Source organism: Salvelinus namaycush, chromosome 19, assembly GCF_016432855.1.
Source record: "Salvelinus namaycush isolate Seneca chromosome 19, SaNama_1.0, whole genome shotgun sequence".
NCBI lineage: Eukaryota > Metazoa > Chordata > Actinopteri > Salmoniformes > Salmonidae > Salvelinus > Salvelinus namaycush.
Window position 1 is genome coordinate 47,680,068 of NC_052325.1, and position 72,089 is coordinate 47,752,156.

At 43.4% G+C, this 72,089-nt stretch overlaps 1 protein-coding gene across 1 annotated transcript; it reads right to left on the reverse strand.

The window, feature by feature from the left end:
* Positions 1 to 1,097: 1,097 nt before the first annotated feature.
* On the reverse strand, positions 1,098 to 37,098 carry tmtc4 (transmembrane O-mannosyltransferase targeting cadherins 4). Its single transcript, XM_039015085.1, has 18 exons — positions 36,632 to 37,098; positions 36,209 to 36,412; positions 34,197 to 34,312; positions 27,323 to 27,539; positions 25,035 to 25,122; positions 24,348 to 24,448; positions 23,935 to 24,027; positions 17,007 to 17,168; positions 16,390 to 16,592; positions 12,449 to 12,623; positions 12,120 to 12,251; positions 11,815 to 11,894; positions 11,457 to 11,564; positions 11,171 to 11,312; positions 10,421 to 10,535; positions 3,526 to 3,638; positions 2,216 to 2,285; positions 1,098 to 1,794 (listed from the first exon to the last, which is right to left on the reverse strand). The coding sequence occupies exons 2-18, from the start codon at positions 36,368 to 36,370 to the stop codon at positions 1,643 to 1,645; spliced, it is 2,229 nt and encodes a 742-aa protein (XP_038871013.1). The 5' UTR covers positions 36,371 to 36,412; positions 36,632 to 37,098; the 3' UTR covers positions 1,098 to 1,642.
* Positions 37,099 to 72,089: the final 34,991 nt, after the last annotated feature.

Sequence of the window (72,089 nt, forward strand, 5' to 3'; positions counted from 1 at the left end):
ACACTTTGCATGTTACGTTTATATTTTTGTTCAGTGTAGTTCATTGCTCCTGAGAAAAGTGTTGTGTTCGAGACCACCTAAAGCGAAACAGATTCAAGGCCAATACCGGAACAAATCGAGTTCGAGTCAAGACTGAGACCAGGATGGGGACAAGGGGTCCGAGACCGAGTCAAGACAGACACCAGAAAAATGCGAGTCCAATTCAAGACCATTTTTGTAATTTTGTCAAATCACCACCATAATAACAGTTCAAAATGTCATGCATTCAACAAGCTTTGGACGAAGGACTTCCACTGGGCCACCATCTCCAAAGTTAGCTCAAAAAGGCAATGGATCTGAACTGGGTTTTATTAAGTATTTTTTTATTTAAATTTTGTTAATGATCTTTTAAGCTTCCACTGGTTGAAAGCTATTGCTCAGTTTTCACTTGGATCATGTAAATTCTGTAGTTTCCCCTTTAAGGTCAAGATCCCCATAGTGTTCACATTTCTCTCATGTAAATGTTGTAGCTATATAAAAAGATTCAATAAACTATTTATTTGGGAAATATCCCATCTTTGCTCTTTTCTTCACTAGCATGCAGATGATTTCAAGTTGTATTGGATTCATTTTAATCTGTTAAGACATGTTTAGTATATTTAGTACATTTATACTGAACAAAAATATAAACACAACATGCGTCAATTTAAATGATTTTACTGAGTTACAGTTCATATAATGAAATCAGTCAATTGAAATAAATTCATTAGGCCCCATCCTATGGATTTCACATGGGTGGGCCTGGAACCACCCAATCAGAATATATTTTTTTCCCCACGAAAGGACTTTATTACATTCAGAAATACTTGTTTCATCATGCTCCCTTAAAACTTGAGATATCTGTGGCATTGTGATGTGACAAAACTACACATTTTAGCATGTCCTTTTATTATCCCCAGCACAATGTGCACCTGTGTAATGATCATGCTGTTTAATCAGTTTCTTGATATGCCACACCCGTCGGGTGGATGGATTATCTTGGCAAAGGTGAAATGCTCACTAAGGACGTTAATAAATTTGTGCACAAAATGAGAGAAATAAGCTTTTTGTGCATATCAAACATTTCTGGGATTCTTTATTTCAGCTCACATGGGACCAACACTTTACATGTTGCATTTATTTTTGTTCAGTATAGTATGTTTAGTTTTCTTTGAGAGAAGCAATTTTATTTAAAATTACGTGATTGGTTTATGTAGATACATTTAAACGTTAACACACAGTAACCAAAAATCTGATCTTATTTGCATATTCATACAGAGTTTGAAACAAATTTGCAAACAGTAGAATGTTTGCCCAGAATTGTTTTCCAGAAGTTCACAATTCGCCACAAAACTTTTTTTCCCGTAAGGGCAGACGCATCATTCACCCTAGTTTATTTAAAATCGGGCCAGTGCTGTCAGACATCGTGTGTGACTAACGTACGAACAGACGGAGACCGATCTAGTCCCCTTCCCAATTTCATAATGGGGGACAAGCAACAGAACTTGTTACACAGAACAGTCTTTATTTCTTAAATAGAATGGAAATGGTACAAATCTGGAATGAATTAACGGTTATTTGCGTATGTGTGTGTGTTGCAGCATGCAGTCAGTGGTCGAGTCCCTCAGGGTGGTGTGGTCCTGTAAAGCTGGTCCAGTTTGCGTCGCAGCATGTTGTAGTTGTCCTTGGTGCCCGGGGCTTCTGGATCCAGCTTCAGAGACAGCTCGTAGTGCTTCTTCGCCAGCTCCAGCTTCCCCCAGCGATGGTACAGCACCGCTGAGATGGAGGGGAGAGAGAGGAGAGACACAGACATATTATTGTGAAGCCAAAGACACGGTGTGGAACACTCAGAATAAACATGCCTCTGATATTGAGAATAAGGAATCACAATTCATGTCAGCAACGCTCCACCTTGTACCTACTGAAGGTGGCCCATGCATTTATTTCATATGATATTTGACCAATACTGTTTCTAAGTGGTACTCTTGCTTGAGACCAAACCCATCACATTATCCCTAAACAATTAATTAAACACACCACATTGATCACATTGAATTTCATTGAGGTATTATGGATTTATTTATGTGGCAAGCGTCTTAACACAAAAGACAAACATAAGGTATATGAAAAACATTTCTGTGGGTCTATAAGAACTATGGTTCGCCATCAAACGTATCTCGGAACCCACTGGTCTTACCCAGATTGCCATGGCAACTGGCAGCATTTGGGTTGATCCTCAGAGCCTGGAGGAAGAAGCCTTCGGACTCCTGATTGGGCACAAAACACAGGACATGTTTCAGTGTGTGTGGCTGCATTAGGAGTGCAGTCACCCACACAGACACACCTGTACCCCTGCACATTGACTTGGTACCAGTACCCCCTGTATATAAGCCTCATTTTAGTTACTTTACTTTAGTTTATTTAGTAAATATTATCTTAACTCTATTTTCTTAAAACGGCATTCTTGGTTAAGGGCATGTGACAAATAACATTTGATTTGAGTCCAAAAAATAGTTTCAATCCCATTGCCTTAAGTGCATGTTTGACATTCAGCATTGATTTGAAGTTCGGATTGAGTTGAGGTGAGGGCTGGTACAATTACCAGCTGAGCGAAGACGGTCGGACATTCATGCGGTTAAGTCTGTTTCTGCGGTAACATGGACTCTTAACGACGTGATGAAAATGTGTGGCTCTTGCAGAAACGAGCAAGGTGTTGTAGCAAATGAGTGTTAGGTTGCCTAGGCAATGCCCCCCTCCCTGCAGGAGCAGCACACACACACAGAAACAGAATGAATAGAACGGGCTTAGAACCTCTAACCGTGGAAATGTGACCGGTAAACTCATGGGTACACTCGCAATGGCTGCCTGGTACTGTGATACAATCATTTCCATGGTAATGTAGAATGTTCATTCAAATGATGTTAACTGATGGGGCTCATGCAATGTAATGTATTTTTTGTAATGTCAGTTGAGTTGAATCAACAAATCACAGCACAAATAGACAGGTACACTTCCTGGTTTCAGTTCCTGCCTTACTCCTAGCTTGAAGATAAAAGTTAGGACTCCATGTGAAAGCTTTAAGAAAATAAACATTCACGTGACCAGCTCCGTTGCTAACTTGCATAGCTGGTCCCATTGCTGCAAAGAGTTATGGGGTATTAGAATCCTCGTTTTAACCTTTGTCATCTTCAACCTAGCTTTTCTCCTTCGCTGCTATACTTGCAGTGGCCACCAGTCCACCCATTATGCCATCATTGACTTGAACGAGGACGTCCATTTAATTCATTCTATTTCTATGGCAGCACATGCAGTCAGGAGCGGAGGAGAGGAGAAAATGTGTCTTAATCACATGATTATCATTTTTTTTTACTAAATTGCTATTCCAACGGTTAAAACGTGACCGCGGTCATTTGGCTGACCAATTACTGTCATCCAAAATATCATGACCGTCACAGCCCTAGTTGAGGTAAATTATTGTAAGTCATTTCTCTCGCTGGGCTTACTGACCTTATACTTCTGTAGTTTGCCCAGGACGTTGGCCAATGAGAACATGATGGTGTGGTCGTTAGGGAGGAGCTTTAGGGCCTCCCGGCCAATTGCCTCCGCCTGGGCTAGGTTGCCTAGACGACAGGAGAGAGAAGGGATAGACATGAGAAGGACAGACGGATAGTCAGACACAGACAGGCGAGATTGAACTTGCTAGTTCAAAGCCTGTGGACATGCAAGGTGGAAATCCAAGTCATGAGGAGAACAACGTTTAAAACCGACAGACTACAAGTCAGCTTTAAAAGTCTTAATTGGAAGTCGATGCATTCACAGAATACAAATGTCAACTGCTTGTACGAATGTACAGAGCTTTAAAGCAAGTGCTTATACCTTTATACTATGGATAAAATGATGAAACCCAATATAAACTGAGCGCCCAGTGTGTGTGTACATGTGTGTGTTGTCTGTGGTGTGTAGAGCAGAGTTTTTCCTCTCCACACATGGAAGAGCGCTTTAGCTTCCTAATTAGGAGCTGAACACAAGGACCACTGGCTTATTGATCTCTGTCAGACCTGTCTGACTAGGGAGGGAAGGTGGGAAGGAGAGCGATAGAGGGAGGGAGGGAAGGTGGGAGGGAGAGAGAGCTAGAGGGAGGGAGTAAGATGGATGGGAGGCCCTGAGTCATGCTCTGCGTGCACATGTGTGTGCTATATGTGTGCACATAAACTCAGCAAAAAAAGAAACGACCCTTTTTCAGGACCCTGTCTTTCAAAGATAATTCGTAAAAATCCAAATAACTTCATTGTAAATGGTTTAAACACTGTTTCCCATGCTTGTTCAAGAACCATAAACAATTAATGAACATCCACCTGTGGAACGGTCATTAACTTCTTAGGGCTAGGCCACTTTTTTTCTCCACTTCCTGCCTGAATGACGTGCCTAAAGTAAACTGCCTGTAACTCTGGCCATGATGCCAGGATATGCATATAATTGGTACCAATGTAGGAGAATATAACACAATAGATATGGTAGGAGAAAATCAAACAGATTTTTTTTGAGAAAGACCATCCTCTTAGAAATGCAAGAGACAGGTCATATCGAAAATTAGCTCCCTGGATGCAATTCCTATGGCCTCCACAGAGTGTCAGCAGTCTACGTTCAAGGTTTCAGGCTTGTAACTTCAAAAATGAATAAGAAATAACAGTTTTAGTAGAGGGACACAGTCTTGGAAATTCGTGTTTGCGTTTCCTACTGAACATAAATAGAAATATTATAGTTTGATTACATTTTAGGGTATCTGAGGAGTTAATAGAAACTTATTTTGACTTGTTGAAACAAAGTTTAGGGGTAGATTTTCGGATTCCTTCTCTGCAAGATGAATGAGTGGATTACTCAAATCGGTGGCACCAACTAAACTGACATTTTGGGATATAAAGAAGGATTTTATCATACAAAACGACACTACATGTTATAGCTGGGACCCTTTGGATGTCAAATCAGAGGAATATGTTAAAAAAGTAAGTGATTTTTAACCGTTAAATGTGAATGTATGAAACCCGTGCCCGTGGAAAAATATGTTCATGTGGGGTGCCGTCCTCAAACAATTGCATGGCATGTTTTCGCTGTAGTAGCTACTGTAAATCAGACAGTGCAGTTAGATTAACAAGAATTTAAGCTTTCAGCAAATATAAGACACAGTTGAAGTCGGAAATTTACATACACATAGGTTGGAATCATTATATCTTGTTTTTCAACCACTCCACAAATATCATATTTTTCAACAACTCCACAAACTGTAGTTTTGGCAAGTCGGTTAGGACATCAACTTTGTGCATGACACAAGTCATTTTTGAATGTTTTAATTTTTCTTTCCAACAATTGTTTACAGACAGATTATTTCACTTATAATTCACTGTATAACAATTCCAGTGGGCCAGAAGTTTACATACACTAAGTTGACTGTGCCTTCAAACATCTTGGAAAATTACAGAGAATTATGTCATGGCTTTAGAAGCTTCTGATAGGCTAATTTACATAATTTGAGTCAATTGGAAGTGTACCTGTGGATGTATTTCAAGGCCTACCTTCAAACTCGGTGCTTCTTTGCTTGACATCATAGGAAAATCAAAAGAAATATCAGCCAAGACCTCAAAAAAAAAACTGTAGACCTCCACAAGTCTGCTTCATCCTCGGGAGCAATTTTTAAATGCCTGAAGGTACCACGTTCATCTGTACAAACAATAGTACGCAAGTATAAACACCATGGGACCACGCAGCCGTCATACCGCTCAGGAAGGAGAAGCGTTCTGTCTCCTAGAGATGAACGTACTTTGGTGCGAAAATTGCAAATCAATCCCAGAACAACAGCAAAGGACCTTGTGAAGATGCTGGAGGAAACAGGTACAAAAGTATCTATATCCACAGTAAAACGAGTGCTATATCAACATTACCTGAAAGGCCGCTCAGCAAGGAAGAAGCCACTGCTCCAAAACTGCCATAAAAAAGCCAGACTACAGTTTACAACTGCACATGGGGACAAAGATCGTACTTTTTGGAGAAATGTCACCAAATACTATTTGAGTGTATGTAAACTTCTAACCCACTGGGAATGTGATGATAGAAATAAAAGTTGAAATAAATCAACTACTATTATTCGGACATTTCACATTCTTAAAATAAAGTGGTCACCCTAAATGCCCTAAGACAGGGGATTTTTAATAGGATTAAATGTCAGGAATTGTGAAAAACTGAGTTTAAATGTATTTCGCTATGTAAACTCCTGACTTCAACTGTATATGTACATAAATGTTTAAAGTCCATAATATTTATGATTATTTATTTGAATTGCGCTCCCTCCAGTTTCACCGGAAGTTGTTCAGCCAGGGGAACACCGACCCTTAAGAAGTTTTAAGACACGAACAGCTTACAGACTGTAGGCAATTAAGATCACAGTTATTAAAACTTAGGACACTAAAGAGGCCTTTCTACTAACTCTGAAAAACAATCAAAAGAAAGATGCCCAAGGTCCCTGCTCATTTGCGTGAACGTGCTTTAGCCATGCTGCAAGGAGGCATAAGGACTGCAGATGTGGCCAGGGCAATAAATGACAATGTCCGTACTGTGAGACGCCTAAGACAGCGCTACAGGGAGACAGGATGGACAGCTGACCATCCTCACAGTGGCAGACCACGTGTAACAACACCAGCACAGGATCGGTACATCCGAACGTCACACTTGCGGGACAGGTACAGTATTGCAACAACAACTGCCCGAGTTACACCAGGAATGCACAATCCCTCCATCAGTGTTCAGACTGTCCGCAATAGGCTGAGAGAGGCTGGACTGAGGGCTTGTAGGCCCGTTGTAAGGCAGGTCCTCACCAGACATCACCAGTAACAACGTCGCCTATGGGCACTAACCCACCGTCGCTGGACCAGACAGGACTGGCACAAAGTGCTCTTCACTGACGAGTCGCAGTTTTGTCTCACCAGTGGTGATGGTCGGATTCACGTTTATCGTCGAAGTAATGAGCGTTACACCGAAGCCTGTACTCTGGAGCGGGATCAATTTGGAGGTGGAGGGTCCGTTATGGTCTGGGGGAGGTGTGTCACAGCATCATCGGACTGAGCTTGTTGATATTGCAGGCAATCTCAACGCTATGCGTTACAGGGAAGACATCCTCCTCCCTCATGTGGTACCCCTTCCTGCAGGCTCATCCTGACATGACCCTCCAGAATGACAATGCCACCAGCCATACTGCTCGTTCTCTGCGTGATTTCCTGCAAGACAGGAATGTCAGTGTTTTGCCATGGCCAGCGAAGAGCCCGGATCTCAATCCGATTGAGCACGTCTGGACCTGTTGGATCAGAGGGTGAGGGCTAGGCCCATTCCCCCCAGAAATGTCCGGGACCTTGCAGGTGCCTTGGGGAAGAGTGGGGTAACATCTCACAGCAAGAACGGGCAAATCTGGTGCAGTCCATGAGGAGGAGATGCACTGCAGTACTTAATGCAGCTGGTGGCCACACCAGATACTGACTGTTACTTTTGATTTTGACCCCCCCCTTTGTTCAGGGACACATTATTCAATTTCTGTTCGTCACATGTCTGTGGAACTTGTTCAGTTTATGTCTGTTGTTGAATCTTATGTTCATACAAATATTTACACATGTTAAGTTTGCTGAAAATAAACACAGTTGACAGTGAGAGGACGTTTCTTTTTTTTCCGCTGAGTTTATGTATGCTAGCTCAGCTTTATCTCTGTGCAATGAAAGAGAATAAAGGAAGCACACCCCGGTTACTTTATGTTTTTTGGTGACATGTAGTCTTGGCAGATTTGGGGAAGAAATGATGTGGAGAGGGGGTGGAGGAGGGGGATTCTGAATTCTGAGGGGGCACTTCTCTGTGTCTGCTTTGCGTTTGATCATGGGAACGCTGGCCGGCGATTGGATGGTTCTAGGGCCCTCCTGGGAGACCCCGCCCCCCTCAGGAGAGGCTTCTGACAAAAGCGGCGCCAACGTCTGGAAATCAGCGCATTCTCCACACGGCAGGGAAGAGTGCCTTTAGAAAACTCCACACACAAAGCTTTAATACATAAATTTCAAGCATTGCCGGTTCCTGCTCTTCCAGTCTAATCACGTTGGGCGCTTAGATCAAATTTCCCCCCAATTTTTTTTATCTTTGTCTCCGTCTTCACTGCTGTTAGCGTACAGAAACAATCTTTGAACAACTGTGCATACGGATGAATGAGTAAAAACATGAGGCATTTGACTAACTCTGCGGCGCATGTAATCAATGGAAATTCATCCATTACTCAACTATTAAAGATTGATTATGAATATCCAAAATAGATTGGGCACAAAACAAAGCAAGTGATGGGTATTGTCACTCATAGTATCTCCCATTAGACAGCAACTGTGGTGTGTGTGTGTGTTAGTGGCGTGTGTGTATGTGGTGCGCACAGGGCTCTAAAGTACGACCATTTTGGTTGCTTTTGCTCCTAGATATATGCTCCCAGATAATAATTGTTGTAATGATAGTCTTCATTGTGCAGTTGTTTCCAAGTGCCCTAGAGAAGAACGTGAACGCAGGTTCGTGCAATCCAAAGCTTACATTTAAAGAACGCATCAGTGACTTGTATTTCTTGCAACTTCCTGAAGACGTAACGGCATGGGAATGCCTGTGTCTACAACTTTGTGTAGCCAGGTAGTGATGCCCGAAATAGTCATTTCTAAAGGCTTTCCCATAAAACTTTCCAAATTAAATGTTAACTGTAAAGTAAACTTACCTGGCACAATAATATGATATTGCGATGATCTGTTTCAATCGAGTGTCTTGTTTTATAAACAGAATTGAAATAAAAAAAAGGGCAAATATAGCCTGCAAAATATGTGTTTTATTTTCTTCCCCAGACCTCAAATGCGGTCTCCTGATGCTGTTTAAGCATTCTTGTGGACTTAAAACATCCAATTTTGTTGTTTCTCTATTAAAAAAAAGGTGTGATTTTGAGAGTGAAAACTTGAAGAAAAGATAACTAGGGAAATCGAAAACATGGAGGGAAAAAAACTAGACCATTTTTTGGGGGTGATTTTTGGTGTTATTATGGCGAATAAATGTATTGACTGGTAAGAATTATGAGTGGATGGTAGATTTTTTTCATCTACCTACAAAAGTGCTTGGTGGACCAAAATGTACGTTTTTAGGCTCTCGTCATAAACAATGTTGTGGGTCGTTCAAAACCCATGCATTTTTTTACACCTTGTTCATTCATGTTACCTCATTAGCTAACAACCTGGTTACTTTACCAGTATATCTAAACATTTGGGGGCACAGAAAGAAAGCTTGGGATGAGAGAGGGTGCTTTAGCAGGTGGAATAGTGGAAGTCAATTGGAGGGTTACTTAGTAGCAATGCAAATAACATGGTACAGCTATATGGACACTCAATCACCATGGTACATTTACAAACATATTATGATAAAAAGATTTGAAACTTGTATCTAATTATGGTAAATGGTGAAATAAGTATAGCCAGTTATAATTGTAATGGTTTAGCAGATAATAAGAAAATAACAATATTTACCTTGCTCAAAGAGAAGGAATATAATATCTACTGTTCACAGGAAACTCATTCAAAAATTTTGTTCAAGTTGTGTGGAAAAATATACACTTCCGTTCAAAAGTTTGGGGTCACTTACAAATGGCCTTGTTTTTGAAAGATAAGCACATTTTTTGTCCATTAAAATAACATCAAATTGTTCAGAATTACAGTGTAGACATTGTTAATGTTGTAAATGACTAGTGTAGCTGGAAACAGCTGATTTTTAATAGAATATCTACATAGGCGTACAGAGGACCATTATCAGCAACCATCACTCAGTTGTTCCAATGGCACGTTGTGTTAGCTAATCCAAGTTTATCATTTTAAAAAGGCTAATTGATCATTAGAAAACCCTTTTGCAATTATGTTAGCACAGCTGAAAAATGTAAAACTGCCCTTCTTCAGACAACATTTGTGGGTTTGATTACAGGCTCAAAATGGCCAGAAACAAAGACCATTCTTCTGAAACTCGTCAGTCTATTCTTGTTCTGAGAATGAAGGCTATTCCAGCGAAAAATTGCCAAGAAACTGAAGATCTCGTACAACGCTGTGTACAACTCCCTTCACAGAACAGCGCAAACTGTCTCTAACCAGAATAGAAAGAGGAGTGGGAGGCCCGGTGCACAACTGAGCAAGAGGACAAGTACATTAGAGTGTCTAGTTTGAGAAACAGATTTTATGTTGTGCTTATGTTGTGTTCACTTTAGGTGAACCAGTGCTACCAATTCAAATGATTTTATTTAGAGCCCTGGGTGCGCATGCATGTGTGTGTGTCTGTGAAAGTGTGTATTAGTAGTGTGTATGTGGCAGTGTGTGGTTACCAGTGTTGTCCAATAGTATGACCATGTTGTTCCATGCCAGGCTGTGGTCAGGCTTCAGCACTGTAGCGTTCCTCCATGCATTCAGAGCATCTAGGTGTCTGTTCAGGTCTGCATACTGGAGAGGAAATTGTCAGAATTTATACATTTCAAATAAAAGGCATGAGCTTGCGCACACCCAGAGAAAACGATTTAGGTGCTGACTAACGGTGAATAAACTGTAAGCTATAAAAACAAAGAGCTGCACACTCCATATGTATAACCTCCCAGTCATTTATTGGGTAAAAAAAAACACCAACGTTTCGGCATCGCTGTGCCTTCTTCAGGGTAATGTCATGAATGCTTGAACCAGGTTATGTAGATTTCATACATTACCATTCTAGCAAACCACATCACATTCATTCATCATCAAAGCCACAATCTGCAGTCTGTGTTTGAGGCTTACAGCAGCCTTGCCACTAGGTTTGGAACAGAACAAGCTACAGTACCTCATCGGGAAAAGTTACCACTCTCAAATCCATTGAATTAACTTTTTCTGCATAGACTGATCAACATGATAGATTTAAACATGTAGCTTATTTAACCTTAGATTTTGGGTTACAACAGTACCAAGCTCATAAGGCATTTAATAACATATTCCTCAAAAATTAATTAGTGTAAATTGTATTGACTGTTTAACAGTACGAAATCTTACAGATGGTGGCTTTAAGTCCAACCTCGGGTGGTGGCTTTAAGTCCAACCTTTGTACTCACCAGGCGTCCCAGGTTGTAGTAACAGTCAGGGTATTTCTTCCGGAATTGGATGGCGTTCCAGTAGCTCTGCTCTGCTTCCTTATACTTCTTCAGACTGTTTTGCACTATTCCCAGATTCATCCACGCTGCTGCAAAGTCCGGCCTTTCTCAGAAGAACACCACAGTTGCATTTAATGTCCAGAAAGTTATGTTTTTTGTGAAGTCACAAAGGCTAATAAAGGTATTTCTGTGCGCATGTACATGCATGCATACGTTCGCGCATGTCAGTGTGTGTGTGTTCACCTACTGTATGAGTACAGCTTTTGCCAGAAGCTCCTCTGCCTCCACCAATTCGTTCCTCTCTTTCAGGATGTTGCCTAGGTTGTTCATAGCGTGGACATACGTAGGGTGCAACCTGACACAAAACACAGCTGAGAGGTTCAATGGTTTCGGCCATAGGTATGACAAAGTATTATCGTGACGTGCTTTCCAATGTGACTCTGTTCCAATATCCACAGTAGCATAACACCTAGTATGAAACAACGTTTTGGGTGTAAGTGATATACAAGTATGGACATTGGAATGTAACCTACATGTACCCAAGAGCCATACTATAGAACTATAGAAAAACTCATATTGAGAGTGTGAAGCTGTAGTATTCGTACCTGACTGCCTCTCTGTAGTACCTGATGGCAGCACTGGTGTTCCCTCTGTCTGCTAGGTTCTTACCCACATTATAATGCACCTGGAGAGGGAAAGAGGCAGCAAAAGTGAAAACGAAAGAAATTAAAAATAAAATAAAAATAAAACTTATTTTGAATAGTTTGGGAATAATTTTCACGACAGCTTGCGGACCCAATATGGTCTGACAAAGAGGCAGACAGACAGACACACCAATCGATGCACCAGTAATCCTGACAGACAGACAAGCCAGCAAGAGAGATAGACACATCAGACAGACAGACACCACCTTGGCATTGAGGGGACAGACTGACAGGGCGCTGGTGAAGAGGCTCTGCTCGGAGCGCCACTGGTGACTGCGCAGGGCACAGCGAGCCACATACACACATAGCAGGGCCAGCAGGGAGGCACGGAGCAGCCCCTACAACACACAAGATTGAGGACCATCCGTTACGACAGGACAATGAAGTGAAGGCAATGAAGTGAACCCTGTTTGATTCAGGAGCTCCATCCTAACAGTCTTAAAATCCTCCATCTCTTTTCAATGTGGGAGAACCTCAAATGTATGTGACGTGTAGCTTTTAGCTGGGCGAGGGTGTGTGTGTGTCTATTCTCTACCTTGTGTCTGCTCCAGCGACCGCAGCAGTGTCCCAGGGCGTAGGCCAGTAGCAGACAGTAGCCAGCGGAGGAGAGGTAGAGGACCCTCTCTGCAATGACGAAGCCAACCCTGAAGAATATGTTGCAGGCGGGCAGGAAGGGGACTACCAGCAGCACCAGACCCAGGGTCAACGTCCTGGCAAGATTCACAGGGTCAAAGTAACACTTTATAATATTTTCCCCAAAGTTCTGCTGCAAGAAAGTCATTGGTTCCCGTTGCTATTCACAATGGTCTGTCTGCAGTTCTTCTCCGTGATCACGTACCAAATCTTTCCGGGCCATTTCTTCCAACTTTTGTATTTGACAAAACAGCTATTGTGGGCTATGCAAAACTCTCTCACTTAGCAATCTGCAATGGAAGGTAAAGTTTGGCTGAGAAGAAAAGTGCTTTCCCCACTTTAATAATGTTTTCTGTTTCCCCGGTATGTCTCTTTCTAATAGTCTCCGACTCCTATTTATAGATTGTACAAATACTTCGAGTGAAACCACAAATCGAAAGTGTACATTTTGAGATTAACCAATATAAGGTCTGTATCGGAGTCAGTGGGTCCTTCTTTTCTCCTATAATAAGTGCACTTTAATTGCTATTTGCTAAACAAAGATATCATTCGGCTTTACAAAACATTTCTTGGTTAAAAAAGGTTTTTAAAAAGTGTCAATCGAAAATTTGACACACCAGTTAGGATCTGGCAAAAAATGCCTGAGGACTACCTGGCCTGATGACATCTCGCTGTCTCCAGTCCACCTGGTCGTGCTGCTGCTCCAGTTTCAACTGTTCTGCCTGCGGCTATGGAACCCTGACCTGTTCACCGGACGTGCTACCTTGCCCCGGACCTGCTGTTTTCGACTCTCTCTCTATCTCACCTGCTGTCTCGAACTCTGAATGCTCGGCTATGAAAAGCCATCTGACATTTACTCCTGAGGTGCTGACCTGTTGCACCCTCTACAACCACTGTGATTATTATTATTTGACCGTTCTGGTCATCTATGAACATTTTAACATCTTGGCCATATACTGTTATAATCGCCACCCAGCACAGCTAGAAGAGGACTGGCCACCCCTCAGAGCCTGGTTCCTCTCTAGGTTTCTTCCTAGGTTCCTGCCTTTCTAGGGAGTTCTTCCTAGCCACCGTGCTTCTACATCTTTATTGCTTGCTGTTTGGGGTTGTAGGCGGCATTTCTGTAATGCACTGTGACATCGGCTGATGTAAAACATACTGTGCCTGTAAAACAGGTGGCGAAGCGGTCTAAGGCACTGCATTTCAGTGCTAGAGTGTCACTACAGACCCTGGTTCGATTCTAGGCTGTATCACAACCGGCCGTCATTGGGAGTCCCATAGGGCGGCGCACAATTGGCCCAGCGTCGTCCTGGTTAGGGTTTGGCCGGAGTAGGCAGTCATTGTAAATATGAATTTGTTCTTAACTGACTTGCCTAGTTAAATAATGGTCAAATACATTTTAAAAATTACTTTTTGGAAAGAGTTTGAAACAGTTTGAAAGATATGGCAAATAGAAAAAAAAACAGATGGACATCACAAATAGATGGGAGAGATGGGATATCTTTTTTTTTTATATATATCTTAATCTATATATACAGATTAAGATATAAAAAAAAAACATTAAAATACAAAATCATTAAAATCCAGACGGAAAATATTTACACAAGAAGCAACCTAATATCACACAGTCAAACTCTTCAGTCATTTAGTAAGTTTCCGATTCTGCAACTCTCACTGTACATGAGTCTGTGTATAAACGTGCATGTTTGGTCAGGGGGCATTTCTCATTAGTTTCTCATTAGCAAACTAGTTTCCTCCTTGCTGACCTGACGATATGATTTGAGAATATAAGAGTGTGTTATATAGTAGCCACCATCCCAAGTTCCTGCGTGCAGACACACTGATGTGCATGCAGACACGCCGATGTGCATGCAGACACGCCGATGTGCATGCACACACGCGGATGTGCATGCAGACACGCCGATGTGCATGCAGACACGCCGATGTGCATGCAGACACGCCGATGTGCATGCAGACACGCCGATGTGCATGCAGACACGCCGATGTGCATGCACACACGCCGATGTGCATGCAGACACGCGGATGTGCATGCAGACACACCAATGTGCATGCAGACACACCAATGTGCATGCAGACACACCAATGTGCATGCAGACACACCGATGTGACCTCACTTACATAGTAAATTATTAGAAAAGCCAAGCACAGTTGTGATAAACTTTTTTCTTCTAATCACAAGCTGTCTTTTCCGATTCACACCTTTATCGAGCACCCCTCCTATCCTTTGTTCGCCGAAGCGCAGAGGCCCAAATCAAATCAACGTTTATTGGTCGAGTGGTGACTGTTCAACAGTCCGATGGCCTGGAGATAAGCAGTTTCTCAGTCCAGATGGTAGCAGGGTGAACAGGCCGTAGTTCGGGTGATTGATGATCTTCTTGGTCTTCCTGTGACACCAGTTGCTGTTGATGTCCTGGAGGGCAGGCAGTGTGCCCCCGATGATGCGTTGGGGCTGACCGCACCACCTACTGGAGAACCTTGCCGTTGCAGACGGTGCAATTGCCATACCAGGCGGTGATAAAGCCCAACAGGATATTTTCAATGCTGCATCTATAGAAGTTCTTTAGGGTCTTAAGGGCCAAGCCGAATTTCTTCAGCCTCCTGAGGTTGAAGAGGTGCTGTTGCGTCTTCTTCATGATGCTGTCTGTGTGAAGGGACCATTTCAGGTTGTCAGTGATGTGGACGCAGAGGAACTTGAATCTTTTGACCCTCTCCACATACAAATCATTAAAATCCAGACGGAAAATATTTACACAAGAAGCCACCTAATATCACACAGTCAAACTCTTCAGTCATTTAGTAAAATCACCATTCTGCGATTTCTCATCGTTTTAAACATCGCACAGTGTTTCAACAAGGGCTCTTTACGTCATCGTTTTTATCTGAGCAAGTCAACGCCAACATTTTTTTCTAAAGTAATCTAGTATCATTTCATTTCAACCCGATAAACAAAAAATAAAACTGTTACCAATCTTCATGTTAAACTACTTTTACAAATAAAAAAAGGCGGGAAGAACAAAACACTATCAATGCCCCGTCAATGTGCTCTCTCGACTGTCCTGTAGTCCACGATCAGCTCCTTCGTCTTGTTAACGTTGAGGGAGAGGTTATTTTCCTGGCACCACTCCGCCAGGGCTCTCACCTCCTCCCTGTAGGCTGTCTCATCGTTGTTGGTAACCTGTACTCCCTGGATGAACAGGGAGTACAAGGGGCCACCATGTTGAGGATCAGAGGGGCGGACGTGTTGTTGCCTACCTTCACCACTTTTGGTCGACCCACCTGAACTCACACGAGAGTCTGCAGTGAACAGGACGTGAGGAGGAAGAGGTGGATGGGTGTTTCACTGCTTTCACCAGTATATAGAAAAGGTCATGGTTTGTGGTCATGGTCATTCCAACATCCTTTAAAAAAAACCTTGGTGGAAGTGGAAACGTAACACTGGGCTAATGAAGTATAGTAGAAAAAAACCAGAAAGGACTGCACACTGTATATGCTTCCAATTACCACCTTTATTGGCAACGTTTCAAAGGATCTTCATCAGAGCATATTCAGTGTGCTGGCCTTTGTTCTTTTCACTGCTTGGACCCCTAAAAAACACTGTTACATAATACTTACAACTGTATATTACACAGTATGTCTATTTGTTTTAAGTCAGCTGAAATTGATGCTTGAGTCACATTCGATCCACTGTTCATAACTGAGTAACCAACATTGTAACCAAACATGTTTTATCTTGACAACAGTGTGTGTGTGTGTGTGTGTGTGTGTGTGTGTGTGTGTGTGTGTGTGTGTGTGTACGTACGTGTCGGCTGAGCTCTCTCCTACCTCCTCCTCTGGCTGTCCTGTGAGCATAAGGCTTGGCTTATCAAGCCTATCAGGAAGCACCAGAGCAGCAGCAGCCAGGCCGTCCTCCAATCAAACGCTGACTTAATGAGGGGCACACAGCCCATGGACCAATCAAAACACAGCCACCAGGGACACAGCAGCACCCAGGCATTCAGTGAGTAGTAGTAATTATAGTTGACTATCTGCCAATCACACAGAACAGGACAGGGGATGACAATGAAAGAGGGGAGGGAGAGAGAGAGAAAGAGAGAGAGTGGGAGGGATAGAGAGGGAGCAGAGTGAGAGAGAGGGAAAAAATAAGAACATTTCAAAAACAACAAAAAATCACAGACAATCAATGGATTGATACGATTATGATTGGTGTACTACTATAGAGGTATGCGTGGCGATAGTTAGATTTTTTCAACTATTAAGAGCACGTCCTAAAAAGACAATCCAAAACAAAAAAACTTAATCCATTTAGATTTAGTATTCTGACATAACTTTAAAATAATTTCCTTCCATAAAGGAGGGTGAGGTTACAAATTACCATAAGAGTCATTATTTAGCCTACATACTCTATCCAGTATCATTCAAATAGGTAAAGCATGACTCACTCTGAGAAAGACATTTTCTGCAAAGGATGCTGGGTTGTCTACTTCAGTGAAGGCGGGGGGCCCAGTTCCCATGATTCTCCAGCGGGCGTACAGCAGGGAGGCTCCGCCCATGGCCAGCAGAGCCAATCGGATCAGGAGGCCCGTCCGCACCCGCTCACTTACCTGACAAACATAGTAATAATTCCTACAACTTGCAAAACTAATCATGTTTGCATCATTCAGTGTAAAGGAGTCCACAACAACAACAGCCCGAGTCCAAATTAAGTACACTTACCTAACCATAACCATAGGGTACATGATCGGTAAATGTTAGAAGGCTATTCTGGTGCATTTCCATACAGGATTTACCTCAGTGTTTGACCCAAAAGGCTCAGAATTTTGTTTCCATCTACGCGGGGCCGACGTGTCTCACTGGACATGGCACCGGCGGACATGTTCTCACTTTGGGTCAAAGCCAAGCAACTGGTACTTTTCAGCCTGCATTTACATAACACTGGCAAACTGTGACCTTTCTCACTCTCACAAAGCCACTGTTATTATTATGCAGAGGTTGTTGATTCTGCTTTTCACAAACCCTTACTGTCAGCCCTAGCTACGGAAACACAACTTCCGTAGTATAACATAAGGGCATACACGGTAGTGTAGCACGAAAAGCAACATTAGTGTAAGAGGTAGAGCCCGACCAATATTATCCTTTTACTGATGTATTTGTATCGCCGTTTGATCCATTGGAAAGGACGTATACAAGATGAGGAGAAAGTAGTAGTTCATAGAATGACTTTATTGTGCATTTCATTATTTGTCTTGAGGGTGGCAATTGTACTGCTTGTCCATTTTGAAACGCTGTAGCTAGTAAAAACTTCCTCAAAATAGTCAGAATTAATCTAAGATAACTCAAGAACTCTCTCATTAATTTTGATGCTTTTGCAGAGATCTTAGACGCTCAATTTTACATTAACTTCTTATGGCTGCAGGGGCAGTATTGAGTAGCTTGGATGAAAGGTTCCCAGAGTAAGGTGCCCTGCTCCTCAGTCCCAGTTACTAATATATGCATAGTATTATTAATATTTGATAGAAAACACTCTGAAGTTTCTAAAACTGTTTGAAGTATGTCTGTGAGTATAACAGAACTCATATGGCAGGCAGAAACCTGAGAAAAAAATCCAAACAGGAAGTGAGAATTCTGAGAGTGGTCGATGTTAAAGTCATCGCCTATTCAATTCCCTGTAATATATGGATCTGTTTGCACTTCCTACGCCTTCCACTAGATGTCAACAGCCAGTAGAATGTGGAATGAAGCTTATGCTGTGTTGTGGGACCGGATGGGAGGTGTTTGAGTCAGTGGTCTGGCAGAGTGCCAGTTCTTGGTCACGCACTTTGTGCACCTCATGATATCGCCATGCGTTCCATTACTTATAGAGACTGAAAAGAATGCTCCGGTGGGAACGTTATTGGATATAGATGATAACAACATCTGAAGATTGATTCTCTACTAAGTTTGACCAGTTTATTCGACTTGTAATATAACTTTTTGAAGTTTTCGTCCGACGTTTGCCTGCATCTGTGCGAGCGTTTGGACACGTGTACTACACATGCTAGCAAAATTAGCTAATTGGACATAAGTAATGGACATTATCGAACAAAACAACAATTTATTGTGGAACTAGGATTCCTGGCACTGCATTCTGATGAAGATAATCAAAGGTAAGGGAATATTTATGATGTAATTTCATATTTCTGTTGACTCCAACATGGCGGCTAATTTGGCTATTGTTCTGAGCGCCGTCTCAGATTATTGCATGCTTTGTTTTTTCCGTAAAGTTTTTTGAAATCTGACACAGCGGTTGCATTAACTAAGATGTTTGGTGCAGAAAAACTGGGCATGAAAATGAGTCATCTCTCGTTGAATGACAAGACTTGAAGAATCCCTACTGTTGACCAATCACCGACGAAACGGCATAGACTTCGAGAAAAGATGTCTTGTGCCCGAAAAGCTGAAAAAAACCTTATCGAAGTACAAAAACGTCACAAAATGTCATCATAATATATGCACAAACACTTCCAAACTGTTTCGGCTGGGAAGCATGCAGATGCCTTAAGTCAGAGAGGAGAGTGAATAACTGTGAACTAACTCTTAGTCTTACTGCTACCACTTTATTGAGCTGGCCAGCTCAATAAAAGTGCCAAAAATGCGCCCTGGGCATATACCATTACGTGAAGTGTCATGGCAGGGTGTCAGGTGTCTTGCTTGACAAACAATTGATGGGGTGTACCAAGTAAGTGCCGTGCTAAGAACATTCAACTCTGTGGTAACGTTAATGCCCTTTAGTGAAGCCAGCGAAATCTAGTGTTATATTTGCTCTTTGCGAAGCTTATTCCTCAAGCTCTGTCATTCAAATGTTTTCCGAGACACACAAGAAAAGAAAAAAGTTTACAAAGTAGCACTTTGCAGCTATGTTCTGATGTATGGGTTCATTGTCACTTGATAGGGACTGGTTCAAATTCACATTTCGCCAATCGCTAATCCATTTCCTTGACAAGTGCTAGCTAGCCAGCCATCTAACTAGCTGTGAGAGAGTTCTTGACGCCATTCACTGAAGCTTAGTAGTATCAAGAATCCTTGGGACGTCCCTACGCTAAACCTGAACCATTACACTAAACATTTGTTTGGAGGTCCCAAGGATCCCAGATAGCACAAAGACAACACTTGTTTTTCCTTTCAAGTGATTACCAGAATTCAGTGGCTACAGCCTTACAAATCGATGAAAACATAGCTTAATACTAATACACTGAAAATGTGTCCTGTCGTTGTTTTCCAGCTGGCTAGCATGAGGCAGCTCATTTTTCAGAGCCTAGGCATTTATTTGTTGACGATGGAATCAGTGCAGTTTATTCTCCTTTCACTAGATTAGAGTAACACCATTTTTACATAAAAGAAATCTCTTTCTGGTGCTCCTAAATTATTACATTAATGTTCTTTCCTTAAATGTAAGAAATCAACGTTGAGTATCTTTGTACGGAAGTTCTTTTTAATTTCAGCTAAAATTAAATTAAATCGGCACATAACAGTTATCGATTAATATTTCCACTCTCTAAAATCGGAAAAACAAAAACTCCACTATCGTTCGGGCTCTAGTTAGACTGAGTATGGATGGTTTACATGGTTATATGAGTGTATGGTGAAATGATGTTACAATAGCTACGATACAATATCCATACCTTCATTCTACGACGGTATGATTTAAAATACCGTACAAAAACAATGTCTGAAAATATTCAATTGAGCCAGTCACATAAGTGTATGTTTCTTTACAAAAAGCTAATGGAGCAAACGTGACATGACGATCCACTGTTGAGCAGCCCAAGAGAGTTGATCAGTTTACACTTTAAATTCATTACTAATGTTTGCCAGCTAAATATGTGCCAAATACATTGTGTGCCAAATACATTTTCTCCAGCTCAGGGCTCCGGCTATGCATTTAGTTTGCTAGTTTTCTAGCTAGCCCAGTTTCAACTCCACAATGTACAAAGCATTCGAAAAGTATTCAGACCCCTTCCATTTTTCCACATTTTCTTACGTTAAAGTCTTACTTTAAAATACCCCATAATGGCAAAGCAAAAACAGTTTCTTAGAAATGTTAACAAATAAATAAATACTTAATTTACGTAAGTATTCAGACCCTTTGCTATGAGAGTCAAAATTGAGATCAGGTGCATCTTGTTTCCATTGATACTTCTTGAGATGATTCTACAACTTAATTGGAGACCAGCTGTGGTAAATTCAAATGATTGGACATGATTTGGAAAAGGATTACACCTGTCTATGTAAGGTCCGACAGTTGTCCTTAGAGCTCTGAGACTGGATTGTGTTGAGGCACAGATCTGGGGAAGGGTAGCAAAACATTTCTGCAGCATTTAAGGTCCCCAAGAACACAGTGGCCTCCATCATTCTAAAATGGAAGAAGTTTGGAACCACCAAAACTCTTCCTAGAGCTGGCCGACCAGCCGAACTGAGCAATCGAGGGAGAAGGGCCTTGGTCAGGGAGGTGACCAAGAACACGATGCTCACTGAGAGAGCTCCAGAGTATCTCTGTGGAGACGGGAGAACCTTCCAGAAGGACAACCATCTCTGCAGCACTCCACCAATCAGGCCTTTATGGTAGAGTGGCCAGACGGAAGCCACTCCTCAGTAAAAGGCACATGGCAGCCGGCTTGGAGTTTGCTAAAAGGCACCTAATGACTCTCAGAACATGAGAAATACGATTCTTTGGTCTGATGAAAACAAGCGTGAACTCTTTGGCCTGAATGCCAAGCGTCACATCTGGAGGAAATCTGGCACCTTCCCTACGGTGAAGCATGGTGGTGGCAGCATCACGCTGTGAGGATGTTTTTCAGCGGCAGGGACTGGAAAACTTGTCAGGATCGAGGGAAAGATGAACAGAGAAAAGAACAGAGATCCTTGATGAAAACCTGCTCCAGAGCGCTCAGGACCTCAGACTGGGATGAAGGTTCACCTTCCGACAGGATAACGACCCTAAGGACACACCTGTATTTGGGGAGACAACGCAGGAGTGGCTTCGAGACAGGTCTCAATGTCCTTGAGCCAGAGCCCGGACTTGAACTCGATCTAACATCTCTGGAGACCTGAAAATAGCTGTGCTCTCCATTCAATGCTCTCCATTCAACCTGACAGAGCCTGAGAGGATCTGCAGAGAAAAAAATGGGAGAAACTCCCCAAATACCAGTGTGCCAAGCTAGTATCGTCATACCCAAGAAGACTCAAAGCTGTAATTGTTGCCAAACATGCTTCAACAAAGCACTCTGTAAAGGTCTGAAAATGTATGTATTTTTATTTTTTACATTTTACTAGGTAAGTCAGTTATAAAAAAAATCTTATTTTCAATGACGGCCTAGGAACAGTGGGTTAACTGCCTTGTTCAGGGGCAGAACGACATATTTTTACCTTGTCAGCTCGGGGATTCGATCTTGCAACTTTTTGGTCACTAGTCAAACGCTCTAACCACTAGGCTACTTGCCGCCCCAAATATGTAAATGTATATGTGATATCAGTTTTGTTTTTAATACATTTACGCTTGTTAGCATTTATCTAGCGCCTGCTATGGGAATTCTCTGGTACTTTGTTAGCATAATATACACTACCATTCAAAAGTTTGGGGTCACTTAGAAATTACCTTGTTTTTGAAAGAAAATCACATTTTTTGACCATTAAAATAACATCAAATTGATCAGAAATACAGTGTTGACATTGTTAATGTTGTAAATGACTATTGTAGCTGGAAACGGCGATTTCTTATGGAATATCTACATAGGCCCATTATCAGCAACGATCACTCCTGTGTTCCAATGGCACGTTGTATTAGGTAATCCCAGTTTATCATTTAAAAAAGTATAATTGATCATTAGAAAACCCTTTTGCAATTATGTTAGCACAGCTGAAAACGGTTGTCCTGATTAAAGAAGCAATAAAACTGGCCTTCTTTAGACTAGTTGAGTATCTGGAGCATCAGCATTTGTGGGTTCGTTTACAGGCTCAAAATGCCCAGAAACAAATAACTTTCTTCTGAAACTCATCAATCTATTCTTGTTCTGAGAAATTAAGGCTATTCTATACGAGAAATTGACAAGAAACTGAAGATCTCGTACAACGCTGTACACTACTCCCTTCACAGAACAAACTGTCTCTAACCAGAATAGAAAGAGGAGTGGGAGGCTCCGGTGCACAACTGAGCAAGAGGACAAGTACACCAGAGTGTCTAGTTTGAGAAACAGATGCCTCACAAGTCCTCAACTGGCAGCTTCATTAAATAGTACCCGCAAAACACCAGCCTCAAAGTCAACAGTTAAGAGGCGACTCTGGGATGCTGGCCTTCTAGGCAGTTGCAAAGAAAAAGCCATATCTCAGACTGGCCAATACAAAGAAAAGATGAAGATGGGAAAAAGAACACAGACACCGGACAGAGGAAGATTGTAAAAAAGTGTTATGGACAGAAGAATCTAAGTTTGAGGTGTTCGGATCACAAAGAAAAAAAGATGCTGGAGGAGTGCTTGACGCAATCTGTCAAGCATGGTGGAAGCAATATGATGGTCTAGGGGTGATTTGGTGGTGGTAAAGTGGGAGACTTGTACAGGGTAAAAGGGATCTTGAAGAAGGAAGGCTCTCACTCCATTTTGCAACGCCATGCCATACCCTGTGGACGGCGCTTAATTGGAGCCAATTTCCTCCTTCAACAGAACAATGACCGAAAGCACAGCTCCAAACTATGCAATAACTATTTAGGGAAGACAAAGTCAACTGTTATTCTGTCTGTAATGGAGTGGCCAGCACAGTCACCCGATCTCAAACCTATTGAGCTGTTGTGGGAGTAGCTTGACCGTATGGTACGTAAGAAGTGCCCATCAAGCCAGTCCAATTTGTGGGAGGTGCTTCAGGAAGCATGGGGTGAAATCTCTTCAGATTCCCTCAACAAATTGACAACTAGAATGCCAAAGGTCTGCAAGGCTGTAATTGCTGCAAATTGAGGATTCTTTGATGAAAGCAAAGTTTGAAGGACACAATTATTTCAATTAAAAATCATTATTTATAACCTTGCCAACGTCTTGGCTATATTTCCTATACATTTTGCAACTCATTTCATGTATGTTTTCATGGAAAACAAGGACATTTCTAAGTGACGCCAAACTTTTGAACGGTAGTGTATATTTTTTACGTTTGGAAAGAAATAGCGCCCCTTGTGTGCAGTGCCATTAATACCATACATCCCAGTATGGTACAAGAACACTATGAATTTATGAAAATCTGGATACCGCCCAACCCTAGCGAATGTCACTGTTCCAATGTCCACACTAAGCATACCTTGTAGAATAAAGACATGTATTGGACATTGTAAGTAGTATGCTAGTTACTCACGTCTTCTGCTTTCCTCCTGAGGAACAGCCTCTGGCTCAGCTCGTAGACATTTACATTACAGATCAGAAGGACATCAAAGGCAGCGTTCACCCCCTGAGAGAAGAGGGAAACATTAGAGATTAGACATTCAAGCACAATGTAGACCAGCGACAGACATCTTCATCAGATAATTGCTGGGTCAAGTTCACAAGAGTTAAATATAGGCTACAAATGTATTTGGCTTCCATTACACAAGCTTAGTCATAAACACAATGTACTGTATATGACCATCAAGAGAGTGGCGTTAGCTATGCCAAGGTTGTGAGTATAATTCTCGCAGGGATCACATACTAAATATCTACGCACTTTGGATAAAAGCGGCTACTAGGTCGCATTTATTTAACAGTAAGGTGAGGATGTTTTGACGCCCCTACCAGGACTGTGATGCCTTGTTCTTTGCAGAGCATGGCCGCAGCGCACAGCAAGAGGCTCACGGCAATCCAATGGATGGAAAAATTCTCCTCGCTCTCCCTACCTGCAGAAGACATCCATAGATAAGTGAGACGTAGTTCATAAATTAAATATTCAAATGATAAAATGGTTTCTGAATTAAATATTCAAACAATAAAATGCCAAGACTGTGCAAAGCCGTCATCAAGGCAAAGGGTGGCTACTTTGAAGAATCTCAAAAATGTAAAATTTTGTTTAACACGTTTTTTGGTTACTACATGATTCCATATGTGTTATTTCATAGTTTTGATGTCTTCACTATTATTCTACAATGTAGAAAACAGTAAAAATAAAGAAAAACCCTTGAATGAGTAGGTGTGTCCAAAATGTTTTGTCTGTCTGTCTGTCTGTCTGTCTGTCTGTCTGTCTGTCTGTCTGTCTGTCTGTCTGTCTGTCTGTCTGTCTGTCTGTCTGTCTGTCTGTCTGTCTGTCTGTCTGTGGTGTGTGTGTGTGTGTGTAATATATACCTCCAAGACATATCAACTATGTTAACTTAGGAAATCTGAAAACATGAATGAGACTTGTGCCTATAGATGTGATGCATGTTCTTACTCTCTCTGTATACATTCAAGCAACCATGACACACCATCCTTAATGCATACAAAACCTACCTCCTCTGAAGGCTTTGCAGTAGGTCAGAAAGGAGAGCTGGAAGAACAGTGCACACAGTAGGTCTGCCCGGCCTACAATCCCTGCCACCTGAAAGAGAGAAAGACGGGTTTAATAACTTCTTATGGCTTGGGGGCAGTATTTCGACATCTGGATGAGACGCGTGCCAAAAGTAAACAGCCTGTTACTCAGGCCCAGAAGCTAGGATATGCAAATAATTGGTAGATTTGGATAGAAAAAACTAAAGTTTCCAAAACGGTTAAAATAATGTCTGTGAGTATAACAGAACTGATATGGCAGGCAAAAACCTGGGATTTGTTTTTTGATGTGGGTATTTTCAAATGAATGCCTATAGAGTATCTAATGGGTTATGATCCAGATTGCAGTTCCTATGGCTTCCACTAGATGTCAACAGTCTTTAGACATTGTTCAAGGCTTGTTTTCTGAAAAATGAAGAAGAATGAGACCTTTGTCAGTGGACTGTAGAATCATGCAGTGCTGGTTTGCGCGCCCTTCGTTGTTTTTCCTTTCTATTGAATACGCTATTGTCCGGTTGAAATATTATCGATTATTTAGACAATTACCAACCTGAGGATTAATTATAAACATCGTTTGACATGTTTCGACGAACTTTACCGGTACTATTAGGATGTATTCGTCTGCATGTTTTGACCGCCTTTGGGCCAGTGGATTACTGAACAAAACTGAGTTTTTGGGATATAAAGAAGGACTTTATCGAACAAAACAAACATTTATTGTGTAGCTGGGACTCTTGTGACTGCAACCATATGAAGATCTTCAAAGGTAAGAGACGAATTTTATCGCTATTTCTGACGTTTGTATGCTTTCGTAAGGGGGGCGCTGTCCTCAGATAATCGCATGGTATGCTTTCGCCGTAAAGACTTTTTGAAATCTGACCAAGCGGCTGGAGTAACAAGAAGTTCATCTTTAAGCCGATGTATAACACTTGTATTTGTATGAATGTTTATTATGACTATTTCTGTCATTTGAATTTGGCGCTCTGCAATTTCACCGGATGTTGTCGAGGTGGGTCGCTAACGGAACGCCTGCGCCAGAAAGGTTAACTGCTGTATGAGAGACAGAATTCCGTCATCTGACATGTCTGGTTGAAAATCAACATCTATTAGTCATGAATGTATATTTTAACAACCTGCACATGATCAAATGTAATAACGCAAATACACTCTTTTTCTGTATCTGCTCCTGTACTGTATATAACAGCCTTACTGAAAGCAGCCAATTAACATCCAGCGCAGGAGTCTCTCATTACTGGCCTGTGTGTGCAGTGCATGTGTGTGTGTCCCTCTCTGTCAGTGTGTGTGTATCTCTCTCCCTCTTTCTGTCGGTGTGTGTGTGTGAGAGAGTATATTACATATAGTGTGCGTGTGTGTATGATTTATACTGTGTCTGTATAGTGTGTACTGCATACGTCCTGGAATCCTGGGGGCTATCTCCTTTGATAAGTGCAGCAGGCCTTGGGTCTGTGGTCTGCCTGCTCCCACCCCCAGGTCTCCCTCAGCCCGTTGCCCTCCCTGATTAAAGCCAGCCGAGAGCAGGGGGGGGGGGGGGTGCAGCCCTCCAGCCGGGCACCGCAGCCCTCACACACCACCACCGGGTATGAATAAGCTTTTAATAGTCTGGGCCTCGCTCAAAACGCACACCTTTTCGATGCACACTCCGATTGAGATGGACCTTTGTTCCTGGCATGGCTTTAATGCATGTTTAATACAACAAACACCCGCGGATGTTGGAACACATGTAGTGATGGGAGGCTGTTATTATTTTGGAAAGTAAGTGAAGAGATATTGTTTGCCAGAGGGGGAATCATAGAATTGGACAAAGTCTATCAGTTCAAAATTTTACATATCAAATGGTACACCAGATATGGCCGCCATTACACGATTATCCACCACGGAATATTGCATTGATTAAGGACGTCCCTTCTAGTCCATTCTGATTCTATTGAGCTAACAACCCAGTGTCATCATAGCCCCAGTGCCGGAGTTTGGTTTTGGTAACAGCACTGCCGACTCTGGACTATGTATTGCCCCTTGTGATGGGTCCGGGTTCAATCCCCAAGACTCCCACTTTTCATATTTGCACGTACAGTATCCATCTCATAGGTCTCCTCCTCTCATCTCAGTCAATCTCAATAAAACAAACAAATATTATGTGATAGCCACGCAACAATGGTTGCTTCATAGTACCCGTCTGTGTGTTTTCACTATTTCTTACATCCCTCCATCCCATACAATGTTTGTCTACTTACGCTTTCGGTGTGAACGGGGTGCGCTGCAAAGAGAAGACCAGCCAGGAGAGAAGCTTTGGGTGCGTGGTTGAGCCTGTTCCCATTCCCATCGTATGCCAAGCCACCGATCAGTACGGAGAACATGTCGATCATCAGCGCTGATATGAGACTGTGCAGGCCGATGTTCAGCACATGGAAGCCTACTGGGTGCAGCCCACCAGCCATGAGGTAGTTGAGCCTGGGTCCATAATAAAAGAGATGGCAGCATGAATTCGACAAACAGATTTGAATAAAATATATCAATAATACACAATGATATCAACAAAGTACAAACATGTACAGTTGAAGTCGGAAGTTTACATGCGCTTAGGTTTGAGTCATTAAAACTCGTTTTTCAACCACTCCGCACATTTCTTGTTAACAAACTATAGTTTTGGCAAGTCGGTTAGGTCATCAACTTTGTGCATGACAAGTAATTTTTCCAAACAATTGTTAACAGACAGATTATTTCACTGTATCACAATTCCAGTGGGTCAGAAGTTAACATACACTAAGTCGACTGCGCCTTTAAACAGCTTGAAAAATTCCAGAAAATTAAAAGCTTCTGATAGGCTAATTGACATCATTTGAGTCAATTGGAGGTGTACATGTGGATGTATTTCAAGGCCTACGTTCAAACTCAGTGCCTCTTTGCTTGACATCATGGGAAAATCAAAAGAAATCAGACAAGACCTCAGAATTCTTTTTTTTGTAGACCTCCACAAGTCTGCTTCATCCTTCAGAGCAAATTCCAAATGCCTGAAGGTACCACGTTCATCTGTACAAACAATAGTGCGCAAGTATAAACACCATGGGACCAAGCAGCCGTCATACCGCTCAGGAAGGAGATGCGCTTTGTCTCATAGAAATGAACGTACTTTGTTGCGAAAAGTGCCAATCACTTGTGCCAACAACAGCAAAGGACCTTGTGAAGATGCTGGAGGAAACCGGTACACAAGTATCTATATCCACAGTAAAACGAGTCCTATATCGACATAACCTGAAAGGACACTCAGCAAGGAAAAAGCCACTGCTCCAAAACTGCCATAAAACAGCCAGACTGCGGTTTGCAACTGCACATGGGGACAAAGATTGTACTTTTTGGAGAAATGTCCTCTGGTCTGACGAAACAAAAATAGAACTGTTGGCCATAATGACCATCGTTATGTTTGGAGGAAAAAGGGGGAGGCTTGCAAGTCGAAGAACACCATCCCAACCGTGAAGCACGGGGGTGACAGCATCATGTTGTGGGGGTGATTTACTGCAGGAGGGACTGGTGCACTTCACAAAATAGATGGCATCATGAGGTAGGAAAATGTTGTGGATATATTGAAGCAACAACTCAAGACATCAGTCAGGAAGTTAAAGCTTGGTCGCAAATGGGTTTTCAATGACAATGACCTCAAGCATACTTCCAAAGTTGTGGCAAAATGGCTTAACTTCTCTAGGATAGGGGGCAGCATTTTCACGTTTCGATGAAAAGCATACCCAAATTCAACTGCCAGCTACTCATCCCCAGAAGATAATATATGCATATAGTAGATTTGGATAGAAAACACTCTGGAGTTTCTAAAACTGTTTGAATCATGTCTGTGAGTATAACAGAACGTATTTAGCAGGCGAAACCCCGAGGACAAACCATTCAGATTTTTAATTTTTTGAGGTCACTCTCTTTTCAATGAGTTTTCATTGGGAATCCAGAATTCTAAGGGACCTTCTTGCAGTTCCTACCGCTTCCACTGGATGTCAACAGTCTTTAGAAATTGGTTGAGGGTTTTTCCTTTGTGTAATGAAGAAGTATCCCTGTTCAGAATGAGGCTCGAGTGAAGTGTACTGTTTGTTAGAGGCGCGTAACCAGAAAGCATGCTACAGTTTGTTTTAATCCTGTATTGAACACAGATCATCCCGTCTTCAATTTTATTGATTATTTACGTTAAAAAATACCTAAAGTTGTATTACAAAAGTAGTTTGAAATGTTTTGGCAAAGTTTACAGGTAACCTTGAGATATTTTGTAGCCAAGTTGGAACCGGTGTTTTTCTGGATCAAATGCGCCAAATAAATTGACATTTTGGATATATATCGACGGAATTAATCAAATTAATTTTTGGATATAAATATGAACTTTACCGAACAAAACATACATGTATTGTGTAACATGAAGTCCTATGAGTGTCATCTGATGAAGATCATCAAAGGTTAGTGATTTAATTTTAACTGTATTTCTGCTTTTTGTTTCTCCTCTCTTTGGCTGGAAAAATGGCTGTGTTTTTCTGTGGCTATGTACTGACCTAACATAATCGCAAGTTGTGCTTTCACCGTAAATCCTTTTTGAAATCAGACACTGAGGCTGGATTAACGAGAAGTTTATCTTTAAAACGGTGTATAATACTTGTATGTTTGAGGAATTTTAATTATGAGATTTCTGTTGTTTTGAATTTGGCGCCCTGCAATTTCACTGGCTGTTGGTTAGGTGGGACGTCCCACATATCCCAGAGAAGTTTTAAGGACAGCAAAGTCAAGGTATTGGAGTGGCCATCACAAAGCCCTGACCTCAATCCTATGGAATATTTGTGGGCAGAACTGAAAAAGCGTGTGCGAGCAAGAAGGCCTACAAACCTGACTCAGTTACACTCAACTTATTGTGGGAAGCTTGTGGAAGGCTACCCGAAACATTTGACCCAAGTTAAACAATTTAAAGGCAATGCTACCAAATACTAATTGAGTGCAAGTAAACTTCTGACCCACTGGGAATGTGATGAAATAAAGAAATAATTCTCGCTACTATTATTCTGACATTTCACATTCTTAAAAAAAAGTGGTGGTCCTAACTGACCGAAGACATGGGAATTTTTACTTGGATTAAATGTCTGGAATTGTGAAAAACTGAGTTTAAATGTACTATCAAAATGGCTTAGCTTGAGATATAATGGGACACTGTGTACTTACTTGATAATACAAATACAGTACCAGTCAAAACTTTGGACACATACTTACTTAAGGTTTTTTCTTTATTTGTACTATTTTCTACATTGTAGAATTATAGTGAAGACATCAAAACTATAAAATAACACATATGGAATCATATGACTGGGAAAGCTGCCGTTACCGTCAATACTACTCACCAACGTGCAATCATTGGACAATAAATTAGACGAGGTATGATCACGAATATCCTACCAACAGGACATCAAAAACTATAATATCCTATGTTTCACGGAATAGTGGCTGAATGACGACATGGATATTCAGCTAGCGGGATATACGCTGCACCGGCAAGATAGAACAGCACACTCCGGTAAGAGGAGGGGGGGGGTCTGTGCATATTTGTAAACAACAGCTGGTGCACGAAATCTAAGAAAGTCTCTACATTTTGCTCGCCTGAAGTAGAGTATATTGTGATAAATTGCAGGCCACTCTACTTGCCTAGAGAGTTATCAGCTATACTTTTCGTGGCTGTTTATTTACCACCACAGACAGATGCTGGCACTAAGACCGCACTCAGTCAGCTGTATAAGGAAATAAGCAAACAGGAAACCACTCACCCAGAGGCGGCGCTCCTAGTGGCCGGAGAAAGTGGCCGGGGAAACATAAATCAGTTCCACCAAATTTCTATCAACATGTTAAACGTGCAACCAGAGGGAAAATAATTCTAGATCACCTGTACTCCACACAAAGAGAAGCGTACAAAGCTCTCCCTCGCCCTCCATTTGGTAAATCCGATCACAACTCCTGATTCCTGCTTACAAGTAAAAAATTAAAGCAGGAAGCACCAGTGACACGGTCTATAAAAAAGTGATCAGATAAAGCAGATGCTAAACTACAGGACTGTTTTGCTAACACACACTGGAAAATGATCCGGGATTCTTCCGATGGCATTGAGGAGTACACCACATCAGTCACTGGCTTTATCAATAAGTGCATCGAGGACGTTGTCCCCACAGTGACTGTACGTACATACCCCAACCAGAATCCATGGATTACAGGCAACATTCGCACTTAGCAAAAGGGTAGAGCTGCCGCTTTCAAGGTGCGGGACTCTAACACGGAAGCTTACAAGAAATCCTGCTATGCTCTGCGACGAACCATCAAACAGGCAAAGCGTCAATACAGGGCTAAGATTGAATCATATTACACCGGCTCCGACGCTCGTCTTATGTGGCAGGCCTTGCAAACTATTACAGACTACAAAGGGAAGAACAGCTGCGAGCTGCCCAGTGACACGAGCCTACCAGACGAGCTAAATCACTTCTATGCTCGCTTCGAGGCAAGCAACACTGAGGCATGCATGAGAGCATCAGCTGTTCCGGACGACTGTGTGATCACGCTCTCCGTAGCCGACGTTAGTAAGACCTTTAAACAGGTCAACATACACAAGGCTGCGGGGCCAGACGGATAACCAGGACGTGTGCTCCGGGCATGTGCTGACCAACTGGCAGGTGTCGACACTGACATTTTCAATGAACCTGATTGAGTCTGTAATGCCAACATGTTTCAAGCAGACCACCATAGTCCCTGTGCCCAAGAACACAAAGGCAACCTGCCTAAATGACTACAGACCCGTAGCACTCACGTCCATAGCCATGAAGTGCTTTGAAAGGTTGGTAATGGCTCACATCAACACCATTATCCCAGAAACCCTAGACCCACTCCAATTTGCATACCGCCCTAACAGATCCACAGATGATGCAATCTCAATTGTACTCCACACTGCCCTTTCACACCTGGACAAAGGAACACTTATGTGAGAATGCTATTCATTGACTACAGCTCAGCATTCAACACGATAGTACCCTCAAAGCTCATCACTAAGCTAAGGATCCTGGGACTAAACACCTCCCTCTGCAACTGGTTCCTGGACTTCCTGACGGGCCGCCCCAGGTGGTGAGGGTAGGTAGCAACACATCTGCCATGCTGATCCTCAACACTGGAACTCCACAGCGGTGCATGCTCAGTCCCCTCCTGTACTCCCTGTTCACCCACGACTGCATGGCCAGGCACGACTCCAACACCATCATTAAGTTTGCAGACGACACAACAGTGGTAGGCCTGATCACAGACAACGACGAGACAGCCTATAGGGAGGAGGTCAGAGACCTGGCCGTGTGGTGCCAGCATAACAACCTATCCCTCAACGTAGCCAAGACAAAGGAGATGATTGTGGACTACAGGAAAAGGAGGACCGAGCACGCCCCCATTCTCATTGACGGGGCTGTAATGGAGCAGGTGGAAAGCTTCAAGTTCCTTGGTGTCCACATCAACAACAAACTAGAATGGTCCAAACACACCAAGACAGTCGTGAAGAGGGCACGACAAAGCCTATTCCCCCTCAGGAAACTAAAAAGATTTGGCATGGGTCCTGAGATCCTCAAAAGGTTCTACAGCTGCAACATCGAGAGCATCCTGACTGGTTGCATCATTGCCTGATACGGCAATTGCTCGGCCTCTGACCGCAAGGCACACCAGAGGGTAGTGCGTACGGCCCAGTACATCACTGGGGCTAAGCTGCCTGCCATCCAGGACCTCTACACCAGAGGTCCTGCTACTCTCTGTTTATCATATATGAATAGTCACTTTAACTATACATTCATGTACATACTACCTCAATTGGGCCGACCAACCAGTGCTCCCGCACATTGGCTAACCGGGCTATCTGCATTGCGTCCCGCCCCCCACCACCCCCTCTTTTACACTACTGCTACTCTCTGTTCATCATATATGCATAGTCCCTTTAACCATATATACATGTACATACTACCTCAATCAGCCTGACCAACCGGTGTCTGTATGTACCCTCGCTACTTTTATAGCCTCGCTACTTACTGTATATAGCCTGTCTTTTTACTGTTGTTTTATTTCTTTACTTACCCATTGTTCACCTAACACCTTTTTTTGCACTATTGGTTAGAGCCTGTAAGCATTTCACTGTAAGGTCTACACCTGTTGAATTCGGCGCACGTGACAAATAAACTTTGATTTGATTTCTGCATGGTGATCTTAGGCTTGTGTGAGGCTGCTCATCCATGGGAATCCATTTCATGAAGCTCTCAACGAACAGTTATTGTGCTGACGTTGCTTCCGGAGGCAGTTTGGAACTCGGTAGTGACTGTTGCAACCCTGGACAGACGATTTCTAAGCGCAGCGCTCTTTAGCACTCGGCAGTCCCATTATGTGAGCTTGTGTGGCCTACCACTTTGCGGCTCAGCCGTTGTTGCTCCTAGATGTTTCCACTTCACAATAACAGTTTACAGTTAACCGGGACAGCTCTAGCAGGGCAAAAATGTGATAAACTGCTTTGTTAGCAAGGTGGCATCCTATGACAGTGCCACGTTGAAAGTCACTAAGCTATTCAGTAAGGCCATTCTACTGCCAATGTTTGTCTATGGAAATTGCATGGCTGTGTGCTCGATTTTATACACCCGTCATTAAGGGGTGTGGCTGAAATAGCCGAATCCACTGATTTGAAGGGGTGTCCACATACTTTTGTATATATAGTGTATGTCAGGGGAAAATAAAATGCAATTTTGAGATCCTGAAACCAGTCAAAGTAATATACTGTACATATTCATCGCCTATTAATTGCAATTCTACAGAGAAGAATAGCACTTGGGACCCACCTCTGACATCCTCAGAGAACCAAATTGTGTTTTCAACAATTATCCATCAATACATTCCAAGGTCATCTTGGCATTGTGTTCTTCACAAAAGTTGTTTGGATGAATTGAGGCAGCTATGATCCAACTTTTAGATCTGTCTGTCTTTCTGTACATTGACAGAGCTACCTTGCGGACAGTCTTGTGAGTGCCCACATGAGTTCATGGCATGCATGTGTGTATGTCATATGCATGTGTATCCTACCTAAAAGTGAGGACAGTGAGCGGCCTGTAGGACTTGTGGCTGTTGTTGCTGCTCAGTTTACTTCCCCAGAAGTCATTTCTCCAGATGTTGTTGAGAGGTGTGGATGGGATCAGGTCCTGCGAGAGACACATCAGAAAAGAGATGTGACAAAAAACAACTTTAGATGCCTAAGGATATATATTTTATTTTTTACACATACATTGAAGTGCATGTACAACTTGGAATATGACATACAGTTGATGTCGAAAGTTTACATCGTCAAATACATTTAAACTCAGTATTCACAATTCCTGACATGTAATCCTAGTAAACATTCCCTGTCTCAGGTCAGTTAGGATCACCACTTTATATTAAGAATGTGAAATGTCAGAATAATAGTAGAGAGAATGATTTCAGCTTTAATTTCTTTCATCACATTCCCAGTGGGTCAGAAGTTTACATTCACTCAATTAGTGTTTGGTAGCACTGCCTTTAAATTGTTTAACTTGGATCAAACGTTTCGGGTAGCCTTCTACAAGCTTGCCACAATAAGTTGGGTGAATTTTGGCCCATTCCTCCTGACAGAGCTGGTGTAACTGAGTCAGGTTTGTAGGCATCCTTGCTCGCACACACTTTTTCAGTTCTGCCCACACATTTTCTATAGGATTGAGGTCAGGGCTTTGATGGCCACTCCAATACCTTGACGTTGTTGTCCTTAAGCCATTTTGCCACAACTTTGGAAGTATGCTTGGGGTCATTGTCCATTTGGAAGATCCATTTGCAACCAAGCTTTAACTTCCTGACTGATGTCTTGAGATGTTGCTTCAATATATCCACATAATTTTCCTACCTTGATGCCATCTATTTTGTGAAGTGCACCAGTCCCTCCTGTAGCAAAGCACCCCCACAACATGATGCTGCAACCCCCGTGCTTCACGGTTGGGATGGTGTTCTTCGGCTTGCAAGCATCCCCCTTTTTCCTCCAAACATAATGATGGTCATTATGGCCAAACAGTTCAATTTTTGCTTCATCAGACCAGAGGACATTTCTCCAAAAAGTACAATCTTTGTCCCCATGTGCAGTTGCAAACCGGTCTGGCTTTTTTATGGCGGTTTTGGAGCAGTAGCTTCTTCTTTGCTGAGCGGCCTTTCAGGTTATGTCAATATAGAACTCGTTTTACTGTGGATATAGATACTTTGTACTTGTTTCCTCCAGCATCTTCACAAGGTCCTTTGCTGTTGTTCTGGGATTGATTTGTACTTTTTGCACCAAAGCACGTTCATCTCTAGGAAACAGAACACATCTCCTTTCTGAGCGGTATGACGGCTGCTTGGTCCCATGGTGTTTATACTTGTGTACCATTGTTTGTACAGATGAACGTGGTACCTTCAGGCATTTGGACATTGCTCCCAAGGATGAACCAGATTTGTGGAGGTCTACAATTGTTTTTCTGAGGTCTTGTCTGATTTCCTTTGATTTTCCCATGTCAAGCAAAGAGGCAGTGAGTTTGAAGGTAGGTCTTGAAATACATCCACATCTCCAATTGACTCAAATGATGTCAATTAGCCTATCAAAAGCTTCTAAAGCCATGACATCATTTTCTGGAATTTTCCAAGCTGTTTAAAGGCACAGTCAACTTAGTGTATGTCAACTTCTGACCCACTGGAATTGTGACACAGTGAGCTAAGTGAAATAATCTGTCTGTCAACAATTGTTGGAAAAATTACTTGTCATGTACAAAGTAGATGTCCTAACCGACTTGCCAAAACTATAGTTTGTTAACAAGAAATTTGTGGAGTGGTTGAAAAACGAGTTTTAATGATTCCAACCTAGGTGTATGTAACTTCCGACTTCAACTGTAAGTATACTCTGTACTGTATGCAGTATGTACTGTGGCTGTGAGGTTATTTTAAACTACTGTTGAAATTATGCACACAATACAGACTTTGAATAGATCACGCTTTTATAGACACTGCATCCTTGAAGATGTACCTCGGAAGATGTAGTGAGTATGTGATAAGTAGATTATTACCTTGTTATTGACAATGGCTTCGGAATCATCAAACACAAAGTCTCCATCATAGCTATTGATGAAGCAGAGCAGTGCCACTAGTGCCACAGCGATCTTGGCATGGAATGGGGAAAGCTTTGGTAAAGGTATCTGTTGGTCCCAATTAATTTCAGTCTGTGCCATGGTGCATAGGGTCTTTGGTCATGCTGCATCATCACCTATTCCCTACAGGAAATGGGCATGGGATGGTGTGATAAGACTTTAGTGTTGGTGGCAGAATAACAATAGCCTACTCCTTACAGTATTTTGGGGGGCTTTACCTTGTAGAAAATATTGGCTAACTATTGTTATTTGTACAATATTACGATTATATAAATATCCTCACATATCAGTCTGTTCGCAAGCTACAGGAATTGTAGGGACACGCACGTAGAGCATGCATACCTCATTATATTGGAAGGCGTTTTGGAGGACGCGCACGTAAGCATAAGTTCCATTGCAGCGGTTTGATAGTTAGCTACAGCTGGCTGGCTAATCTCACTAAAGTAATTTCGTTACAAGCATCATCAGAGCAACTGCTAATAAAGCCAATTCATATAGCCTTTTCATATAGCCTTTAGGCTAACTAAAATGATTGCAAAGGTTGCCAAGTGAAATTTTTGGCAAGTAAATACTGCTCGCTAACTATTAGCCAGCTAACGTTAGCTGATGCTGTTAGCCGGCTAGCGGCAACAAATGTAACTCCTACGTCTGCATATGCACCGAAAGAAAACACTCAAATGCGGCGAGAAATGCAGGTTGACCGCTAACAATTTGTCAACATTGTCTGTCTGTCTCTCTAGTAAATAAACAACTCGCGACTGTATGCAGGTACTTCCTCGTTGGCTGGCGCGTGGAATTAGTTTGTATGATGACGTGGGAAAGTGGATGTCACGTGACAACACAAGGCCACGGGATGTAGAAGTGGAGATATCTAGTTCTATTTAGATGCAACTAACAGCTTAGATACATATATGAATAGATGTTTTACCAATAATGTATGTATTGCAATATCTTTCTTTTTAAGTTTTTGAACAATTGATGGTTCTTACTTAGTCTATTAGCACCTGCAATTAATCTATAAAATATAGAATATGGATGTAAATAAGAATGCAGAATATTTGACATTCTGAACTTTGTTATGACATAACAGTCAGTTACCCTTTTGCAGAAAACATTGGCCTACAATGTGGAAGAAACTACCTGCCCTCCAGGACACCCGATGTCAAAGATGCTGGAGGAAAATAGGTACCACCACCCGAGCCACTGCCTGTTCACCCCGCTATCATCCAGAAGGCGAGGTCAGTACAGGTGCATCAAAGCTGGGACCGAGAGACTGAAAACTGCTTCTATCTCTAGGCCATCAGACTGTTAACACCAGTATCAACAGCGAAGATGCGACTCCGGGATGCTGGCCTTCCAGGCAGAGTTCCTCTGTCCATTGTCTGTTCTTTTGCCCATCTTAATATTTTATTTTTATTGGCCAGTCTGAGATATGACTTTTTCTTTGCAACTCTGCCTAGAAGGCCAGCATCCCAGAGTCGCCTCTTCGCTGTTGATGTTGAGACTGGTGTTTTGCAGGTACTATTTAAAGAAGCTGCCAGTTGAGGACTTGTGAGGCATCTGTTTCTCAAACTAGACACGCTAATGTACTTGTGCTCTTGCTCAGTTGTGCACCGGGGCCTCCCACTCCTCTTTCTATTCTGGTTAGAGACAATTTGCACTGTTCTGTGAAGGGAATAGTACACAGCGTTGTATGAGATTTTCAGTTTCTTGGCAATTTCTCACATGGAATAGCCTTAATTTCTTAGAATAGACTGACGAGTTTCAAAAGGAAGTTATTTGTTTCTGGCCATTTTGAGCCTGTAATCGAACCCACAAATGCTGATGCTCCAGGTACTCAACTAGTCTAAAGAAGGCCAGTTTTATTGCTTCTTTAATCAGCCCAACAGTTTTCAGCTGTGCTAACATAATTGCAAAAAGGTTTACTAATGATCAATTAGCCTTTTAAAATGATAAACTTGGATTAGCTAACACAACGTGCCATTGGAACAACTGAGTGATGGTTGCTGATAATGGGCCTCTGTACGCCTATGTAGATATTCTATTAAAAATCAGCCGTTTCCAACTACAATTCTAATTTACAACGTTAACAATGTCTACACTGTATTTCTGATCAATTTCATGTTATTTTAATGGACAAAAAATGTGATTTTCTTTCAAAAACAAGGACATTTCTAAGTGACCCCAAACTTTTGAAAGGTAGTGTACTGTATTTTATTATATTCTAATGTATCTCAGTCTATGCCGCTCTGAAATTGTTCGTCCATATATTTATATATTCTTAATTCCATTCCTTTACTTAGATTTGTGTGTATTGCGTATATGTTGTGAAATTGTTACTTTTTACTTGATAGATATTACTGCACTGTCGGAGCTAGAAACACAAGCATTTCGCTACACCTGCAATAACATCTGCTGAACATGTGTATGTGACCAATAAAGTTTGATTTGATTTGAAAGACAGCTGGCCCCATGCAATGGAAGAATGACAGTAGACCTACAAGTACCAGATATCAGCCAACAAGATCGATAGATGTGTCAGTATTTATTTCATTGTGCTGACTAATGCTTTGCAAGGAGAAATATACTTTAAGTTAGCAAAGACCAATAAGAGGGTCATGCCCTGGCCTTAAATTTAGGTGAAAAGTCAAAAGTCAGTAAAAAAAAATTATAAAATACTGTTGTAAAGTAGGGCATTACCATTAATATTTAACAATGGTGATGGTATTGTATATTATATATGTGTAAGCATGAGAAAGACACTTCTTTTGATAACATAAAAGACTGTTACTGATAAACTGCATCTATATGAACAGAGGAGAAACTTCCCCCCCATTCCTGACATTGTAGTTTTGAGATATCAGTGTAGGAAAGGTCTGATTAATAGACATATGTACATGCTATGATGTAAACACAAACTGCCCAGCATTCTGACAACTCACTTTGCAACAGAAATGCCATTCAGAGCCCTTCCTCTGTCCACACACACACAACACCTTTTCCTCCTCAGGCGACTGAAAATATTTGGCATCGGTCCCCAGATCCTCAAAAAGTTCTACAGCAGCACCATCGAGGGCATCCTGACCAGTTGCATCACCGCCTGGTATGTCAACTGCTCGGCATCTAACCGTAAGGCGCTATAGAGGGTAGTGTGTACGGCCCAGTGCATCACTGGGGCCAAGCTTCCTGACATTCAGGACCTATATACTAGGCGATGTCAGAGGAAGGCCCAAAAAATTGTCAAGGACTCCAGTCACCCAAGTCATAGACTGTTCTCTCTGCTACCGCACGACAAGCGGTACCGGAGCGCCAAGTCTAGGACCAAAAGGCCCCTTAACAGCTTCTACCCCTAAGACTGCTGAACAGCTTCTACCCATAAGACAACTACACTGCTGCTAGTTGCTTTTTATTATCTATGCATAATCACTTTACAAATTAACTCGACTAACCTGTACACCCGCACATTGACTCGGTACCGGTGTCCCCTGCATATAGCCTCGTTATTGTTATGTAATTTTCTTGTTACTTTTTGATTGGATTAGATTTTTAAAAACTTTTGTTTATTTAGTCAATATTTTCTTAACTCAATTTCTTGAACTGCATTGCTGGTTAAGGGCTTGTAAGCGTTTCACGGTAAGGTCTACACCTGTTCGGCGCATGTGACAAATACATTTTGATTTGATTAGACATACTGCATTCAACAGGAAGTTCAAATAAGTGACATTGTGATTGGAAGGTAGCAGCCCCCCTCATCAATCACTGATGTCCAAACAAACAAACCCTGTCACTGTCTGACTATGAGACCAAACCCCACACTGACACACCCATCACTGTCTTTCTCTTCTCGTTATCTATTCATCTTGTAAAATATGTGAATGTTAGTTTTTAATGGATGTTTTTGATTGATTGTTTTGATATCCATCAAAGCTTCTCTTTCCTGAATACCCCAAAAGCTGAGAGGTATGACACAGGACGACTACCGGAACACTTTAGCGGTGTAGCTCGGTTACCATGGCCACTGCAACACCACCTGGGTGAGTCAGTGGGTGAATCATATACAGGAAGTGGAGGAAGAGAAGTGGTTTTTAATTTCCCCGAAAAAGAGCAGAAGGAGGAGGAGGCGAGAAGGTCTGTGTAGACCTTCTTTTTTGTATATGTGTAGTAAAGGTCGGATTACTAGACCTTTGTACATGCTATTGCAGACTAGACATACTATGTTGTAATCATGCCATTGGTTGTCAAACCCTTTCTCCATGTAGCAACTGCTGACACATCACAAACTGCCCAGCACTCTGACTCTCACTTTGCAACACAAATGCCATTCAGGGCCTCTGCCTCTGTCCATATAGCGACTGCAACGCGACTGATGGGTGAATCATAAACAGGAAGTGAAGGAAGAGAGGTGTTTTTACATTTCTCGAAAAAGAGCAGGAGAGGAGAGCAGAAGGAGTTCTGCAGGAGTGTGCTTTGGTTTCTCCTCTGTCTCCTGTAGGTCCACAAGCTAGGTAAGCACTCTCTTTACTGACCAATCAGAACGTTCTCCATGGCTAAATATGTGGTTATTTACAGGTTTTTTATGTATTGCGTTGTCTTCAAATTTATGTGAATGTTAGTGTACCGAAGACGCAGGGAGTCAGGAAGCAGGTGCAGTCGGTGAGTTTAATAAGAACGAACAGCGTGAATAAACAAACAAGCGTAGCGTCTGAACATGAACACAGAAACAATACTGCCTGATGGGTGATAACAACGGAGTGCTAGATAAAGGGGGAGTAATCAGGGAAGTGATGAAGTCCAGGTGTGCCTAATGATGAGGGGCAGGTGTATGTAATGATGGGTTGCCAGGACCAGTGGTTAGTAGACTGGCAACTTCTTGCTCCGGAGAGGGGAGCGGGAGTAGACGTGACAGTTAGTGTCAATTCACTATTGATAAGACCTAAAAAGACAGTAAATAATTCTAAATAAACTAAACAACAACTTGTTTTAAATATGCTATATCTAAATATAGTTACAGAGTTATTTGTAATAATTTCCCAAATCCATTAATTTCTCCCCGTGTGCAAATAATATTAGGCCTTAGACAACGTAGACTACCCACTGGACACAGACGTCAATTCAATGTCTATTCCACATTGGTTCAATGTAATTTCATTGAAATTACATGGAAACAACGTTGATTCAACTAGCATTTACCCAGTGGGTATGGATGGTTTTACACACATCCAAACTTTCACAGGAGCTGTAAAAAGGTCCAAAATAACGAGAAAGGGGGAATATCCACTGACTGTTACTTCTACCAAATATATATAGCTGTAGCCTACCATCGCTGTTAATATTGCCAGTAGCGACTTCGCCACGTGAAAGGTAAACAAACAAACAAACAGGCAAATGTAGCCTACAAGCGGATTCAGCGCCATGGACAAGGATTGGAATTCCCATGATTTGACAGTTAGGACCAACAGATGAAAGTGGTAGATGCATTGTTTTACAAAAAAGATAAAGAAAAAACAATAAGCAGTCTTTGAAATAACTTAATGTTCCTAAACAGGCTTACAACAGTCACTGAAACATTTCATGCAACGGGCATTGCACATAATGTTGTCCCCACTTGCTTAAAGATGTCCACCTGTCACGACTTCACCCGAAGTCGGTCCCTCTCCTTGTTCGGGTGGTGTTCGGCGGTCAACGTCACCGGCCTTCTAGCCATCGCCGATCCACTTTTCATTTTCCATTTGTTTTGTCTTTGCATTACACACCTGGTTTCAATCCCCCAATTACTTGTTCATTATTTAACCCTCTGTTCCCCCATGTTTGTTTGTGAGTAATTGTTTGTCTTGTATCTGTGGGCTCGGTATATTGTGTTTTATTTGTGATTTCTGGAGTAAATACGTTGATTACTCATATCTGCTGTCCTGCGCCTGACTCTCTACATCAGCTACACACAGGCCGATTACAGAATTACTCACCTGTCAAATGGAGTCAGCAGGAGCAGACGCCCTCCCTGTGGCGGTAGAGGAGCGCGTCCAGCAGCACACGACCATGTTGCAACGTCTGGGCACCACCATGGATCGCGTGCTGCAGACGATGGATTGTTGGGAGAGAGGAGGAGGTCGTCCAGCGCCTCCACCAGCCCCACTACAGCAGGCCCCACTGTCCACCCCTCCTTCACCCGGTCCCAGCAGGATTCGACTCGCGCTCCCGAGGGAGTATGATGGGACGGCTGCCGGATCGGGGTATGTCAGTTCCATCCCCCAGTACCACCGCTCCGACGCCCATGGAGCTGGGAGGTGCTGCGCTTAGGGCGACCGGAGGAGGGGCCATTCCCTGCACCATCTGTGGCCGCAGAGGGCACACTACTGGTCGGTGCTGGGGGGTTCCTCAGGGAGTCGAGGCAGCAGGCAGGGCACTATCGTGTCACCCCAGGTGAGTCGGCACCAGGCTCACCCAGAGCCCCCTGTTGCTCACATGTATGTGTTTATTTCATTTCCTGAGTCTTCCCCGCATGCCTAGCATAAGGCGCTCGTCGATTCAGGCGCAGCTGGGAAATTTATTGAGCGTTCATTTGCCCAAAGTTTAGGGATCCCCCTTGTTCCTGTGGATATGCCCTTCCCTGTGCACGCCCTAGATAGTCGACCATTAGGGTCAGGGCTGATTAGGGAGGCCACCGCTCCACTTGACATGGTTACGCAGGAGGGTCACAAGGAGATAATCAGTCTCTTCCTTATTGATTCTCCTGTGTTTCCCATGGTGCTGGGCCTACCCTGGTTGGCCTGTCATGACCCCACTATTTTGTGGCAACAGAGGGCTCTCAAGGGGTGGTCACGAGAGTGCTCGGGGAGGTGTGTAGGAGTTTCCATCGGTGCGACTACGGTGGAAAGTCCAGACCAGGTCTCCACTGTGCGCATCCCCTCAGAATATGCCGATTTGGCACTCGCCTTCTGTAAGAAGAAGGCGACTCAATTACCACCCCATCGACGGGGGGATTGTGCGATAAATCTCCTGGTAGACGCAGCACTTCCCAGGAGTCACGTGTATCCTCTGTCACAGGAGGAGACGGTGGCTATGGAAACATATGTCTCCGAATCCCTGGGGCAGGGATACATTCGGCCTTCCACTTCACCTGCCTCCTCGAGTTTATTTTTTGTGAAGAAGAAGGATGGAGGTCTGCGCCCGTGTATTGACTATCGGGGTATCAATCAGATCACAGTGAGGTACAGCTACCCGCTGCCTCTCATCGCCAGTGCGATCGAGTCAATGCACGGGCGTGTTTCTTCACGAAAGTGGATCTCAGGAGCGCTTACAACCTGGTGCGTATCCGGGAGGAGTGAAAGACGGCATTTAGTACCACCTCAGGGCACTATGAGTACCTCGTCATGCCGTACGGGTTGATGAATGTTCCATCAGTCTTCCAGGCCTTTGTTGACGAGATTTTCTGGGACCTGCACGGGCAGGGTATAGTGGTGTATATCGACGACATTCTGATGTACTTCGCTACATGCGCCGAGCATGTGTCCCTGGTGCGCAGGGTGCTTGGTCGACTATTGGAGCATAACCTGTATGTCAAGGCTGAGAAATGTCTGTTCTTCCAACAGTCCGTCTCCTTCCTAGGGTACCGCATTTCCACTTCAGGGGTGGAGATGGAGAGTGACCGCATTTCAGCCGTGCGTAATTGGCCGACTCCCACCATGGTAAAGGAAGTGCAGCGGTTTCTAGGGTTTGCCAACTACTACCGGAGGTTTATCTGGGGTTTTGGTCAGGTAGCGGCTCCCATTACCTCCCTGCTGAAGGGGGGACCGGTGCGACTGCAGTGGTCGGCTGAGGCGGACAGGGCTTTTGGTCACCTGAAGGCTCTGTTTACCTCAGCTCCCGTGCTGGCTCATCCAGATCCCTCTTTGGCGTTCATAGTGGAGGTGGACGCGTCCGAGGCTGGGATAGGAGCCGTGCTCTCTCGGCACTCGGGCACGCCACCAAAGCTCCTCCCTTGTGCTTTCTTTTCGAAGAAGCTCAGCCCAGCGGCGCAAAACTATGATGTGGGGGACCGGGAGCTGTTGGCTGTTGTCAAGGCTCTGAAGGCGTGGAGACATTGGCTTGAGTGGGCTAAACACCCTTTCCTCATCTGGACTGACCACTGCAATCTTGAGTACATCCGGGCGGCGAGGAGACTGAACCCTCGCCAGGCAAGGTGGGCCATGTTCTTTACCCGTTTTGTTTTCACTCTGTCCTACAGACCAGGTTCCCAGAACGCTAAGGCAGACGCACTGTCCCGGATGTATGACACAGAGGAGCGGTCCTCTGTGTCATACATCACACTCCCATACTTCTGGCCTCTTGCCTGGTGGCACCGGTGGTGTGGGAGCTGGATGCGGACATCGAGCGGGCGTTACGCACAGAGCCCACCCCCCCCCCCCCCCCCCCCCCAGTGTCCAGCTGGGCGCCTGTACGTTCCGTCTGTTGTCCGCGACCGTCTAATCTATTGGTCCCACACGTCACCCTCCTCTGGTCATCCTGGCATCGGTCGGACGATGCGTTGCCTTAGTGGGAAGTACTGGTGGTCCACCTTGGCCAAGGACGTGAGGGTTTATGTTTCCTCCTGCTCGGTGTCCGCCCAGTGCAAGGCTCCCAGGCCCAGAGGGAAGTTACAACACCTACCCGTTCCACAATGGCCGTGGTCGCACCTGTCAGTGGACTTCTTGACGGATCTTCCTCCCTCACAGGGCAACACCACGATCCTTGTCGTTGTGGATCTGTTTTCTAAGTCCTGCCATCTCCTCCCTTTGCCTGGTCTCCCTACGGCCCTACAGACTGCGGAGGCCCTGTTCCCTCACGTCTTCCGGCACTACGGGGTGCCTGAGGACATAGTCTCTGATTGGGTTCCCCAGTTCGCGTCCAGGGTCTGGAGAGCGTTCATGGAACGCCTGAGGGTCTCGGTCAGCCTCACCTCAGGTTTTCACCCCGAGAGTAACGGGCAGGTGGAGAGAGTAAACCAGGATGTGAGTGGGTTTCTGCGGTCATATTTCCAGGACCGGCCGGGGGAGTGGACGGCGTTCATCCCCTGGGCAGAGATGGCCCAAAATTCACTCCGCCACTCCTCCACTAACCTCTCTCCCTTCCAGTGCGTACTGGGGTATCAGCCGGTTCTGGCACCTTGGTATCAGAGCCAGATCGAAGCTCCTGCGGTGGACGAATGGTTTAAGCGCTCGGAGGAGACCTGGGACGCCGCCCATGTGCACCTGCAACGGGCCGTGAGGCGGCAGAAGGCGAGCGCCGACCGCCACCGCAGTGAGGTCCCGGTGTTCGCAGACTGGGTCTGGCTCTCGACCCGAAACCTCCCCCTCCGCCTGCCCTGCCGGAAGCTGGGTCCGCGGTTATGCGTCCATTCAAAGTCCTGAGGAGACTGAACGAGCTATGCTACAGGTTACAGCTTCCCCCAGATTACCGTATTAATCCCTTGTTCCATGTGTCTCTCCTCAGGCCGGTGGTGGCTGGTCTACTCCAGGAGTCTGAGGTGCAGGAGGTTCCTCCGCCCCCTCTGGACATCGAGGGAGGGGGCCCCGGCGTATGCTGTTCGAGCCATCCTGGACTCGAGGTGAGGGCGAGGGGCCTTCAGTACAGTTTGACCAAAATGTATCTGTTTACACTGAGTATACAATACATATCCACACTGCAAACCTAAAAGTTCAAAGGCTAGTATTATTTAAAATAAACATATCAGAAATAGCATATTAACAAAATTGTTTTGATTCCCCTAATAGTGTGTGTCTCTGTGCGCGCACATACATGCATGTGAACGATACGCCTTCATCTTCACCCCCAGCCTCTGCAGCTAGGCCTGTCTGCATTTAACATTTCCTTTTCCTCTTCTTCTTGTGATACAGACACTGAACACGTTTCGTTCGCTTAGAGCTCTGGCACAATAGAACCCAGCTTCCAAAAGTCATTCCTCTCATTATCCCAACGAGAACGTCTAGTAACAGAGCTCTTACCACGAATATCTCCCTCCCTTTGATTTCAATTGTACAAAAGCAGTGGGAACAAGACACTCAAAGAAACTCAAAAAAGGATTGGATATGAATGTCTTTTTGCAGAAAATTAAGCAAAAATCTCCTCAAAACGTAAGAAATAAGAAATACCAGCAGTAATATCATTATGGGCCCAGTCCTGGCCATGGTTGGTGCAGTATGTAACTTGGTAATTATCAATAATGCAGATAGGCTCTCTCATTATGTAGTGACTGTAGTGGTGGCTTCAATACCCCTATGGCCAAAGACAATAATTAAATGTCATTATATTTGACTGCGGGGGCTTTTTGAACGAATTAACAAGCTGTTAGACGGACTGGTAACCATAATAGTGTGAATTTCTGGAGCCAGAGAGGGCAAGGGGGAGAGAAAGCGAGAGAGATGAAAAGCGAGGGGGGGGGGACTCAAACTCCATCACATTAGTCTAATGAATCAGAAAACTGATGACCAAGCACTTCCCCCACTGCCAGGGGACATAAGGCCTGTGTAAACAGGTGCCATCTTCCATCACATATCCACATGGCTCTCTGAACATGTGTGTGTGTGTGCGTGCGTGTATGTACTGTATGTATATGTCTCATGTCAGCCATAAGGGATGTTGCTCATTGTAACATATAGGAGCAGCACCTCAGAATGTAACCTGATGGTTAAGCCCACCAGCTGGCCAGCATGGCTGAAGAGCTCTAGACGATGTGGCCTATAACAAGGACATGTTGTTAACTGTCTTTTATTCAGTAGACTTTTACCTAAGGGAATATTCCCTTACCTTTGCCTGCCGTGGTTGGATGTGTAATGCGATAGGTGTGCGGTTTGAAAATCTCCCCTATTGTCAAGGATAGAAGGGTGTTCACAAACATGTGAAGGCGTATCCATTGTATGTTTTAGAGGGTTTCAGAGAGGAGAAGACCTGAAGAGAGAATGAGTGGGAGCAAGAGATAGAGACAAAAGACAGACAAAAATGATGATATAGAGAGAGAGAGACAAACACAGAGAGGGGTTGAAGGAAGGTTGAGGAGAGGCCCTTCGCTAGATGTAGGACTTTGTGCTCCATTTCACCTGTGATTGCTTAGGGTGGACTAGGACTCTCCCTAATGGTCATAGCACAGGGCCCAGGGCTAGACTGGGGGAAGGGGGAGGGAGGAAGGGGGTGGACAGCTCACATCCTCACCCCTAAACTGAGTCTTAAGGTTGGCTAGAGAGAGAGACACACGCATTCAGCAGGAAAGCATACTCTCACTAGGAGTATACTGTACAATACCTCGCAGTATCCTAACCAGCAGTTCAGAGCCAGTATCTAAAACATAGTGAATCACACCAGTTCACACTACATGTTGTCATGAGGCCATTTGAAGAATGTAGGATGTTTTAAAATCCATGAGATTAGAAGTAGCTCAAGTTTGATGTTGCTCTCAGCACATTCCCGAAACGACCCTCCCTTCTCCATTGATTTCAATTCTATGACCCCTAAATAACACAAAATGGTAATGATTGTGAAGTTTCGCATTTATTATATCCAGACTTCATTGTCAGAATAATATGGTGACAAAAAGGTAGCACCTACAAAAGGCTTATAAAAGGCAGATAATACTGTATTATCAACTACCTGTAAGTACAATGAGATACTACAACTTTTTATCCATACTGTATTTAGGCTAATATGTAGGTTTTACCTACATCCATATGTAGGTAAATTCAGAATATTTTATTCTTAAAAACACATGGAATCAGGTACTAGAAAAGAGCCTATCGCTCGTCAGGACTTAGTGTGATACTCAGCCATTTCCTCACTTTCATGCCATTTGACTCTGACCTTTCCTTTCTGTTGTCATTACACGTAACTTCAGAATGCTCCCAATCAATGTCTGTCACCTTCTGGGGGATCACAAGACATTAGGTCCCCCCTGTCCTCCTCTGCCATGGCCTGTCACACCGCATTTGGGCCACTATGCCTTCTGCGGGGTGATACAGGCACAGCCCCCCTCATTACCTTCCCCCACCCCTCACCACCGCCCAACAGGTTAGCATTTTTCATCATGAATCTTGTTCTGGAGGCAGCTCTGCAGAGTGGTCACAAGCTGGCACAGCCACAATGTCATAAAATCTGATGTTGATTTTAAACCTAACCTTAACCATACTTATAACCTTATATTGAGACCAAAAAGCAATATAGCCAGCTGGCAATATAGTAATATAGCCAGCTGGTCCTCCAGCTGAAATCACTCAGTTCTTCCCCAAGGACAAGACTCCCAATACCAATAAACGTCAGCCGGCTGTACAGTACAGTTTTCAGAACCCTTGACCTTTTCCACATTTTGTTATGTTACAGCCTTATTCTAAAATGGATTAAATAAATACAAATCCTCAGCAATCTACACACAATACCCCATAATGACAAAGCGAAAAACAGGTAGTGATTTTTTAAACTAATTTATTAAAAATAAAAAACAGAAATATATTTTTTACATAAGTATTCAGACCCTTTGCTATTAGACTCGAAGTTGAGCTCAGGTGCATCTTGTTTCCATTGATCATCCTTGAGATGTTTCTACAACTTGATTGGAGTCTACCTGTGGTAAATTCAATTGATTGGACATGATTTGGAAAGGCACACACCTGTCTATATAAGGTCCCACAGTTCATAGTACATGTCAGAGGAAAAATCAAGCCATGAGGTCGAAGGAATTGTCCGTAGAGCTTTGAGACAGGATTGTGACGAGGCACAGATCTAGGGACGGTTACCAAAAGATGTCTGCAGCATTGAAGGTCCCCAAGAACACAGTGGCTTCCATCATTCTTAAATGGAATAAGTTTGGAACCAACAAGACTCTTCCTAGAGCTGGCCTAAACAACATTCTCTGGTCTGATGAAACCAAGATTGAACTCTTTGGCCTGAATGCCATGCGTCACATCTGGTGGAAACCTGGCACCATCACTACGGTGAAGCATGGTGATGGCAGCATCATGCTTTGGGGATGTTTTTCAGCGGCAGGGACTGGGAGAATAGTCAGGATTGAAGGAAAGATGAACAGAGCAAACTACAGAGAGATCCTTATTGAAAACCTGCTCCAGAGCACTCATGACCTCAAACTGGGGCGAAGGTTCACCTTCCAACAGGACAACGACACTAAGCACACAGCCAAGACAACGCAGGAGTGGCTTCGGGACAATTCTCTGAATGTCCTTGAGTGAACCACCCAGAGCCTGGACTTGAACCTGATCCAACATCTCTGGAGAGACCTGAACATAGCTGTGCAGCGACGCTCCCCATCCAATCTGACAGAGCTTGAGAGGATCTGCAGAGAAGAATGGGAGAAACTGCCCAAGTACAGATGTGCCAAGCTAGTAGTGTCATCACAAGAAACATCAAGGCTGTAATCACTGCCGAAAGTGCTTCAACAAAGTACTGAGTAAAGGGTCTGAATACTTACGTAAATGTAATATTTATATATATATATATATATATATGTTTTTTTAATACATTAGCAAATGTTTCTAAAAACCTATTTTTGCTTTGTCATTATGGGGTATTGTGTGTAGATTGATGAAAATGTTAGTCTATTTTAGAATAAGCCTGTAACGTAACAAAATGTGGAAAAAGTGAAGGGGTCTGAATACTTTCCGTCTTTGTCTGTCTGTGTGACTGGCTGCCTCTGTCTGTCTGTCTGTCTGTGTCTTTCTGTGTGGCGTGCGGTCTGTCTGTCTATCTGACAGATGGAGGGACAGAGGGGTGGGTGGCGTGCGAGCGGATCGGCTGGGTGACTGATTGACATAGCAGACATAAAGGAAGATATGAAATCCATACTTGCATTCTGCATTTGGCAGGTGTTGAGTAGAAATGCAGAGGCACAGTTGTGTTAGCACTTGTTTTCCTAAAACCTCTGTGCTAAAGTAATCTTAAATGCAACATAAAACCCACAAGAATAAACTTGCAGACCAGTTGATCTCAAGTTGTTACTGTTCAGGAGTCTTATGGCTTGGGGGTAAAAGCTGTTAAGAAGCCTATTGGACCTAGACTTGGCACTCCGGTACCGCTTGCCTTGCGGTTAAAGAGAGAACAGTCTATGACTTGGGAGGCTGGGGTCTTTGACAATTTTTAGGGCCTTCCTCTGACACCGCCTGGTGTAGAGGTCCTGGATGGCAGGCAGCTTAGCAGCAGTGATGTACTGGGCCGTACGCACTACCCTCTGTAGTGCCTTGCGGTCAAAGGCCGAGCAATTGCCCTTCCAGGCAGTGATGCAACCAGTCAGGATGCTCTCGATGTTGCAGCTGTAGAACCTTTTGAGGATCTGAGGACACATGCCAAATCTTTTCAGTCTTCTGAGGGGGAATACGTTTTGTTGTGCCCTCTTCACGACTGTCTTGGTGTGTTTGGATCATTCTAATTTGTTGGTGATGTGGACACCAAGGAACTTGAAGCTCTCAACCTGCTCCACTACAGCCCCGTCGATGAGAATGGGGGCGTGCTCGGTCCTCCTTTCCTGTAGTCCACAATCATCACGTTGAGGGATAGGTTAGGTTGTTGAGGGATAGGTTGTTATTCTGGTACCACCCAGCCAGGTCTCTGACCTCCTCCCTATAGGATGTCTCGTCATTGTCGGTGATCAGGCCTACCACTGTTGTGTCTTCTACAAACTTAATGATGGTGTTGGAGTCGTGCCTGGCCATGCAGTCAAGGGTGAACAGGGAGTACAGTAAGGGACTGAGCATGCACCCCTGTGGAGCTCCAGTGTTGAGGATCAGTGTGGCAGACGTGTTGCTACCTACATCTCACCACCTGGGGGCAGCCCGTCAGGAAGTCCTGGATCCAGTTGCAGAGGAAGGTGTTTGGTCCCAGGGTCCTTAGCTTAGTAGTCAATAAATAGCATTCTCACATAGGTGTTCCTTTTGTCCAGGTGGGAAATGGCAGTGTTGGAGTGATATAGAGATTGCATCATCTACGGATCTGTTTGAACGGTATGCAAATTGGAGTCGGTCTAGGGTTTCTGGGATAATGGTGTTAATGTGAGCCATTACCAGCCTTTCAAAGCACGTCATAGCTATGAACGTGAGTGCAATGGGTCTGTAGTCATTTAGGCAGGTTACCTTAGTGCTCGTGGGCACAGGGACTACGGTGGTCTGCTTGAAGCATGTTGGTATTACAGACTCAATCAGGGTCATCAGGTTCATTGAAAATGTCAGTGAAGACACCTGCCAGTTGGTCAGCACATGCCCGGAGCACACGTCCTGGTAATCCGTCTGGCCCAGCGGCCGTGTGAATGTTGACCTGTTAACAGGTCTTAAGTCGGCTTTGGAAAGCGTGATCACACAGTCGTTCGGAACAGCTGATGCTCTCATGCATGCCTCAGTGTTGCTTGCCTCGAAGCGAGCATAGAAAAGATTTAGCTCATCTGGTAGGCTTGTGTCACTGGGCAGCTCTCGGTTGTGCTTCCCTTTGTAGTCTGTAATAGTTTGCAGGTCCTCCGCTCCTGGGACATCAATCATTACACATTGTAACTATGCAATAGACTAGAAACATGATTGATTTGTAATTCATACAGCAGGAAAAAAACTATGCATATCTAACTCCCTTCATCTGCATTAATCTGAGGACACAGGATAGTATTTCAATGAGATACTTAATTTCAACCAGTGGAGAATGTGAAACGCTTTATTGAAAGACGTTCATTATCCAGGTGTTAGAAATACATAATACGTGCATTATAATTATGATAATTGTGATATTATAAATACAAGTTCAATTGGTACTTCAATGCACATATGGTGTGCATTTTAAAACGAGGAAGAAAGACTAGGTGGGGAGAGAGGTGTAGAAGACAGAAAGGGAAAGAGGTAAGAACAGCGGGCAGACACCATATGATTAATGAATTACAGTGCTACCCTAATATTCTCTCAGTTCATCACAATTGCGGTGTCTCCTAACCAGCCTTGGGGCCCCAGTTGGCCCGAAGGTTATCTTAAGAGCGGGTGAGGTGGCGATGACGGGGCTGGCTTCCTCTCTCACATCAAAACATACCTGCAGACAAGTGACAGATGGATAGAGCGAGAGCATGATTAAGCCTTGTTTATTTATTATAACACTGTCAGTCATCATAATCATCAGGAGGTGAAATGCAAAACTGACCTTGGGTCATTAACTCTGGGACTACTACATCTCTGTCTGTATTTCAATGTAAAGCATCTCTTTAATAATACTTCCTGTTGACCCGACCAAGTGACATCTCACCTATGCTCATGCTGTGCCCTCTGTGTCAGCCAGTTCAGATGCGGGAGGGGTTCACCAAAACAAAATATTGCCAGCAATAAAGCTTCCACGGCCTGTTTCTCGGACAGTGAACATCTGGCAATATCTACATTTTCGACCCCTTGATCAGCTCGCTCTCTGAAAGTAAAGAAAACAGCTTATTTTTTATACATATGAAAACAATAACTGAGAAATGACCGTTCAATCGAAAGCAGCAGATGTCATTTTTAGGATACGTCAATACAGCCCAATGCTCGTTACCTGAGATGCCATCTTCGTAGGTGTCTGCTTTGACTTCCTTTGTGGCGAAAAAAGTTGCTTTCAGAACAATTATTTTCGATTGAAAATAAAAAAGGTTTTGCTCTCGACAAAAAGACACAAATGTACCTCCATAGCATATAACAATTTGCCTGTGAATAACCACACCTTCATACAAACGTGCTACTGTATGCAGAATTCTTGACACACAACCGAAGGTGCTGCCATATCCTGCCAGCACGTCCACAAGTGAGCCACTCAGGAGCAGAATGATGACGCGTGGAAGAGGGAAAGGAATGAGATGTGAACAACAATTTGTTGCAAGTTGGGGAGGGGGGCTAATAGCTGAACAATAGACTATTCAACCTTTACTAAAGAATATTCTAATAGCTGAGCTAGGTGTGAAAAAAAAACTCCTATCACAGACCCGATTTGCCCTAATGACCAAGGGGAAACTTGCTACTCAATGTAATAAAGTAATGACTTTTCAAATTATTATAATAATTTTTTTATTTAACTAGGCAAGTCAGTTAAGAACAAATTCTTATTTTCAATGACGGCCTAGGAACAGTGTGTTAACTGCCTTGTTCAGGGGCAGAGCGACAGATTATTTTTTTTATACCTTGTCAGCTCAGGGATTTGGTCTTGCATCCTTCCGGTTACTAGTCTAACGCTCTAACCACTAGGCTACCTGCCGCCCCCAAATAAGTTACCTTAAACGTTATGTTGGCTGACAATTTCTTAGCCTCGCTGTCCTTACGAACCACATAGCATATCATTACAGCAGTATGTACCGGTATGTTAGCTATCTGCCTAACGTTAGTAGTTATACATCAATCTTGACAGTATATTAACTATAGGCTATCTAACTACCCAATGTTTATTGACTTGATTGTTCTCGTCATTCTTAGCTAAATGGTATAGTCGTTTTGCTTTCTCAATGGACATTCGGGAGCTTTCGTAAATTCACTCTGGCTATCTATAGGCTGGACAATAGAACGAGTCAAAATTCACCCAAGGCTGAAAAACAGCTTAAAACACTAGCGCGAACCCATAGCAAATTAATGGAATCGAATGTTCGCAGAGCCTGTTTTGACTGGAGTGATGCTTAGAATTATAAAAAATGTATCTCTTTTTATTTTACCACTACAATCTGTTCGTCGGACGAAACTGGAAAAAACAACTTGTGTAGAAAGTAAACATCCACACTTCGATGGTGTCAACTGTGCTTATGTCCGCATAATGAAAAAGTAGGGGGGAAAAAAACTTCTGACTATTTCTGATCTAGTGATCGATGACAAATGAGCTCGCTGCCCAGACTTACATAATTACAAAGAGGAGATTCTCCTGATTTTAAAATGGTGCCTGACTTGAAAAAAACAAAATATACACAGTGAGATATTTGGCGAAATAGACCGACATGCCTCTCCATAGGAAAACAATGGAGGGAGCTCAGCGTTCCAAGGGCAAAAAGTATTTTGGGGCTAGCATTTTGACAACCGAGCTAGCTGCCCAGGCTTACAAAATTAGAAAGAGGAGATTCTCATGATTAAAATGGCGTCCGGCTTGAAAAAAATCGAAATATACACACTGAGATATTTGGCGAAATAAACAGACATGCCTATATTTCCCCCATAAGAAACAAAGGGAAGACCTCAGAGTTCCAATATTATTTGTGCTTTACAATTTAACTATAAAACAACGTGAGCAGGTCTCATTGCCAATAATAGCGAAGCAGGCATTGTGACGTTGAACAATAAGCTGGGAATAGAACGTTCGGAAGGTGAGTTGGTGCCACAGTGCTCAATAGAACTAATAGGAGCTGTCAGGGTAAAAAATGCACTAAAATAAGGCCTGTTTTTTTGTGATTACTTCAAAACGAGGGCAAGCAGCTGGGAAATATGGTCATATTATGAAACTGGGCTCCACGGCGGATGCAATGAACTCGTTTTTAGTTTCTTCAGGCTAGGCAACCCGCTAGCGGGACAACTTCCGGTGAAACTGGAGGGCGAGTAATTCAAGTAAATAATCATAACAATTATGGATATTAAACATTTGTGTTAAATTCTTGTTAATCTAACTGCACTGTCCGATTTACAGTAGGCTTTACAGCAAAAGCATGCCATGCGATTGTTTGAGGACGGCGCCCTACATTAAAATATTTTTAAGTTATGAAATAAGTTTCATAAATTCACAAATAGCGATTAAATTTTCACTTACTTTTTATAGAACTTCCTCTGATTTGTCATCAAAAAGGGTCCCAGCTATAACATATAGTGTCGTTTTGTTAGATAAAATCCTTTTTTATATCCCAAAAAGTCTGTTTAGTTGGCACCATCGATTTTTGTAATCCACTCGTTCAACATGCCAAGATAGGAATCCGAAAATCGAACCCCTAAACTTTGTTTCAACAAGTCAAAATATGTTTCTATTTAAGCCTCAGATACACTAAAATGTAATCAAACTATAACATTTAATACAGAAAGAAGTATGTTCAATAGGAAAGTGATATTAGCAGGTGCACATTGTCTTCATGGCGCACTCACACACAAATTTCCAAGACTGTGTTCCTGTAGTAAAACTCATTATTCTTACTTGTTTTGGAAGAAACAAGCCTGAAACCTTGAACATTGAGTGCTGACACCCAGTGGAAGCCATATGAATTGTATACTGGGAGCTAGATTTAATTATTTCCCTATACTTTCTCTTTGGCTCGCCAAAAACAAAAATCCTGTTGGTTTGTCTTTGTATTTTCTCCTACCATATCTATTGTGTTATAGTCTCGTACATTATTTTAACATTTCTAACTTCAAAGTGTCGTCTTTCCAATGGCACCAATCACATGCATATCCTGGCTTCAGGGCCTGAGCAACAGGCAGTTTACTTTGGGCACGTCAGTCAGGCGGAAATTGAGAAAAAAGGACCCTAGCCTGAAGAAGTAAAAAATGTCATGTGTCCAGCCTACTATATACACGGATTTCAGAGCACTCTCTTCTGAGTGTACCAGAGCACAGAATAATTTATTCACTAGCTCTCAACACCCGTTGAATATGGCCAGTGTCAGTAAACATCAGAAAAAAAGCGCAATGAAATTGTTTCCAGCAGCACATTTACAGTCACCAAAGCTCTGGTTAACACAAACTGCCTAACCAGCTATGCTAGGGCGAGTAAAATGGTCAGAGTGGTCTCATTTGTGTCTGGAAGTAGCTAGCAAGCTAGCCAACATTAGATTGGGTGCTTGACTGCCGTTGTAAGGCCAGAACGCTCAAATCAACCCTACTCCTAGGCCTGAATGTCCAGTGTGTGCTCCAAGAGTGAAACAGTCTGAATTTACAATCGGACAATGCTCTGAATTTATGAGCGTCACTTTGTACAGCTCCATATTTTCTGTTCCATGCTAACGGAAACCCAGAGTGTTTTTCATTTTTCATGGAATAGAAACACCATAATATTAATCAAATTAATTAAGCAAGTAACGTCACCAGTAAAAGGTTTGGACACACCTACTCATTCCAGGATTTTTCTTTATTTTTTACTAATTTCTACAACTATGAAATAACACCGGTCTCCCGCGAGCCCTGCATTCTGTAGTACAGACATGGCCTGCTCTCCCTTATGTAAGGAATTAGGCACTTTCCCATGTTTACTACAGTATGTATTGTAGACTGCACAGTAGCCTAATAAACAAATAAACACATTTTGTTAATTAAATAATGATTAAAAAATACTCTTTCAGAATGCAGATGTTGATTTAGTTATGGATTCATAACGAATTACTATGGGAATAAATATCACAGATTTACAGAAATATTGGAACAAAGTTGTCTAATGAAGGCAAACCATTTAGAATCCTCCAATCCTGTTACCTACTCCCGACAATCACTTTGCACAGCACCATATTTTCCATTCCATCCTAACGGAAACCCTGAGGGTTTAGTTTTTCTCTGAATAGAAACACCATAATATTAATCAAATTAATTAAGACAATTTTCTTAAAATCAATCCCATATACTATGTTATTACAAAAAAGGTTTTAAATTCTATGGTAATGCCAATACGGAATATTATCAAATGCTTTTCAAAGATGCCCTCTAGGGGTCAAACTAGCAATAACTTGCAGTAACAGAAGAAATGGCTGAGAATTCAATGACGTGCCACATAATGCTGCAGCAGCATGCAAGGTGTGCCGCAGTATGACGCAACTTTTAAAGGAGGAACCACTGTATGTCCCTTCCACAGCAAATCTTCTGCAAGAGGACCAAACAGTCGGTGGTTAAGAAGCCCTTCACCACTTTCGACAGAGTCTTATCCAGCTAGCAATTCACCATAAGCATTCGCCAAAAGCACAAAGAGTCTCAGCTTCCTCAGCCTACTATGCCGAATACCATCGCCAGTGTACCGAAGCCGGATAAAGGACTATGGCTGTGTTTACACCGGCAGCCCAATTCAGGATTGTGTTAGTGTCTGCCTCCTTTTAATAAAAGCCCTCCTTGGGAGAGGGACGGGGACCAGAGCACGAAGCACTGACCAACACAAGTTGTAGTCTTTCAGAGACTGGATAAAAAGGGTCTGCTTGTATATTTAGCAATGAATCCGCTGATAGGAACATTTCTGAAATATGTCCAATGGCTCTATCGAACTAGAACAACCATATCGACACGCACAAAAATGTATAGTGCAATCAGTATAACATAGAGCCACAAAGCAGGAGTCCATTTTATATTTAGATCTCCCTCCCAGCCCCGCCCCCTGCCTTCCTCCTGGGCAATTATGTGTGAAACACATCTCACTGTCCTAGAAATGCCTCGGACATGATGAAAACAAGCCCAGATACCCGAGGGTTAAATTCCCATTTAACGTATACTTGTTCGATGGATTGGACTAGCATGAAAAGAGGGTGAGATCCGGTAGTTGATGGGGAGTTGTAAATGGTATGTTACCTTGTTGACCCTCCAGAGGACCTTGAAGGGCCCCACAAACCGGGGGCTCAGCTTCCGGCAGGGCAGGCGGAGCAGGAGGTTCCTGGTGGAGAGCCAGACGCAATCACCAAGATGGAACATGTGACGGTCGGCCTGCTCCTTCTGGCGGCCGACGGCGCGCTGAAGCCTCATGTGGGCAGCGTTCCAAACTTCCTCTGTGCACAGGAATCACTCGTCCACCGCAGGGGCTTCGTTCTGGCTCGGGGTCCACGGGGCCAGGGCCGGCTGATATCCCAGGACACATTGGTGTGGAGTCAGCCTGGTGGAGCAGTGACGAAGTGAGTTCTGGGTGTACTCCGCCCAGCGAAGGAACCGGGCCCACTCCCCCTGCTGGTCCTGGCAGTGACTCCTAAGGAACCTCCCCAGCTCCTGGTTGGTCCTCTCCACCTGCCCATTGGACTGACGCTAGTACCCGGATGTGAGAGTGGCCATTGCCCTCCAGCTTCTCCATGTAGGCTCTCCATACCCGTGGAGGCCACGGTTGGAGACGATGTCCTCCGGAAGGTCATAGTGCCAGAAAACTTGCTGGAACACGTGTATGTGACCAATAAAACTTTATTTGGACAGTGCCTCAGCGACCTGGAGAGGGGTGGGGAGACCAGAGAGAGGGATAAAATGGCAGGATTTACAAAATCTGTCCACAACAACCATAATAGTGGTGAAACCATCAGACGGAGGGTGACGAAATCAATGGACAGATGGGACCAAGGCCGCTGAGGCATGGGAAGGGAAAGGAATTTCTCTGCTGGAGCATGTCGAGGAGATTTGGTTTGGGCACATACTGAACAGCACTTGACATAGCGGACGACGTCCTGCGTCAAGGTGGGCCACCAGTGCTTATCGGGGAGAGATTTAATGGTGCGGGTGATACCTGGGTGTCCAGCGGCGAGGGATGTGTGTGCCCAGGTCAACAGCCGATCTCTTACCCCCGTTGGGAAGTACAGTGGCTTGCGAAAGTATTCACCCCCCTTGGCATTTTTCCCCATTTTCTTGCCTTAGAACCTGGAATTAAAATGTATTTTTTGGGGGGGGATGTATCATTTGATTTGCACAACATGCCTACCACTTTGAAGATGCAAAATATTTTTTATTGTGAAACAAACAAGAAATAGCACAAAAAACAGGAAACTTGAGGTGAATTTTGCTGCCCGGTCCGGTGAATAGTTATGCACGCTCAAGTTCTGTTTTTTGTGCTATTTCTTGTCAATCAAAGTCAATACTTTGTAGAGCCACCTTTTGCAGCAATTACAGCTGCAAGTCTCTTGGGGTATGTCTCTATAAGCTTGGCACATCTAGCCCTGGGATTTTTGCCCATTCTTCAAGGCAAAACTTCTCCAGCTCCTTCAAGTTGGATGGGTTCCGCTTTTGTACAGCAATCTTTAAGTCATACCACAGATTCTCAATTGGATTGAGGTCTGGGCTTTGACTAGGCCATTCTAAGACATTTAAATATTTCAGCTTAAACCACTCGAGTGTTGCTTTAGCAGTATGCTTCGGGTCATTGTCCTGCTGGAAGGTGAACCTCCATTCCAGTCTCAAATCTCTGGAAGACAAACAGGTTTCCCTGTATTTAGCGCCATCCATCAATCCTTCAATTCGGACCAGTTTCCCAGTCCCTGCCGATGGAAAACATCCCCACAGCATGATACTGGTATGGTGTTCTCTGGGTGATGAGAGGTGTTGGATTTGCACCAGACATAGCATTTTCCTTGATAGCCAAAAAGCTCAATTTTATTCTCATCTGACCAGTGTACCTTCTTCCATATGTTTGGGGAGTCTCCTAAATGCCTTTTGGCGAACACCAAATGTGTTTGCTTATTTTTTTCTTTAAGCAATGACTTTATAGCCACTCTTCGTGAAGCCAAACTCTGTGGAGTGTACGGCTTAAAGTGGTCCTATGGACAGATTCTCCAATCTCCGCTGTGGAGCTTTGCAACTCCTTCAGGGTTATCTTTGGTCTCTTTGTTACCTCTCTTATTAATGTCCTCCTTGCTTGGTCCGTGAGTTTTGGTGGGCGGCCCTCCCTTGGCAGGTTTGTTGTGGTGCCATATTCTTTCCATTTTTTAATAATGAATTAAATGGTGCTCTGTGTGATGTTCAAAGTTTCGTATATTTTTTTAGAACAAAACCCTGATCTGTACTTCTCCACAACTTTGTACCAGACCTTTTTGGAGAGGTCCTTGGTCTTCATGGTGCCGCTTTCTTGGTGGTGCCCCTTGCTTAGTGGTGTTGCAGACTCTGGGGTCGTTCGGCACAGGTGTATATATATATATATACTGAGATCATGTGACACTTAGCTTGCACACAGGTGGACTTTATTTAACTAATTATGTGACTTCTGAAGGTAATTGTTTGCACCATATCTTATTTAGGGGCTTCATAGCAAAGGGGGTGAATACATTTGCACACAGCACTTTTCCGTATTTTTTTAAACAAGTTATTTTTTTCACTTCACCAATTTGGCCTATTTTGTGTATGTCCATTACATAAAATCCAAATAAAAATCCATTTAAATTACATGTTGTAATGCAACAAAATAGGAAAAACGCCAAGGGGGTTGAATACTTTTGCAAGGCACTGTAGATGCATTCAGGATGGCAGGTGGCGTCCCATCTACGTCCCAAAACACGGGGCCAACGATACGGGAGGACAGAATGATGGGCTGGGGGGCACTTACAGGACTGAACCAATGTGGAACCACAGGGTACGGGAAAGCAGGTCTTGCGGCATCCTGGTGACCAGGCAGTGATTTTCATCCTCGGCCAGGATATGGTGGGGTTATGACGTTGGAACCACGGGAGGCCGAGAATGACTGTGTATGGGTGCGGTGACGATGAGGAAGGGAAGGCTTTCCTTGTGCATTGGTCCCATGGTGAGGGTGAGTGGTGCTGTGATGTGCGTGATTGTGCCGGATCCCAATGGTCGATTATCCAGGGCTTGGACCGGAAAGGAGAGGAGAGTAGGTACGAGGTTATGTTCAGGGAGGAGACGAGGGCCTGGTCGATTACATTCCCAGTGGCACTGGAGTCCACTAGGGCTGTGGGACTGCTAGCCAGTGAAATGCAAACCAGAAAGGGTTTGGCGGAAAAAGCTGGAATACTCACGCCTACCCTGGGAGACTGAAGATCACAGGGTAGCCCTAGTGGATCCCGGGTTGGGACTCACCCGACATTGCCGAAGCTGGGGCCCCTTCTGGCCGCAATAGGGACAGAGCCCCAGCTGTGTCCGGCGACACCACTCTGCCACGAATGGGTTCAGGTTCTGCCTCAGGACAGCAAAAGGAGGAGGACAAGGAGAGAGGTAGGCGCCGGCACTCCCGAAGAAGGTTGTTCAGACGTATGGCCATCGCGATGAGCGCGTCCAAGGAAAGGTTATCGTCCCGGCACGCCAACTCAGTCTGGACCTCCTCGCACAGTCCTCTACAGAATAGGGTGCAGACTGCCGGTTCATTCCATCCGCAGGAGGCTGCCATGGTCCGGAAGGGGAGGGCATACTCAGCAACGGTCTGGGCACCCTGCCAGAGTTAGAATAGTCGCTCACCTCCCTCTCTGCCCTCCGGTAGATGATTGAAAACTACCCTGAACAGAGCCATGAACCTCTTGTAGGAACCCAGCTCTTCTTCTCCTTTCTCCCAGATGGCTTTAGCCCACTCCTACGCCCACCCAGTCGGGAGAGACAATCGGGCATCGCCTCCCTGGACGGACTGCTGGGTAGGCTGGGGGACTGGCTTGCTAAGACAGCTCGTGGTAGAAGGCCCTCCAGGAGTTGAAGGTTAAACCTCTCGGGTGGCTTCAAGGCAGTGGAGGACGCGACATACCTTTTCCATAGCCGCATCCAGTTGCGCCAGCTGATCAAGGTGTTGGTGGAGTAGGTATCCCTGTTCACCAACTGTCAGAGAGGATTTTTTTCTTCTGCTGCTTCCATAATTACTGAGGGAGTATTCTATGACGTATACGCTGTGAGTCAGGAAGCAGATGCAGAAGAGAGTTTAATAATAAGACAAGGCAGATGAAAACAAGAGTAGTGTACTGAACGTGAAAACAAACCAATACTGCCTGATGACTGAAGCTACTAAGGGCTAAATAATGGGAAGGTAATCAAGGTGATGATGAAGTCCAGGTGTGTGTAATGATGGGGAGCAGGTGTGCGTAATAATGGTTGCCAAGACCGATGGTTAGTAGATCGGCGACGTCGAGCGCTGGAGAGGGGGAACGGGTGTTGGTGTGACATGGTGTCTAGCTGTAGGCTAGTTGTCTAGTGATATTGTTGACCATCATCAACTGATCCAGGAAATACATATAAAAAAATTAAGCTAAATAAATGGTCAACTACTTCTGGGCACGGGTGGCACGGAGATCACCAGTACCCGCACACACCTGAAAAACAAAGCAATGATTGCTCTAAACAGACAAAAGCAAATAATGATAAATCAACAGATAAATATAATGCATTAAAAAAAGAGCCTTTATTCCATCAAGGATGTATGGCAAACTATTGGCGAAAATGAGGAAGTACAAAGGATGCTTAAAGGAGCTTAGCTGAGGCCGAAATTCAGCACTACTTGGTGGACAGAGTTGCCACATAAAATACATGACAGAGAGGTTGGGGTGTTTGTTTCCTTGGATGATTTCATTTTCATATTTACCGCTTTTACATATATTTCCCACTGCATTTTAAACAAATAGGATAATGGTTAAATTAGCATTATTTAGAGACTCTCCCCCCCCAAAAAAAGTTGGACTTCTGTTGCATTTAGAGGAGCTAACGTTTCATTCAGGGGAGCTGAGCCCCACGGCTCCCCCATAATTTGCACCATGTGTGTCTGTCTGTACATGCCTGTGTGTGTCTGTACATGCTTGCTTGCGTGTGTGTGTGTTTGTGTGTTCCAGGCATCTGAAGGTGAAAGTTGACAAGTCACTGACCTGGTAGCTTCCCATCGCAGTGGTCACTATGGCAGCATACAGTAGGTCCACTTTCTTGTTGGTGTCGTCGGGCAGATCGTAGCAGTCCAGACTCCTGGAGAACTTGCTCAGGACACACTCCAGACGCTCATGAGCAAGGGGTCGCTGTCTGCCACTCACTGACGACATGCCGACTCACCCTCACCACACCTGCAAATCCATGGGAGACTGACAGACAGCATATTTTGGCCTGATTCAGTATGGGCTTGTGTAAATCCCAAAACACTGCCTGGAGTCATGCACTGGCATAAACAGAGCTATGCCATACAATTATGACAGGATAGTAGAAACTACTGTACCCAGTGGCTGGAATTTACAATGGGATGTCAAAATGATGTTGTTTTCAGGTTGAAAACTGGTATTAACCAGATTATACATTTTTCAGAAGACGCCACTGCAACTAGTTTTACCCACTAAGTAAAGACCAGGGTTGTTTTATTTATTTATTTATTACATTTATTTGGACAGGGACAATGTAAAACAAAAGCAGAAGTCAAAGAAACTGAGATTTAAAAAAAAATGTACAGCTCATTTACATCTGTAAATATATAAACATGAAAATATTCCGTACAAATAGACAACATAAAATGCATTTTAAAAGACAGATTGATTTCCCACCATAGTGACGCCCTCCCGGGTGCCCTGCTGAGGCAAGATGAGCTGTCATCTTGGTTCATGAGGATGTTTTACCTGTGAACACAGACAACCACCTGCAATATAGATGGACTGCAAAGTGGCCTCGCTAAAGCAAGATGAGCTGTCATCTTGGTACATGAGAATATCTATATACAGTGGCAAGAAAAAGTACGTGAACCCTTTGGAAATACCTGGATTTCAGCATAAATTGGTCATAAAATTTGATATGATCTTCATCTAGGTCACAACAATAGACAAACACAGTCTGCTTAAACTAATAACACACAAACAATTCTATGTTTTCATGTCTTTATTGAACATTCACAGTGCAGGGTGGAACAAGTATGTGAACCCTTGAATTTAATAACTGGCTGACCCTCCTTTGACAGCAATAACCTCAACCAAACATTTTCTGTAGTTGCGGATCAGACCTGCACAACGGTCAGGAGGGATTTTGGACAATTCCTCTTTACAAAACTGTTTCAGTTCAGCAATATTCTTGGGATGTCTGGTGTGAACTGCCCTCTTGAGGTCATGCCACAGCATCTCAATCGGGTGAGGTCAGGACTCTGACTGGGCCACTCCAGAAGGCGTATTCTCTTCTGTTGCAGCCATTCTGTTGTTGATTTACTTCTGTGTTTTGGGTCGTTGTCCTGTTGCATCACTAAACTTCTGTTGAGCTTTAATTGGCAGACAGATAGCCTATCATTCTCCTGCAAAATGTCTTGATAAACTCGGTAATTTCTTTTTCCGTCGATGATAGCAAGCTGTCCAGGCCTCTATACGCAGCAAAGCAGCCCCAAACCATGATGCTCACTCCACAATACTTTATAGTTGGGATGAGGTTTTGATGTTGGTGTGCTGTGCCTTTTTTCTCTCCACACATAGGGTTCTGTGTTCCTTCCAAACAACTCAACTGTAGTTTCATCTGTCCACAGAATATTTTGCCAGTAGCATTGTGGAACATCCAGGTGCACTTTTGCGAACTTCAGACGTGTGTTTTTTTGGACAGCAGTGGCTTTTTCCGTGGTGTCCTCCCATGAACACCATTCTTGTTTAGCGTTTTACGTATCGTAGACTCGTCAACAGAGATGTTCGCATGTTCCAGACGTTTCTGTAAGTCTTTAGCTGACACTCTAGGATTCTTCTAAGGATCGGACCCTTTAACATTTTCGCCTAAAATAACATACCCAAATCTAACTGCCTGTAACTCACCTGAAGCAAGGATATGCATATTATTGATACCATTTGAAAGGAAACACTTTGAAGTTTGTGAAATTAATGTAGGAGAATATAACACATTAGATCTGGTAAAAGATAATACAAAGAAAAAAACATGCGTTTTCTTTTGTACCACCATCTTTGAAATGCAAGAGAAAGGCCATAATGTATTATTTCAGCAATTTAGATTTTGGCCACTAGATGGCATCAGTGTATGTGCAACGTTTTAGACTGATCCAATGAACCATTGTATAACTGTTCAAAATGTTAATTGTTAATGTTAAATGTTAAAGCCTAATTGGTTTATTAATACATTTTCAGGTTCATAATTGTGCACTCTCCTCAAACAATTGCATGGTATTCTTTCACTGTAATAGCTACTGTAAATTGGACAGTGCAGTTAGATTAACAATAATTTAAGCTTTCTACCCATGCCAGATATGTCTATGTCCTGGGATTTGTTTTGTTACTTACAACCTCATGCTAATCATATTAGCCTACATTAGCTTAACCGTCTAGCGGTGGGGACACCGGATCCGTAGAGGTTACCCTCATTGAGCATTCTGTGCTGTGCTCTTGCAGTCATCTTTGCAGGACGGCCACTCCTAGGGAGAGTAGCAACAGTGCTGAACTTTTTCCATTTATAGACAATTTGTCTTACCGTGGACTGATGAACATCAAGGCTTTTAGAGATACTTTTGTAACCCTTTCCAGCTTTATGCAAGTCAACAATACTTAATCTTAGGTCTTCTGAGATCTCTTTTGTGCGAGGCATGTTTCACATCAGGCAATGCTTCTTGTGACTAGCAAACTCAAATTTTGTGAGTGTTTTTTATAGGGCAGGGCAGCTCCTAACCAACATCTCCCATCTCGTCTCATTGATTGGACTCCAGGTTAGCTGACCCCCAACTCCAATTAGCTTTTGTAGAAGTCATTAGCCTAGGGGTTCACATACTTTTTCAAACCTACCCTGTGAATGTTTAAATGATGTATTCAGTATAGACCTGAAAAATACAATAATTTGCGTGTTATTAGCTTAATAAGCACACTATGTTTGTCTATTGTTGCGACTTAGATGAAGATCAGATCAAATTTGTTGAGCAATTTATGCAGACATCCAGGTAATTCCAAAGGGTTCACTTACTATTTCTTGCCACTGTATAAACCCCGCTGACCACCTGCAAAATAGATGCACCGCCAGATTCCAGCCAACCACCTGTAGCTATAAAACAGTGTTATATATCAGATTGTGATGTAGAAGACAGATGCAACATAGCTACTGGACCATGAGTCTGACACAATCACGATCATATTAGCAATTAATGCAGGAACTCATGTAAGCTCCACACTCTCAGAATTCCAATTTATTGTAACATCATAGGCAGCAGAGGATTATGGGCCCATAATCTTGAGGGTGAAGCCGTGACCGATTTGAGAAACAGTAGCAGCGGCGATGCAGGAGTGGGTAGCCCATAGCTCGGAGCTAGCCCGCAGCGCTGACAAAGGTACCAGAGCCGTGATGAGTTTCAGTATCTTGTAATTGCTTTCCAGTATCAATGTTGAACAGAGGTTTGCCAGGTGCCACCCGTGCTCAGCATGCAGGTAGCATAATATAAAAGAGAGGACAAGGCCGTGTTAGTTCGAGTGATTACAACTGATGTTCCATTGTTAATTGTTAATGTTCCATTGTTAATGGTTGTAAAGATGGGAGAGGTCTGTCCGTAATGACATGAATGTGTAACTGATGGATGCACACTACATGTTCATGTTTTTAAATGTATTGTATTGCAATGAAATGTATTAACTGTAAAAGTATTTTGCCTGCAATGTAAGACTAGCTGTCGCCATTGGAATCGGCTAATAGGGATCTTAATAAATCAGATAATCTCTGAGGGTATAAGAGTACTGTTAACATGTGAGTGTCCATAATGCAAACAGAACTTGCGAGATCATGCTAGATTAAGGGGATGTAACATTAAGTGCATTTCAGACTGAATAACCCATTAAGCCATTATATGACCGCCTCTGGCAAAGCGTAATGTAAACCCAATATCATTGCCTCAAACGTGTGCTACTGAGAAAGGATGTTGGTCACTTCTACTTAGGCCATGAAGAGGAGGCGGACAGACGGATTCCTGAGCAGACTACACTCTGAAGGGTCCTGACAGCCTAGATGAACAGAACCCCTGCTATCAGACCATGATAAAGAAAGGCTGCCTTTGCTTAACTGAAATGTTAAGTAAAAAATGAATACATGGTTGTGTAACAGACAATATCATACAGAGAAAAGAGCAGACAATAGCCTGCTGCAGAGCGGCACATCTCAGCCATGACATCACAAACCCCCCCCCCAAATCCGCAACTAACCGGTAGCTACGTACTATCCAAATAGCCTAATGTCACTAATGATACTGCTCAGAAGTAGCTGATGCACCTGCAGCATGCACAGTGAGAGTGACATGATCATCTAAAACCTAGGTCTACAATGTAGAGTATTTGAGCTGAAGCTTACGTCTAACAGTATATGCCGGTAAGCCATGAGAGAAGAATAGATGATGACCTGATGACGAGAAGAAATAGACCCCATAGATTACTAGAATAAGCTCTCTAACAGAATGTTTACATTCAATATATACTGTATATATATATATATATATATTGTTTTATGTAACCTTTATTTAACTAGGCAAGTCAGTTAAGAACAAATTCTAATTTACAATGACGGCCTACCCCGGACGACTCTGGGCCAATTGTGCGCCGCCCTATGGGATTCCCAATCACAGCTGGATGTGATACAGCCTGGAATCGAAATAGGGACTGCAGTGACGCCTCTTGCACTGAGATGCAGTGCCTTAGACCACTGCGCCACTCGGGAGCCCTAAAAGCAATGAACGCTTGATGGGTGTTTAGCAAGCCCACAGCATCTAGGTAATGCTTGTATCAACAGCCAATCCAACACGTCTGGAAGTTAGTAAGCCTTAATTGGACATCACACCACAATACAGAGTCACCTTTCCCCACTAGGTCCAAGGTAATAACTTGAAATCTGAGGAAAAAACAGTTAGGGTTATAGTTAGTTTAAGGTTTAGCAGTATTCCACATTTTAGCTGAAGATATACTCCTGTGAATACAGTGCCTTCAGATAGTATTCATACTCCTTGACTTATTACACATTTTGTTGTGTTACAGCCTGAATTCAAAATGGATTAACTAGATAATGACAAAGTAAAAACATGTTTTTAGACAACTTTGCAAATGACATACAGAAATATCTCATTTTCATAAGTATTCACACCCCTGAGTCTATACTTTGTAGAAGCCCCTTTGGCAGCGATTACAGCTTTGAGTCATCTTGGGTATGTCTGAATCAGCTTTGAATCGTCTTGGGTATGTCTGTATCAGCTTTGAGTCGTCTTGGGTATGTCTGTATCAGCTTTGAGTCATCTTGGGTATGTCTGTATCAGCTTTGAGTCGTCTTGGGTATGTCTGTATCTGTTTGCACATCTGGATTTGGGTATTTTTTCCCATTCTTCCTTGCAGATTTGATCAACCTCTTATAAATTAGATGGGGAGCGGAGGTGAACAACAATCTTCAAGTCTTTCCACAGATTTACAATGGGATTCATGTCTGGGCTTTGGCTGTGCCTCTCAAGGACTTTCACATTCTTGTTCTGAAGCCATTCCAGCATTGCTTTGGCTGTATGCTTGGGGTCATTGTCCTGTTGGAATGTAAATCTTTGCCCCAGGTTCTCATCAAGAATTTGCCTGTATTTGGCTCCATTCATTGTTCCTCTGTCATTACCAGTCTCCCAGTTTCTGCCGTTTAAAAGCATCCCTACAGCATGGTGCTGCCACCCCCATGCTTCACGGTAGGGGTGGTGTTAGATGGGTGATGCGCTGTGCCTGGCTTTCTCCAGACATAGTGCTTTGCATACAGGCCAAAGAGTAATTGTGTTGTCTCATCAGACCACAGAATATTTTGTCTTATGCTCTCAGTCTTACTCATACCGTTTTTTTTTAATTCCAGGCATGCTGTCATGTGCAATTTTCTCAGGAGTTGCTTCCATCTGGCCACTCTCCCCTTAAGCCCAGACTGGTAAAGTGCTGTTAACACTGTTATGGCAGGTTCTGCCATCTCAGCCAAGGAACTCTGTATTTCTATCAGAGTGGTAATTTGGTTCTTGGTCACCTCCCTGATTCAAGGTCCTTCTTGCCCAGTTGCTCAGTTTGGTCGGACGGACAGCTCTAGGCAGAGTCTGGGTAGTTTCATGTTTTGTCTGGGTAGTTTACTATACATTTTTTATACCCTTCCCAAGATATATGCCTCATCACAATTGTAACTCTGAGATTTACAGACAGCTCATTGGACTTCATGTTATAGTTTCTGCTCTGACATGCACTGCCAACTATGGGACCTTATATAGACAGGTGTGTTTCTTTCTAAATCGTGTCCAAACAATTGAATTGGCCACAGATGGACTCCAACCAAGGATGATCAAAGATAAGTGGATGCCCCTGAGCTCAATTTGGAGTGCCATAACAAAGGGGTGTGAATACTTATGTGAATGAGAATTTTATATAGATTTGCATAAAAATCTCGAAATTGAGCTCAGGTGTATCCTGTTTCCATTGATCATCCTTTAGATGTTTCTACAACTTGATTGGAGTCCACTGGTGGAACATTCAATTGATTGGACATGATTTGGAAAGGCACACACCTGTCTATATAAGGTCCCACAGTTGATAGTGTATGTTAGAATAAAAACCAAGACATGAGGTCGAAGGAATTGCCCGTAGAGCGCCGAGACAGGATTATGTCGAGGCACAGATCTGGGGAAGGGTACCAAAAAATGTCTGCAGCATTGAAGGTCCCCAAGAACACAGCGGCCTCCATCATTCTTAAATGGAAGAAGTTTGGAGCCACCAATAATTTTTCTAGAGCTGGCCGCTCGGCCAAACTGAGCATTCAGGGGAGAAGGGCCTTGGTCGGGGAAGTGACCAAGAACTTGATGGTCACTCTGACAGAGCTCTATAGTTCCTCTGTGGAGATGGGTGAACCTTCCAGAAGAACAACCAACTCTGCAGCACTCCACCAATCAGGCCTTATGGTAGAGTGGTGAGTCGGAAGCCACTCCTCAGTAAAAGGCAGAAAACAGCCTCTTGGAGTTTGCCAAAAGGCACCTAAAGACTCTCAGACCATGAGAAACAATATTTTCTGGTCTGATGAAACCTAGATTGAATTCTTTGGCCTGAATGCCAAGCATCACATCGGGATAAAACCTGGCACCATCCCTACGGTAAAGGGCAGGGACTGTGAGATTAGTCAGGATTGAGACAAAAATGAACAGAACAAAGTACAGAGAGATCCTTGATGAAAATTTGCTCCAGAGCGCTCAGGACCTCAGACTGGGACAAGGATTCACCTTCCAACAGGACAATGACCCTAAGCACACAGCCAAGACAACACAGGAGTGGCTTCTGGAAAATTCTCTGAATGTCGTTGAGTGGCCCAGCCAGAGCCCGGACTTGAAACCGATTGAACATCTCTGGAGAGACCTGAAAATAGCTGTGCAGCAACGCTCCCCATCCAACCTGACAGAGCTTGAGAGGATCTGCAGAGAAGAATGGGAGAAACTCCCCAAAAACTGGTGTGCCAAGCTTGTAGCGTCATACCCAAGAAGACACGATGCTGTAATCGCTGCCAAAGGTGCTTCAACAAAGTACTGAGTAGGGTTTATTCCACATACTGTATACAGTACCATTCAAAAGTTTGGACACACCTACTTTTTCTTTATTTTGACTATTTTCTACATTGTAGAATAATAGTGAAGACATCAAATCTCCTGAAATAACACATATGGAATTATGTAGTAACCATAATGTTTTATATTTGAGATTCTTCAAAGTAGCCACCCTTTGCCTTGATGACAGCTTTTGCACACTCTTGGCATTCTTTCCACCAGCTTCATGAGGTAGTCACCTGGAATGCATTTCAATTAACAGGTGTGCCTTGTTAAATGTTAATTTGTGGAATTTGTTTCATTCTTGGATCTGGGGCGGTATGCAAATTGGAGTGGGTCTAGAGTTTCTGGGATAAGGGTGTTGATGTGAGCCATGACCAGCCTTTCAATGCACTTCATGGCTACAGACGTGAGTGCTACGGGTCGGTAGTCATTTAGGCAGGTTACCTTAGTGTTCTTGGGCACAGGAACTATGGCGGTCTGCTTGAAACATGTAGGTATTACAGACTCAGACAGGGACATGTTGAAAATGTCAGTGAAGACACTTGCCAGTTGGTCAGCGCATGCTCAGAGTACATGTCTTGGTAATCCATCTGGCCCTGCGGCCTTGTGAATGTTGACCTGTTTAAAGGTCTTACTCACATCGGCTGCGGAGAGCGTGAAACCACAGTCGTCCCAAACAGCTGATGCTCTCATGCATGTTTCAGTGTTGCTTGCCTTGAAGTGAGTATAGAAGTAATTTATCTCATCTGGTAGGCTCGAATCACTGGGCAGCTCTCGGCTGTGCTTTCCTTTGTAGTCTGTAATAGTTTGCAAGCCCTGCCTCATCCGACAAGCGCCGGAGCCGGTGTAGTACGATTCGATCTTAGTCCTGTATTGATGCTTTGCCTGTTTGATGGATCGTCGGAGGGCATAGCAGGATTTCTTATAATCTTCCGGGTTAGAGTCCTGCTCCTTGAAAATGGCAGCTCTGCCCTTTAGCTCAGTACGGATGTGGCTTGTAATCCATGGCTTCTGGTTGGGGTATGTATGTACAGTAACTTTTGGGACTACGTCATCGATGTACTTATTGATGAAGTCATCGACTGATGTGGTGTACTCCTAAATGCCATCAGAAGAATCCCGGAACTTATTCCAGTCTGTGCTAGCAAAACAGTCCTATAGCTTAGCATCTGCTTCATCTGACCACTTTTTTATTGAGGAGTAAAGGTGGTCTTGAGTTTTTTTCCCTCTGGTTGCACATTTAACATCCTAGTCCCCGGCCACTTGGAGCGCCGCCTCTGGATGAGCATTTTCCTGTTTGCTTATGGCGTTATACAACTCATTGAGTGTGGTCTTAGTGCCAGCATAAGTCTGTGGTGGTATGTAGACAGCTACGAAAAATGTAGATGAACTCTCTTGGTAGATAGTGTGGTCTACAGCTTATCATGAGATACTCTACTTTAGGCGAGCAAAACCTTGAGACTTTCTTAGATATTGTGCACCAGCTGTTGTTTAAAAAATATACACAGAGCGCCACCCCTTATCTTACCAGAGGCTGCTGTTCTATCCTGCCGATAGAGTGTCTAACCCGCCAGCTGTATGTTATTCATGTCGTCATTCAGCCACGACTCTGTGAAACATACGATATTTCAGTTTGGACTGTCCCGTTGGTAGGATATACGTAATTTTAGTTCATCCAATTTTTTATCCAGCGATTGTAAGTTGGTCAATAGTACGGATGGCAAAGGCAGATTAGCCACTCGTC

What these genes read in the sequence shown, in the direction of transcription:
- tmtc4 (XM_039015085.1), bottom strand. Translation starts at nt 36,370, where the DNA reads ATGGCACAGACTGAAATTAATTGGGACCAACAGATACCTTTACCAAAG. An exon ending in CAGAAAATGTCTTTCTCAGA is followed by an intron (nt 16,593 to 17,006) that starts GTGAGTCATGCT and finishes TGTGATTGGCAG; the next exon opens with ATAGTCAACTATAATTACTA. An exon ending in CATACTATTGGACAACACTG is followed by an intron (nt 3,639 to 10,420) that starts GTAACCACACAC and finishes CCTGTCGTCTAG; the next exon opens with GCAACCTAGCCCAGGCGGAG.